General features: G+C 38.3%; 5 protein-coding genes and 1 long non-coding RNA gene across 10 annotated transcripts; 2 read left to right on the forward strand and 4 right to left on the reverse strand.

The window, feature by feature from the left end:
• Positions 1-2286: 2286 nt before the first annotated feature.
• On the reverse strand, positions 2287-6170 carry LOC104109632 (uncharacterized). Of its 2 annotated transcripts, XM_009618985.4 has the most exons (8): positions 5918-6170; positions 5363-5512; positions 4683-4859; positions 3839-3927; positions 3686-3750; positions 3457-3559; positions 2744-2854; positions 2287-2647 (listed from the first exon to the last, which is right to left on the reverse strand). In XM_009618985.4, exons 1-8 carry the CDS (start codon positions 6030-6032, stop codon positions 2522-2524), a joined length of 936 nt encoding a protein of 311 aa, XP_009617280.1. In that variant the 5' UTR covers positions 6033-6170; the 3' UTR covers positions 2287-2521. The 2 variants fall into 2 exon arrangements, with proteins under 2 accessions (XP_009617280.1, XP_070052118.1); XM_070196017.1 differs by lacking the exon at positions 5363-5512 and having other exon boundaries at positions 5918-6155.
• Positions 6171-14157: 7987 nt separating this feature from the next.
• LOC138905482 (uncharacterized mitochondrial protein AtMg00860-like) lies at positions 14158-14876 on the forward strand. Its single transcript, XM_070194005.1, has 2 exons — positions 14158-14343; positions 14451-14876. Exons 1-2 carry the CDS (start codon positions 14158-14160, stop codon positions 14874-14876), a joined length of 612 nt encoding a protein of 203 aa, XP_070050106.1.
• Positions 14877-20591: 5715 nt separating this feature from the next.
• On the reverse strand, positions 20592-21835 carry LOC104109631 (uncharacterized). The gene is made up of 2 exons (XR_004510367.2): positions 21224-21835; positions 20592-20942 (listed from the first exon to the last, which is right to left on the reverse strand). It is a non-coding gene; the product is annotated as an uncharacterized lncRNA (long non-coding RNA).
• A 481-nt stretch (positions 21836-22316) lies between these two features.
• On the forward strand, positions 22317-26177 carry LOC104109630 (pentatricopeptide repeat-containing protein At3g57430, chloroplastic). Its single transcript, XM_009618984.4, has one exon. The coding sequence runs from the start codon at positions 22367-22369 to the stop codon at positions 25034-25036; it is 2670 nt and encodes an 889-aa protein (XP_009617279.1). The 5' UTR covers positions 22317-22366; the 3' UTR covers positions 25037-26177.
• A 569-nt stretch (positions 26178-26746) lies between these two features.
• LOC104109629 (uncharacterized) lies at positions 26747-35774 on the reverse strand. 3 transcript variants are annotated; one of them, XM_070196019.1, is made up of 9 exons: positions 35448-35774; positions 33827-34603; positions 33284-33753; positions 31227-32954; positions 29278-29392; positions 29043-29132; positions 28689-28754; positions 28479-28574; positions 26747-27233 (listed from the first exon to the last, which is right to left on the reverse strand). In XM_070196019.1, the coding sequence occupies exons 1-9, from the start codon at positions 35493-35495 to the stop codon at positions 27111-27113; spliced, it is 3513 nt and encodes a 1170-aa protein (XP_070052120.1). In that variant the 5' UTR covers positions 35496-35774; the 3' UTR covers positions 26747-27110. The 3 variants fall into 3 exon arrangements, 2 of the variants coding, with proteins under 2 accessions (XP_070052120.1, XP_070052119.1); XM_070196018.1 differs by having other exon boundaries at positions 33827-34609; positions 35448-35638; XR_011414174.1 differs by having other exon boundaries at positions 27177-27233; positions 28388-28574; positions 33827-34609; positions 35448-35638.
• Positions 35775-36774: 1000 nt separating this feature from the next.
• Positions 36775-46256, reverse strand: LOC104109628 (protein PLASTID TRANSCRIPTIONALLY ACTIVE 14). Of its 2 annotated transcripts, none has more exons than XM_009618980.4 (13): positions 46039-46256; positions 45746-45958; positions 44873-45010; positions 44268-44393; positions 43979-44107; positions 43390-43479; positions 43159-43309; positions 40251-40360; positions 38954-39025; positions 38053-38158; positions 37760-37957; positions 37348-37390; positions 36775-37248 (listed from the first exon to the last, which is right to left on the reverse strand). In XM_009618980.4, the coding sequence occupies exons 1-13, from the start codon at positions 46105-46107 to the stop codon at positions 37170-37172; spliced, it is 1524 nt and encodes a 507-aa protein (XP_009617275.1). In that variant the 5' UTR covers positions 46108-46256; the 3' UTR covers positions 36775-37169. The 2 variants fall into 2 exon arrangements, with proteins under 2 accessions (XP_009617275.1, XP_009617274.1); XM_009618979.4 differs by having other exon boundaries at positions 37143-37248; positions 37760-37960.
• Positions 46257-71116: the final 24860 nt, after the last annotated feature.

Raw genomic sequence — 71116 nt, forward strand, 5'->3', positions numbered from 1 at the left:
TAGCTTACTAAATTGTTAATGATTATGCGCCTATGCGGTTTGTTTTTGCCAGCTTACCAAAAATTATTCGATTGTGTTTTGCATGAAATGGACATGGAAGATTCTTATAACGTATCCCCAGCTATTTCCAGATTGAGGCGTGATTGATTAATTGATTGTGTTTTTACTAGAAAAAGTACGCATCAGTTATTAGAATTGTATCTATATTTGATACAATAGGGAATCATATCTTAGCAGGATTGCCTATGGAATAACATAAGGTGTGTTTGGTACGAAGAAAAATATTTTCCTAGAAAATATTTTTATAAAAAATAAGTGGTTTTATCACTTATTTTTCCTTGTTTGGTTAGTGAGTGAAAAACTTTTTCCGAAAAATATTTTCTAGTGTTTGGTTAGAGAGTAGAAAATATTTTTTAGGAAAATAATTTTCTATGCTACTCTCCTCATCCCCTCCCCCCAAGACATGTTTCCTGTGCTCCCCCCTCCCTCCTAAATACCCAACGTTTTCAAGACTCTAATTTGTTTAAGAATTTAATTATTCTTCTAAAAATTCAGACAAACCCAAATGAACTAATGTACTGCTTTACTTTTTTACGCAAAAACAACGTTGAAATTTGTGTTCCATAACTTTTAAAAAAAATATTTTTTTTGGTTGAAAAAGAAAGTACCTTTTCTACAACATGAAAATAAAGTACTCATTTTGTTGAAATGAAAGAAAATATTTTTTCTACATCATGAAAATAAAAAGGTAAAAATCATTTACACTCCCTAACTTTGCTTTAAAAATCAAACTCCCCCCTCAACAAAGAACAATTATCATTTATCATTCTCTTTCCTTTATCCTATACAATGTCTATGTTGCCCTTGTTATTTTCAATTCCATCCTCAAATCCTTTTTTATTGTATATGCTATTTTTATGATTTTACCTATAATTTAAATTATGTTATATCATATTATAAATTATAATTTAGATTTATTTAAAATTATAAATAGAATAGTCCTTTTTATAAATTTGTCAAAAAATCTATCATACTTTTATGATTTTTACGCGCATTAAGTATATCTTTGAGTTACATTTTCTTAGTGTTAAATAGATAATTTTTTAGAAGTTTGTTATAAAATCTGTCTTTATTTTTAATAATTAGAAGATTTTGTATTACATGCATTGAGCATATATTTATAAGGTTCTCACAATTTTTTATTCTCGATTGTGTAAAAAAAAAAAAATTAATTTCCATTAATAACATTATTAATAAGATTAAATTATTTTATTTTTATTTTTATTTTTCTCATCAACGTCATTAAATTATATGCTTGGTTATCATTTTTTACTTTTTCAATTTGAAAATTAAATTTAGTTATTATATAGGTACATAGCATAAATATTAGAAAAGAAAAAAATATCATGATGTTAAAAAGGTAAAAGATTAAAACCAAAAAGAAATAAATGTTGATAATATAAAGGTTAAAATAGGTATTTTAAAAAAATCAACTGAGAAATGGGGGAGAATGACAATTGTTAAAAGTAGAAGGGGGAGTTTGATTTTTAAAGTAAAGTTCGGGGGTGTAGATAATTTTTACCCAAAATAAAATACTCATTTTGTTGAAATGAAAGAAAATACTTTTTCTACATCACGAAAAGAAAGTACTTTTTGTTAAAATAAAAAAAAAGTATTTTTTTGTATCATGAAAAGAAAATACTCATTTGTTGAAATGAAAAAAAAATTCTATCTATAACATGAAAAGAAAGTACTATTAATAATATTTCTATTTAGGGTGGGGTGGGGCGAGGGTGGGTGTCCCGGCTTTGGGTAGGGTGAGGTGGGGGCGGGGTGGGTTGGTGGGGATGGGGAATAGGGAATAAGGTGGGAAATGTTGAAAAAGAGTTTTGGAAAACATTTTCTCTTTCTCTTGATAGGAAAAATATTTTCCTCCAATTGAGTTCATAAGGAAAATATTTTCCAAAACATTTACGCCAACGAAAAGTGGGAATACCAAACACACCCATAATGTAAAACTTATGGTAGGATCAGTTAAATGCTTGTAACAACTGTCTACTGAAATGTGCCCCAAGTATAACTCAAAAGCTCTGAACTTAATGTCATACCAAAAGTTTTTGGTCTGAAATCTTCCAAACTAAAAGTACTTAATAAGTTATAAACACCATCCTAAAGCTTTTTTGGTACTAAAAGCACTTATTATGCAAAACATACTGCATTCTCAGACATGACCTAAATGGTTAGAGAACTTCTCTTTTTCCCCTTTTGAAGCGACATCCATTCATATAGCCGAGCTCAACTTGCTTGGATTTGAGATATAGTTGTTAGTATTCACATTTACATGGTTTTATACCGGGCTTGATGCAATTCACAACGAGGAAAGGAGATATTCAAGCTATCCTTTTATTTAGATATATAGCAGTAGCCTAAAAGACCCTTTTTCCTTACATTAGTATTCTTAATCTTTTCCAATCACCTTTATTCAAATGATCACTTCACAGTAAAGTGATAGAACTTGAGTTCAAGCTGGAGCCTCAGCACTAGAAGGGACAACCTTAAGGACATAAACAGGATCTCCCACCTTGATTATCTTTCCTTTTCCACGGCTAAGAGCATCGGAACAAACCATGTTCTGTCCAAAATATACCTGCAAAATAACATGAAAAATCAGTATACTTGTGATTTTTCTAAGGGCTTGGTAATACGTTATACTCATGGAACTTCTCATGGTATTTGATCTTACCTTCCCTTGTTGTTTCTTATTCAGACGCAAGGCCTTATCGGATCGAAACTTCGTGAGAGTTTCTGTTGGCTCAGAGCCTGCTACTGCTGTTTCTTGATTTATAGTAGGTACCTTAATAATGAGCAGAATCAATGTCAGATATAAAAAGGTTCAACTTGATCATGACTCATGAGTGTTCAAATGCCGGTTACTTAGGAAGGTGAAGTACTACAAAAATTCAAAAGTTATATTTTCATAATCAACTCCATTCTCTTAGTTACGGCTCGTACCAATGGTACTCAGCATAGCATTATAAAGGGAGAAACATGACTAGACTCTTTTCATCTTGTCTAAACAAGTTCCTCGAATTAATAGATCCCAATTCATGTCTGCCACACGACGTCTGGAAAACAAAAACACAGATGGAGTTGTTTTCGTAGTTTGGCAAATCTGAACTGTTTCTGCCTATAACATGCAGAGGTAGAGCTATGATTTCAGACTTATAGGTTCTGGAAATTAGAACGACAGCTTCAAGTGTTAATGACTGGGTTCAGCCGAACCCATAGCTCGGCTTCTGCCTCCGCCCCTGACAACATGCCCTCAAATATGTTAAGTTTCTCTCCAATACCATGTTGCATGAACTTTATACAAAAAATCAGGTGGAGAAAACCACTTCCAGTTTGCACAGATTAATCTCTGCCGTTCAGTAAGAAATTAAATTCGTAAGGTTTTACCTTACAGCGAGAGCATAGTTTGACACCTTCAAATGTCAAATTATTGATCCGGATCTCCTTCCACAAATCCTCAGCAAATGGTTCACATCCGTCAACAAGGACACTACGAAAGAAGGTAATGTTAAAGATTTAACTTAGTTAATCTAAAGAGCTAAAACTTTGTACAAATAGAGGAAAGAAAATATATAGCCAATCAGAAACAAATTTGACAAGAAAGACAAGCATATACTTGGGTCTAAAACGATTAACTGGAACAGGCTCCTTGAGAAAAGAATTTAACGCATTCAATGAGCCCTGCAGAAGATAGACCCAAAAAAATCCAGTCTAAGAGACTCTTGTTTCATGGATATGCTTGTTGAATTTAAATGCTGACATCACTAACCTGGGATAGCAAAAGGTATGGATATCCATCAGAAAACATAACCTTGTACCCTTGAGCATAATTAGGGTCTACAACCCTCATTTCTTTCACTGGAAGAATCAAGAGGAAGCAACTTATTTTGGTCAAATTTATTTCCAACAGTTCTCTACAAAAAAGCATACAGCATAAACCTAATAATAGACGATAAGCTAATCTATGACACAAAATTTTGCAATATGGGTCTGCTCAATGCCAAGACTTATTTCATAGTTGTGAAAACTTAGACAAAATGGAACTCGATTCATCTTCATTTAACTTGCGCAATGATATTGTTCAGATTCAGTCGGTGACATTCTGAGATCAAAACTTGAGGGCCCCAAAAGAGCCATCAAATGGAACACAAATTTAGTTCATAGTAAGAGGTTTATCCTATCGTGAAGAGCTTTCTTAATTCTTTGATTCTTTCTAACAAACTTAAGGATGTACAATTCTGTTTAGCTTCTGGCAAAATGGTAGCTCCCACTACTTGTGCAACTACACGCTTGCTCAAACTTCATTACCCAAAAAAGAGTAAAAATAGCAAAAGTAACAACTAGCAAAGAAGATGGCATGGAGCATGAGTTGATTTCTTAACTATTTACTGAAAGCAGCCAGATGAAACGAATGCAGGAAATATGTTCCAAGAAAATATAGTTAAATACAAGATATAAAGATCGAAATTCCATTAAGAATCTGAACAAGTTTTCTAGAAAAGTTAGCATAACTGTTGGAAGAGATATACAGAGCGAATTTCAGACAAGGATATTGGAAGTTAAGAGCAGTGATTTCATATGAGTAATATTTAGATTAAGGGGATGAGCTGTACCTTCACTAAAGCGAACCAGCCGACATGGTTTTCCAAGATGCGTGGAAAACCACATTGCTGCCTCAGCTCCCTCGTCCAAGGCAGAACCAGACCACTCCCAGACCGAGACACCGTCCGTTACTTCAGATGGATTACTTAGTGGAATCTTCAGTGGACTCATGCCGGGAGCCCTGATAACTACATGATCATTACATCCACAAAAGTAATTTGAGTTATGGAAAAGAAAGGCCAATCATTAAAATTCTCTCCCCCTCTCATTTTCTTGTGGGCTTTCAGTATGACAATAAGCTTGTATGATTGATTCGGTAGATCCTGAGCAATGCCTCACTGACTTCACAAAATCAACCACAAAGCTTACGGAGATGTTACAGCAGTAAACAAACAATAATGATAGTACGATTTGAACATCAATATCCTATATCTTAAACTCTTAACAGTTACACGGGGAACCAAATACTGATTCTTAGCTCTGCATATCAACATTTGCAAGTAAAATTATCTATCTTTCAACATTTCTTATCCTCTCTCTCTTTCTTGTCACCACAGAAGTAGCAATAGATTGCTACTTCAGCATCCCATAGCTTAAAAGAGATGCTGCAGCAATGACTAATGCAATAGTAAAAAGTGAAATTAAACAGCAACCTAATCTTGGACGAGGTGACTGAAAACTATGATGCTACCTAGATATGAATCCTTATTTGGTTCCCAGCCCTTGGAAAATGCCTCAGTTGGCAAGGCCACTTCAACCAGAGCAAGCTTTGGCTCAACTCTTTGAGTATAGGCCCTGCCTTTGGAATTCACCACTAACCATTGTCGATCCCATCGAAATCCTGTTTAAATCCAACAAGACATCAACTTTCAAGCAGAATATGAATGAAGAAACAAGTCTAGGAACAAAAAATGTTCACTAACAATTTTAAGGAAGAATGTTATTTACTTAAAAGTAAGAAAAACCATAGCACTTAAAGTTTGTCCAAGGTACTCCATATTAGAAGGTGACCAAAAACAAATTAGCTAATTACAAGAATAACATATTTCATTTCTATTACTTTGTGTTTTGGAAGTTTGGCAACCAAATTTCTCTTTCTTTCCTCATTATCTTATTTTCCTTCCTTTAATTGTCACCAATCCATCTTAATTTCAAGAAGACACCCTTTACATTCCAAAACTATAGTAAGTAGACAGAAAAAGAAACAATTTTCATTTCAAGAGTTAAAAGGAAAAGTTGAGCATACCAGTGGAAGTGATAGGTGCTTGAGAAACAGAAATTCCACGGCATGATTTGATGGGATATACAAATATTGTTTTAACCATAGCTGCTGCAGCTGGTGCTCCTATGATTTCTGCCATCACTCTCTCTATATCTGCTGTTTGGTTTTACTGTTACTAAAACCTTGTTTTGGGGTGGCAGGTATCATATGAATATATGGAGTTTGGCAAAGTGTACTTGGAGATTCTTTTGTTTACAATTGGGAACCATATCTGGATTAGGCAGAATAAATTCATGCTTGGATAGTGAAATTATTCAATTCCCGTTTGCCTGATTTTCTTTTTGTTTGGTCCTTTTAAGACACAAAAAATTTGCAAAAAAAGTGATTTTAATTTAATAAAAAGAAAGAAAAAAAATTCGATTTACATAAGTATTAAATTGAATGTTCATTATGGAGTAAATAAAATGTCAATATCAACTGAATGAATCCGTCTTGAACTAGTCCCGTTCTCCCTTCCCCTAATCCCTAGTGTTATAGCAGCTTTAAAAAGCCGAAAATGATATTTCATTAACAATGGGTTAAAAAAGAAAATTGTAATTGTTTTCAAGTGGTCTCTAATTTATTTTTGTTATTTAATTTTCTAATAACTAATCATTCTTTAGAAAAATAGATCCTTCTACCTTTAATTCTAAGAATCTTAAATCTTCTTTTCATATAAAAAGCTATTGTAAAGAAATATTCTGTAAAGATAAACAGATTAGATTCTTTCAGAATTTCTTTCTGGGAAATTGTAATTCATCTTTTATAACTTCTAATTAAAAAAAAATAGAAACTCGGAGGAACAAAATCAACATGCGAAGGCTTTGTGTCCATCAAGACAACTTGACCAGCTGATTTGGAAATTCCAATTTCAATCACAACAAGATTACTCAGTAAATATGCTGAGACCTCTACTAAAAATGTTGCAAATCAGATGCATCAAATTTAAATCTAAAGGTCAATATCATGTCCATTTTACACATTATAATGTTGTGTTTTGAACAGAATGAATAGGTTTTTAAATGTTAGAAAAAAATTTCCCCTTCTTATTCAGTCAATGTAATTCTTTATAACACAATATCTATGTAACTATAAAGATCAAAGCTTTATAGTACACATTCATCGAGTTTTTGGCAAAAATCATCCTTGAACTATAGCCCAAACCTATATTACATCCTTGTGATGCTTTAGTGAACAAAAAATATCCTTGTACTATTTAAGCTATTGTAAGAATCATCCTTCCAAAAAAAACTAATGGCCAAGAAAAAGAGCATACCAATCACGTGGGTTTCCTCCTAAAGTTTCGAAGAGTGACTCTCCTGCCCAATCATCTTCCACTTTCATAAAAAGTAGTATGTCTGCCTAAGAGTATCATTTTGTTTTTTCTCACAAGTGCACTAACACCACTAATTCTTTATTTTTGTTAAGTGAAGCAGTGAGACGTTGCAATAAAGTATTTGTCAATTAACTTTTCATCTTTGTTAATACTTAAAATCAGTGAAAAACTAGCAAAGAACGCCTTTATACCCTTTACTACTTGATACCTTTAGAACATCACACGAGCACCAGCAAAAGGCAATAATGAGCAAGGGAAAACAACAAACAAGAGCAAAAAAAAAAAAAAAAAAAACTTTAGCAAAAATCAGTATTCATATACTGCAATACCATTGATTAGTTAAAGATAAAAACCAGCAACATAACACCAACGCAGAAACCAGTAGCTAATTAATAAGAAATAAAAAAAAAACTCCAAACACCAGAAACCGAAGTAAAGACAAGAAAGTATCAATATTTCTTCAATATAATGAGAAGGCAAAATTCTTCAAGAATTGTCGTTTTGTTGAGTGACCAGCGATGTGCCTCTTTTAACTTGAAAGAACAAATTAAAATACTAAATATGACTCTCTTTATTTGTAAACTGTAATAAATTAAAAAAACTGAAATAAATTTTTTTTACCGGTAGCTTTTCAACATTATGAAAACTTGACGCTCCCTCAGCCATAATAGAGTTCAAACTGCAAGGGTAGTGTGATGGATGAATTTCAATAGCATCTAATGTTGAAGTGCAAGTTCTACTATTGTGGCCAGGTCTGTCACATTTCTTACAATCAACTGATTTTGGTCTCTTTTTTAACTTTGTCTTGCTAGCTCCTAGCTCATCATCTTCTTTCCTTCTTAATTTATGTTTCCTTCCTTTCTTCATCTTCAAGTAAGAAGGTGGCAATGGTGGAGAATTTGGTGACTTAGACCATAAATCAGGGCCATTTATAGGCAATATGGAAGCTTCATAATTTTTTTTATATGTCTCGATCTTGTAGCAATCATCAACATAGTCTAGAACCTCATCCTTTTTCAACCAAATGGCCGATATAGCATGCTTACAAGGAATTCCTGAAAGTTCCCGTTTCCTACAACTACATGTTTGGTTATATAAGTCAACAACCCAAGTATCACCTTCGATAGGTCCAATGACTTCATAATTCCATGTGTTCGACTTTTTAGGAATATAACTAGCAGCATCCTTCATAGTTTTGGCCAACATCTTCTTAATAGTAGGACACCCAAATTCCATTTTTCAGCTTTCTCTCTATTTGAATTAATTCTAGTCATGAGTAAGTGCCTAATGGTTTCTAAAAGTTTCAAAATTGGTTTGTCTCTCGCATCAAGAATAAACTTATTAAACACCTCACATAAGTTGTTCAAAAGAATGTCGCACTTAGGAAGCGAAGAGAAATATGGTCTTGACCTTTCACTAGGCAATTTAGTAGACAACCATTCACATGCATTTTCATCTAATTCAAATAAATCATCCATACAAGCATCAAACCTGTCAACAGTTGTTGCTGAAGCTGCCTTCCAAAGAGCATTTTTTAAAGCTATGCCCCTATACCTAGCTCTCTTGAAATTGGTATGCAAATGTCACACACAAAATCTATGAGAAACATCAGGCAACACTGTTTCAAGAGCTTCAAGGAGTCCTTTTTGCTTATCTGACATAAAAGTCCATAAGTACTGCTCTTCTATCTCAAGATCATTCATCAAATAGGTTAAGAACCATTGCCATGTTTCTTTATTTTCCTTCTCGACAATTGCGTAAGCTATAGGAAAGATATTGTTATTCCTGTCTAAAGTAACTACTGACAGTAATTGTGCCCCATACATAGTGCCCTTAAGCCAACACCCATCGACCCCAACAATTTTCCTACAACCAGCCTTAAAACCAACTTTACAAGCTGTAAAACAAACATAAAATTCTTGAAATCTCATCGGCTTGTTAGGAGTTAGTTTCATGAAAACAGAAGTCCCGAGATTGCTTCTAACAATTTCATTACAATAATCCCATAATATACTAAATTGATCATTTATATGTCCATCAATCATTGCAATAGCCTTTTCCTTTGCCCTTCGTGCTTGATGCATACTCACATCGAGTTGTAATTCCCTACTCACTGTATCTCTGAATTCTGAAACTTTTCAAGTCTTGTTTGACCTAATTATATCAACATACCTCCTTGCAATCCAGCTAGCATTGATACTTCTATTGTTATAATTCCACTCAAGAAAAGTATGTTTGGACTCAAACGTCTTTATTTGAAAAGATATTATGTCCCTTTTGCATTGGTGAACCCAATATCTTCCACTCACATCCAGGCTTTCTTGGCCCTAGCTCTTTCTCTGTCATATTTAATCTACTCGATTGACTTTCCTATTTTGGCTTGATTTGCAATCTGATGGTAGGCTATAATTGTGTATTTTGGCCACTAATTATACTCTAATTCACTGTACTTTACTAATATTTGAGCTTTAAATGGTATTAATTTGCATTGACTGTGTGTTTTATGCTTTGCAGGAGAGATTCTGGCTACAATGAGGTTAGGGAGCGTTTTTGAGCTACTATGGAGCTTTGAAGGCTAAGTAAAAGCTTGTGGAGTAATTTGGGATTATGTTAGAGGATCAAAGGATGTTAGCGCACTTAAAAAGAAGAACGACGAAGAGAGGAGAAAGTTGCCCAACTGTGCGGTCGTATACTGGGCGTGCATGACAAGCAGAAACTGGCCAAAGTGCGTGGCCATATGCGTTGTCACCTGCCCAGGTGCGCAGCCGCGCACGTATGTACGGAAAAATTCTCCCAAGGCTAATTTTGTAATTTCGGAGGTGACTTTCCTTGACCTATATGAAGCCCAGCTCGTCTAAAAAGAGGGCATCTTGGATTTCGAGAGCACCTTTGGAGGGAGAAGAAGCACGAAAGCAACGAGAAAGCAAGATACTTGATCCAATTCACTCAATACGAAAGTTTGTTTGAATTTGGGAATTGTAATGTCTCCTTGTTCTTCTAATACTCTTGTTATGAATGTTTTCTTCGTTATGGAGTAATTCTCCTCAGGGTTGTTGGCGGATGTTGTGAATTGACTATTATTTTGGGGTTTACTCTATGTTAATTGCTCGACTTTACTGAATGAGTTATTAATTAAATTTCAAGGTTTATCGTAGTTTTACTTTAATCGAAAGAGAAGTCTGCTACTATTTGCTTTGTACCATCTTAACTGGGTTGATTTTACGCCCCTTCTAGGTAATCGAAAGAGCTTAAGGAGTTATCGATTTATCCAGTTCAGGAGAATAACCGAGAGGTGTTCTTCGAAAGATCGTTCATTCACTATTTTAGTACATATATTCATAGGACATGTTATTAGGTTAGCTAAAGGAATCAAATTTATTCGGAAGAAGAATTGGAATCCCTAAAGTAGCCTAAACATCTATTGAAATCGAAAGAATCAATATAAGTAAAGATTGAATTTAGCACAGAGTGACCCGGAACAATCGTTGATCACATATCTTGTCATCACCCTTACCTCTTGCACTGATATTCCATTGTTGTTACTAATCATTCGGGTATCATCAGTTTCTTACAGTTGAAAATCTTAGTTTATTTGTAGTCAATAATAACATAAATCAAAAGGTTTAATATCCTAGATAGTGTGGAGCTGAAGAATTAATAGAACACTATTGAAACCAATCCATATGGAGATGATTTAATACTATACTATCTTTAACTAGCGAGCCTACGTTTTGTACACCAGTTTTGCACGCGTTAAATTTTGGCGCCGTTGCTGGGGATTGGCTATTAATAGTGTTTAAATTAATTTTCAGTGCTAATTCAGGAACAATTTTATTTTATTTTCTTTTTTTACGCTCTTCTCATCTGTGTGCAGGCAACAAGTTAAGTTCAACAGTGTATGACTCGATCCTCTTCAAAGGACTTGGTGCCATACAACCTTTAGTTAGACAAGCACTTGAGGCAGTTGAAAAGAGAGAAAGAATCGAGTGGATTGTTGTTGGGTCAGTCTTCAACTCAGGATAAAATGGTGAACAACGAATGGATAGTAGACGTAGCTACCATAGAGGCGGCTCAGTAATAAGAAACACGGTTAGCGGCTGAAGCAACCCACAGAATTGCGGATGAAACGATTGATGGGGATCGAAGATTCAATCCCAACCGAATTATCGAGGATGCATTTGAAAATGCAGGTCCTAGGCCTGGGAGATCACTAGGAGATTATGCTAGACCGATGTACAACCAACAACAGTCTAGTGTGAGGCCCCCACCCATCGATGCCAACAATTTTGAACTCAAGCAAAGAGTCATCCAGACCATTCGGAATAATTGCATTTTCAGAGGCAAACCCAATGAAGATCCCAACAATCATCTGATGGACTTTGATGAAATTATGAACACATTCCGCTACAATGGAGCATCACATGATGCTATATACCTCAGAGCATTCTCATTTTTACTGAAGGATGATGCAAAGCAGTGGTTGAGAAGTTTGCCCACAGGGTCAATCCGTACGTGTGAGGAGATGACTACTAAGTTTCTGAAAAAATACTTCTCGGCTGCTAAGACTGGAAAGATGAGGAAGGAGATTCACAATTTTAGCCAAGGTGAAGGAGAGACAGCGTTTGAAGCATGGGAAAGATTTAAAGAGCTGCTGTGGAGGTGCCCTCACAACAGAATGGAGCAATGGATGCAACTTTAGGACTTTTGGGATGGTTTAAACCCGTCATCAAGGAGATTGCTAAATAGTGCAGTTACAAGCCCTCTGATGAAGAAAACTTCGGAAGATATTATCACTCTTTTGAATGAACTATCTGAAGATGCAGATCAATGGTCCACATACCAAGGGGATCGGAGAAAATCAGCAGGGGTGCACCAAGTAGAATCATTTGTAGCAATGCAGGCCCAAATAGCAGCTATAGCTAAGGACATCAAGCAATTGACTATGGTTCAGGTGCAAACTCAACCACATATGGATTGTGACATATGTGGGATGGCACACCCTATACATGAGTGTCAAGATACAGTTGAGGAGGTCAACGTTGTGGGGAACTTTAATAGAGGAAACTACCAAGGTGGGAACAACTTTAATGATATGGGTCAAAGACATCCAAGATTTTCATGGAGTTCACCTAATGGGAGCTTGAACTCATGGCAGCAAAACAATCTTAGACTCCAAGGTCAGGGACTACTAGGTTTTCAAAACCAGCAGAAGCAGCAATACCAGCCAAATCAGTCAAATATGCAAGATCTCATGAAGGTATTCATTAACAAAACAGATGAAAAATTCGAGACTCAAGGCACAGCTATCCGGAACTTTAGAAAGGCAAATGGGACAGATTGCAAATTTGTTGTCTGAGAGGGCTCTTGGGACTCTTCTCTCCGACACTGAAAAGAACCCGAAGGAAACAATCAACTTTGTATTTCTGAGAAGTGGAAAAACATTGTCTGACCCAATAGTGAAGGCTAAATCAAAGGTAGTTAACAAGCATACTGAGACACCAGTAGGGGAAAGGAATGAAGAGCAAAAAAGCCAGAATAGCGGGGTACAAAAGAAAATTGAAGAAAGTAGACATATGCCAGTTCTACCGTTCCCTCAAAAAATGAGGTGGGAGAAACTTGACAAATGTTTTGGGTGATTCTTGGAGATGCTCAAACAACTTTATGTGAACATTCCCTTCACAGAGGTACTCACTCAGATGCCTGCTTACGCAAAGTTCTTGAAGGAAATCCTGTCTAGCAAGAGAAAATTAGAGGAGACAACAATGGTCAAGGTGAATGCCCACTGTAGTGCTATATTGCAAAACAAAATTTCCCAAAAGTGTAGGGACATAGGAAGCTTCACCATACCATGCTCGTTGGGGAGTGAAAAATTTGACAAGGCCCTCTGTGATTCAGGTGCGTCTATAAATCTAATGCCTCTGTCTGTATTCAGGAAACTGGAAGGTGAACGTGGAGTGATCAAATCAATACCAGTGTCCCTACAACTGACCGACCAGACCACCATTCTACCTGAGTGAATCATTGAAGATATTCTAGTGCGGGTGGACAAGTTTGTGTTCCCCGTAGACTTTATTATGGTGGATATGGAGGTGAACAAGGAGGTGCCTTTAATTCTAGGGAAGCCAATTTTATGTACAGGTAGAGCCATCCTTGATATCTATAAGGGGCAGTTTATGCTCCGAGTGGGCAATGAGAAAGTGGTGTTCCAGATGAAGAGAATGATGAAATATCCCAGTGATGAGGCATCTCCTACTCATGTTTCAAGCTATATGTCATTGGAGAGTTGGCTGAAAAGTACAAGTTTGACAAGCTTGTGGGGGATACTCTAGAGAGATGTATTACTCAGTCTAGCACAGTGGAAGATGAAGATCCTGAAATAAAGAAAGAGGTTGAAGCTCTTGAAACTGAGGATCAAGTGGTTGATGAGGAGGAACTAAAAGAAGAGGCTTCTAATCCCAATGTGGAATTGAAAGCCCTCCCCACTCACTTGAAATATGCTTTTCTCGAAACTAACAATTTTCCTATGATTATTTCTGCTGACTTGACAAGTACACAGGATCAAAAGCTGGTAGAGCTACTGTCAAAGCACAAGAAGGCCATTGGTTGGAGCATAACTGATATTCAAGGAATCAGTCCAGCCATTTGCATGCACAAAATTCTGTTGGAAGAAAATAGCAAGCCAGTGGTACAGCCTTAACACAAGTTGAACAAATATTTGGAGGAGGTAGTGCATAAGGAGATCATTAAATTATTAGATGCAGGTGATTTTTCCCATATCTGATAGTCAGTGGACTAGTCCAGTGCATGTTGTACCTAAAAAGGGGGGCATGACAGTGGTGAAAATAAAGATAATGAACTGATCCCCACAAGAACAGTCACCGGGTGGAGAATGTGCATTGATTATAGAAGGTTGAATGATGCAACAAGGAAAGACCACCACTCTCTTTTATTGATCAAATGCTCGAGAAGGTGGCTGGACACAGATGCTATTGCTTCCTGGATGGGTATTCAGGCTACAATTAGATACACATTGCCCCAGAAGATGTTGAGAAGATCACATTCACTTGCCCGTCAGGTATTTTTGCTTACAGGAGGATGCCTTCTGCGCTATGTAATGCACATGCCACTTTTCAGAGATGCATGATGTCTATATTCTCTGATTTAAACGGGAAGTGTCTAAAGGTGTTCGTGGACGATTTCACCTTTTTTGGTGAAGACTTTGAAGATTGCTTGATGAATTTAAAGCTCGTGCTTGAACGTTGTGAAGACACTCACTTGGTTCTTAACTGGGAGAAGTGTCACTTCATGGTGAAGGAGGGAATTATCCTAGGCCACAAAGTAACTGCGCATGGAATTGAAGTTGACAGAGCTAAGGTTGATGTTATTGCTAGGATCCCTCCCCCGACTTCAGTGAAGAACATAAGAAGTTTCTTGGGACATGCTGGGTTCTATAGGAGGTTCATCAAAAACTTTTCCAACATTACCAGGCCGTTGACAACATTGCTAGCGAAAGATGCCAATTTTATTTTCAATGTGGAGTGCTTAAGAGCATTCGTATCTTTAAAGGAAAAGCTTGTTAGTGCTCATATTATGGTGACACCTGATTGAAGCCAGCCATTTGAGATAATGTGTGATGCTAGTGATGCAATTGTGGGAGCAATTCTGGGGTAACGAAGAGATAAAAATGTTTAGGCCCATCTACACATTGAATGATGCTCAAGTCAATTATGCCACTACTGAGAAGGAATTTTTTGCTGTGGTCTTTGCTTTTGACAAGTTTAGATCATACCTGGTTGGAAGTAAGGTGATTGTACACATTGATCACTCAGCGTTGAAATACCTGTTGAGTAAGAAGGAATCCAAGCCGTGTCTGATGCGGTGGGTGCTGTTGATCCAAGAATTTATCTTGGAGATAAAAGATAGGAATGACACAGAAAATCAAGTTGCATATCATCTATCTCGACTTGAGAAACCTCCAATTGAAACATTCAAAATAAGGGAAGAGTTCCCTGATGAGCATATTTTTTCCATAGCAGCGGTCTCCGAAAGGCCGCCTTAGTATGTGGATGTAGCCAATTTTTTGGTTAGTGGATGGTTACTCCGTGACCTCACTCGTGATCAAAGACGGAAGCTTCAAGGTGAGGTAAAAAGTTATTTTTGGGATGACCCTTTCTTGTTTAAACTGTGTGCAGATGGTGTGATTCAAAGATGTGTGCCTGAAGGAGAAATGGCAAGCATTCTATCTCATTGCCATGATGGAGCAGCTGGAGGACACTATGGTGGAAATCGCACTGCAGCAAAGGTCATGGAAGCCGGTTTCTTTTGGCCTACTCTGTACAAAGATGCAAGGGCGTATGTAGCTACATGTGATAAGTGTAAGAGAGTAGGTAATATTAGCAAAAGGGATGAAATGCCTCTCAACTCCATTCGGGTATGTGAAATTTTTGACGTTTGGGGTATTGACTTCATGGGTTCGTTCCCAATGTCACATTCTCATGAGTATATCCTAGTAGTCATTGACTACGTCTCTAAATGTGTCTAAGCAATCCCTACTAGGACCAATGATGCTCGGGTGGTGTGTGAGTTTTTGCAGAAAAACATCTTTACCCGTTTTGGGACACCTCGAGTGATTATCTGTGATAATGGGTCATACTTGTGAATAAGCAGTTTGTTGCACTGATGTCCAAGTATGGGGCCACACGCATAACAGGAATCCCTTACCATGCCCAAACTAGTGGGCAAGTCGAAGTGGCCAACCGGGAACTAAAACGAATTCTTGAAAAGACGGTTAGTGCTTCTCGTAAAGATTGGTTTGTCAAGTTGGATGAAACACTATGGGCGTATAGAACTGCGTTCAAAACGATCATAGGGACTTCACCATTCAAATTAGTGTATGGTAAGTCGTGTCACCTACCTGTTGAGATAGAACACAAGGCTTATTGGGCAATTAAGGTGCTTAATCTTGATCTTAGTCTTGCAGGTGATCACAGGTTGGAGCAGATGAATGAATTGGAAGAGTTCATACTGGGCGCATATGAAAGTGCGCGGATCTTCAAGGAAACGACTAAAAGGTGGCATGATCATCTGATTAAGCCAAAGGAGTTTCATGAAGGGGACACAGTCTTACTGTACAATAGTAGACTCAGATTATTTCCCAAAAAATTCAAGTCTAGATGGACGGGACCATATGTGGTGAAATATGTATCACCATACGGGGCAATTGAGATCCAAAACCAAGACGGAACAGAAAGTTTCAAAGTAAATGGGCACAAACTAAAACCGTATCTTGTTGGGGGATTTGTACAGCAATCCTCGAGCATCAAAATCAAATGAGGATGCCCGGTTGAGTCAAGCTGACGACTATAACTCAGAACTACCTCTAACCGTTCTGCTAGTTAGATTTTCTTTTTTCTGCTTCACATTTGTTCACAGCATAATAGATAGAAATTAGTGTATACTATAATGTAATAGGTACAGGAAGGCACATGCTGTGAAAGGTAGGAAGTTTTATAAAAATAAAAAAAAACGTGCGCGGCCGCACACTGACCACGCATATGGCCGCACATTCAGACTTTCACTACCTCACGTGCGCGACCGCGCACAGGTAAGGCATTTTCTTTTTCTTTAGCTAATTTCAGATCCCCTTCTTCTAAGTAACTCCAATTTCGGACCCCCCTTCCTAAACCACCCCAATTTCAAAATCCCTAATTTTCCCCTTCTTCTAAACAACCCTAACCCTACCCCCTTCTCTTATCTCTTCTCTGAAGCATCCAATCCCACCATCAATTAACAGTGTCCTCTTTCCTCTTCTCCTCTCCCCGCATCCTCACGAGTTTTCCCTCAAGTAAGTGAGATGTTTTCCCCCTCTTAGTTTAGTCTATTTTCTTTTCATTTTCTTGAGTTGTAGTAGATTTTTGTTAATACTTTCTTTCTAGTTATACTCGTCCTCTTATGGGGTGGTAGTTGAATTTTACCATGATGGGTTAGGTGTGATATTGGTGTATCCTTCGTCGAATTGGGGGCTAAAAATTATTGTGTGAGGGTTCGGTAGAACTGTGCTATCAGGTGTTCGTATAAATGCCACAAAGAGCTTGAGAGTGTAATTTTGTGACCAAGTTTGCTGGTGAAGTCTGAGTAACCACTCTTGGTCCACCCATTGTGCCTTTAGCTGATATTTGTTATTTGTTACAGGTATTATGACACCGTCTAAGAAACGAAGAACCACAGCTGCCTCCTCAAGTGGTCACGTTGGCTCATCCCGGTCGCGAGCTTCTGCTAATGCTCGCCCGTATGATAATAACAAGTCCGTCTCCAGTACAGCCTAGGAATGCTTATGTAATAAGGCACACAAGAAGCCCATACCGGAGAGGAGAATTGATATGGGGTCCCTCCAAAATGACTGCCCCAACATGTATCGTGAATTGGTCAGGCGAGGGCAGGGGATATTTTTTGAAGAACTTGACGAAGCCAACTTAATGGTTGTTAGGGAGTTTTATGCGAACTGCCCGGAACATATTAACCATGTTTGTACAGTTCGAAAGAAGAGTGTAGACGCATCCACAAAGGCCATTCAAAGGGCCTACCGTTTGCCAGTGTTTGGGGAAAATCCTGAAGCAGAAGACTAATAAGACACGTATAATAGAGAACCACCCATGTGGCAACTGTTCTTTAGATAAATTTGTGTGCCCAACAAGGAGATAGCGTGGGTCATGCCGGGGTGAAAGTTTCATTCGGCATCGTTAACCTTTGAAGGGAAGTGTTGGCTCTACATTATAAATAGCCTCCTGCTACCTTCCTCAAACACCACTGAGGTGAATGGTCCTCGGGCTGCACTGATCTGGTTCTTTATCAATGGCCATGATTTTGATGTGGCTAAGGTTATTCACGGCGAGATGTTCATTCGCTGTCCTTTGCAAAGGTATGTGTTCTTCTTTCCATCCTTAATCACTCGGTTATGCCGTGAGGCACGTGTACCGGAAAACAGGGACATGGATGGGAAAGTAAAAAAGGAACAAAAATTTCGGGCTGATAAAATAGTAATTGGGAAGAACCATGTTGGGCCTGTTGAGGCAAATATCGATGAGTCTAAAGCACCCGACGATGATAATGAGGTGCAAGCTGAGGATGTGGCTTCTTCCCCGCCACAAGAGCAGGTTGTTGGGGGAACCTCATATGGTAGATGGGACACAAGAATGAGCGCCTTAGAGTAGGAGATGGCGGGGATGCGTACCTCTATCACAAACTTGGGAGCTCGAGTGGATGCCCTTGCTAGACAAAATGCCAAGTCTGAGAGGAAGGTCACGACATGACTGGGTGCACTTGGCCGGACTTGCCATCTAGACCCCGGCATTGTCTCCGACACGACTGACTTTATCAGGGAAGTTTTCTTTACCTTGCATATTTTCTTGTGTGACATGGAGGCATGCCACCATTTAAAGTGTGGGGCGGGAGATATGTTGTATGTATGTATGCATCCATATTAGTTTTAGTTTTCTTTTGTTAGTTTTAGTAGTAGAGATTAAAAAAAAAACATAAAATTTTAATTTTTCGACTTTTCCCGACGATGGATATCATTCGACGGGTTTCTTGAGGGATTAAAGTCGAAAGAAAAAGACAAAAAGATTTTATTTTGTTAGGTAGTGTATTAATTTTTTCTTGATTTTTCTTTGTGCCGCGGTTCTTTTTCAAGGGTTTTGTTTGAACCGGGTGTAGTTAGATTTTTATTTTTATAAGTAGGAAAACCTTGTGCAATGATTTGAAATGGAAACAATATCTCTTGAGTTGAACATGCCTTGAGAATAGTGAGTGTTTTGGTTGTGACGCTTAAGCTCAATTTTTTACTCTTGTATAAGTGCCTTAAATGGTATAATCTTGACTTTGCTAAACTACTTTGACTAGAGTGTCTTGATGATCCAATCTTGAGTGAGTCATGTGCCATGTGCGTGTGAGGTTTGGTGTATTCTGTGCATTGCATTTGATGTCTAGAACTTGCCCTGTGTGTTTGCAAAGCGAAATAGTAGTTTTGTTCAATCCTGGAAGTGATATAGGCATTTCTTTGTTGATCCAGATATATAGTTTACCTACCAAATTGTTATGTAATCGTAGTCAACCCCATTGAGCCTATAATCATGTTCTTTGGCAACCACATTACAAGATTTACCCATTTGTTTGAATTGTCCATCTATTTGAACCTTGTACCTCTCATGAGCACTTGAATTTGTTATGAACTCTGTAAAAGTTGAAGTGGGGGGTGGTTGGTTTGGCTTTTGAGTGGAACTAATGAAAGAAGGAGAAAGGTGTACTGATTTGAAAAAAGCAAGAGCCACTTGAATTGAAAAAGAAAGAAAAGAAAAAAAAAATTAAAAACAAAACCGTAAAAAAAATAATTGTATTGTGTGCAGATATTCAGTGATAAGTGGTAACTCTTGATATAATTGTGCTTAAATAATTTGGGAGTTGATGTATATTGGTGTGAAGGTGGAGTTTTGGTTTGACATAAGTGTGAGGTTTTAAATGTTAAAATGTATATATTAAAGTGCTTAGGGAGGTGTAGTCACTCTTATTTCTAAGTGTATCCTACCTGTCCCGCGGCCTATATTACAACCATTTAAAGTCCTATTTGATCCTTGACTGAATGAGCTCGAATTAGTAGAGTAGTACACTATGGGCAAGCCTATGATTCATCTTTTGTGGCATATGAATGTTGGTTCTAAGAGTGAGTGAATTCTTTTTATCATGAGTTCCTAATCGTTATTAACTTTTATTGTGTTTGGAACTACTCTCTTTTGTTGTGTGAGGGCACTTGATTCATGAAGGAAAGGCAACATTATTGACCTCTATGTTAGAGAAAGTGAGCTGGTTATAAATAATGCGTGGTGTTGTTGAGTCAAACTTTGAGGTTAAGACGTCACAATATTGTACTTAATCTGTTTTAAAGAGTTTTGGTGTGATGAGTCTTAAGTTTTGTTGAAAAATGGCGTATTTATAGGAAGTGTAGTTGAATTGCTCGAGGACGAGCAATGGTTTAAGTGTGGGGTGTTGATGATAGGCTATAATTGTATATTTTGGCCATTAATTGTACTCTAATTCGCTGCACTTTACTAATTTTTGAACTTTAAATGATATTAATTTGCACTGACTGTGTGTTTTATGCTTTGCAGGAGCGATTCCGGGCTATAATGAGGTTATAGAGCGTTTTTAAGCTACTATGGAGCTTTGAAGGCTAAGTAAAAGCTATGGAGTAATTTGGAATTATGTTCGAGGATCAAATGATGCTAGCGCATTTAAAAAGAAGAACGAAGAAGAAAGATGACAAGCAAAAACTGGCCAAAGTGCGCAGTCACTATTCAAACTCAAATCATCGGAATATACACAATTTGAGTCACCCTTCTCATTCTGTATCCCTCCACTTACATAATCTTGTTTTCCATCATTTTTTTTCATGTATACTGATCCCAAAAGATTCAGCTGAAGGATCAATATTTTTGGAGAATAATATATCATCTTCGCCCAAGGTATAATCAGAATCTTCAAAATCATCATCATAAGAATCATCACTATTTGCTCCTGCATCAATTGTTGACAAATAATTCATTTTCGTTTCCTCGTGATACGTGAAATAATAGCTCTTGCTTCTCTTTTTGCTCAAGAGTTTGCAACGTCTCACTGCTTCACCTGAACAAAAATAAAGAATTAGTGGTGTTAGTGCACTTCAGCAAGACTACTTTTTATGAAGGTGGAAGATGATAAGACAGGAAAGGCACTCTTGGAAACTTTAGGAGAAAACCCGTGTGCTTGGTATGCTCTTTTGCTTGGCCGTTAGTTTTTTTTGACCAAAAAAAACGGAAGAATATCCTTCCAATAACTTAAATAGTACAAGGATATTTTTTGGTCACTAAAGCATCACAAGTAAATATCCGTTGCATACTACTCATATATGAAATAAATACTATTACCACTTATTTATGAGGAGTGAATAACTCGCATGCTACAAAAGTTAAGAGAACCAAAATATACGCAGGTAAAGAATCTTCAATAGCTGATGCACTAAGGATTAAATACCTAACATGAATGAGAAAATACAACTAAATTATTGATATGCATATGAAAATCCAACAAATAAAATATCTTTAAAAAACATATGCCTACCAAAAGAATAGCTAGGAAACTAATGTATACCCAACAAATTGTGACTACTAACAAACAAAGGAAAATTACAGAAAAAAATCACCAAAACAAATAGACTTATATATGACTGTTTTCTTCTCCTTTTGTCAGTAGACACCGGTTGTCATCTCTGGCACAAATTAGACAATTGTAAAGCATGTCTGAAAGAATAGAAGAAAAACGAAAGGAAGGCGTTGGTTAAAGATTATGTCCGAAGAAACAGAGAAGATAATTGAAGCTCTAAAACTCAAAATATCACCAGAAAAACAGATAAATCCCAAAAGGAAAATGAAAAGCCGATAACAAGCAAACAAACAGAAAAGGAGAAAAAAAAAAGCTGGAAGCAGAAGAGGAGGACGGAGAGAACGAGACAGTATTAAGTTTTAGTGCTTTAGCATTAACACGTGTAAAGCTAGGACACCATAATGACACGTCGCTTCGAATATTAATAGAGTCAACAAAAGTACCATAATGCCCTTTAACGACAAAACATGATAGAAATTCCACTTATTATTATATAGTTAATAATAAGATTCATGAGAGACATAAGAAAGGGACAGAAGTAACTAGTTCCCTGCAATAAAGATCTTACCACCTCTACCAAGGATAACAGGATAAGGTATGAATTGCCGAAAAAATCTATGACCAAAAGAGTAATTTGAACTGGTTTAGGTGTTTGAATGAAATTTCGTAAAGATAAAGGGTCGGAATGACAAAAGAGAACAAGCTGGGTGTCTTTTTGACTATTCAGCCTTATGAAAATACCGAAAACAAACCTTTATTTTCTTTTCTTTTTTTATTTGTTTCTATGTCCTCTCTTTTTGGAATAAATTTTTGTGTGTATTGTACTATGTGCATAAACTGTTGCACATCATTTCTTCAGTTAGACTTAAAACTACCTTATCACTATTGTTCTGTAATAACTACCAACAATGTCCTCTTGGACATGTACACTCTCTACTTCCCCTCTTTCTCTTCCTCTTCAACAGCCTTCCCCATCATTTACTCAAAACCCACCAAGAAAACTACCTTCAACTCCATCACCTACAACTACCCTCATTTCCAAGAAATTTGAACAAGAACCCACCTCAGAAACACCCTCTGCAGCTCCATGGATCGATACTCTTCGATCCCAAGTACGCTTAAACTGCTTCAAAGATGCAATCCTTACATATATACATATGACTGCTGAAGGCATTAGACCTGATAATTTTGTTTTCCCTGCAGTTCTGAAAGCTGCTACCGGCCTTCAGGACTTGAATCTTGGAAAACAGATACATGGTTCTGTTGTTAAATTCGGGTATGATACGCTATCGTCCACCGTGGCGAATTCGCTTATCCATTTTCTTGGGCAATGTGGTGGTAGTGTTGATGATGTTTATAAAGTGTTTGATAGAATTACTCAAAGAGATCAAGTATCTTGGAATTCTTTAATAAATGCTCTTTGTAAATTTGAGAAGTGGGAGTTAGCATTGGAGGCTTTTAGGCTGATGGGGTTAGATGGATTCGAGGCTAGTTCGTTTACGTTGGTGAGCGTGGCGCTTGCTTGTAGTAATTTGCCTAGGACTGATGGGTTGAGGCTTGGCAAGCAAGTTCACGGGTATAGTTTGAGAATAGATGATAGGAAAACATTTACTAACAATGCTTTGATATCTATGTATGCTAAATTAGGAAGGGTTGATGACTCGAGAGCTGTTTTTGAATTGTTTGCAAACCGGGATATTGTTTCGTGGAATACGATTATAAGTTCTTTTTCACAGAATGACCAGTTTAAAGAGGCGTTGGATAACTTTAGTTTCATGATACAAGAAGAGATAAAGCCTGATGGATTCACGATTTCAAGTGTTCTTCCTGCGTGTTCTCATTTGGCTTTGCTGGATGTTGGGAAGCAAATTCATTGTTATGTCTTGAAGAATGATGATTTGATTGGGAATTCATTTGTTGCTAGTGCATTGGTTGACATGTATTGCAATTGTCAACAGGTTGAAAGTGGGCGTGAAGTTTTCGACAGTTCCTTAAAAAGAAGCATTGGGCTTTGGAATGCTATGCTCGCTGGATTCACACAAAATGGATTCTTTAAGGAGGCATTGCTGTTATTTACAGAGATGTTGGAATTCTCTGGGATAAGTCCAAACCCGAGTACTATGGCAAGTGTTTTGCCTGCCTGTGTACATTGTGAAGCATTTACCCTTAAAGAAGTCATACATGGGTATGTTATTAAATTGGGTTTCGCAGATGAGAAGTATGTGCAAAATGCATTGATGGACTTGTATTCTAGGATGGGAAAGATAAATATTTCAAAGTATATATTTGACAGCATGGAGAGTAAAGATATTGTTTCATGGAATACTTTGATAACCGGTTTTGTAGTTTGTGGTTACCATGAAGATGCACTTATTTTGTTACATGAGATGCAGACACCAAAAATAAACAATGACTGTGAGAATGATGTCGAATTTCAGTTAAAACCCAATTCAATAACCCTCATGACTGTCCTTCCTGGTTGTGCCTCGTTGGTTGCTCTAACGAAGGGAAAAGAAATACATGCTTATGCTATCAGAAATGCATTGGCAATGGATATTGCTGTGGGAAGTGCATTGGTTGATATGTATGCAAAGTGTGGCTGCTTAGATATTGCTAGGAGAGTTTTTGATAGCATGACTAACAAAAATGTGATCACATGGAATGTTCTCATTATGGCTTATGGGATGCATGGAAAGGGAGAGGAAGCCTTAGAACTTTTTAGGATGATGGTGCTAGAAGGGAAAGTGAAGCCCAATGACGTCACGTTTATTGCAATTTTTGCCGGATGTAGTCACTCAGGGATGGTAGATCAAGGTCGGCAATTGTTCCAAAAAATGAAAAAAACTTATGCTACTGAACCCACGGCAGATCATTACGCCTGCGTAGTTGATTTGCTTGGTCGTGCAGGGAATCTAGAAGAAGCCTATCAGCTTGTAAATGAGATGCCCTCTAAATACAACAAGATTGGTGCCTGGAGTAGTTTACTTGGTGCCTGCAGGATCCATCGCAATGTAGAACTTGGTGAAATTTCGGCAAGGAATCTCTTTGAGTTGGAACCACACGTAGCTAGTCACTACGTATTACTTTCCAACATTTATTCATCTGCTGGGATTTGGGAAAAGGCGAACATGGTTCGGCGTAACATGAAGAAAATTGGAGTAAGAAAAGAACCTGGGTGCAGTTGGATTGAGTTTGGAGATGAAGTTCACAAGTTCGTCGCTGGAGATGCATCACACCCACAAAGTGAGCAGCTGTATGGCTTTCTTGAGACTTTGTCAGAAAAGATGAAAAAGGAAGGTTATGTGCCAGACACTTCCTGTGTTCTTCACAATGTTAACGAGGAGGAAAAGGAAAATCTACTTTGCGGACACAGTGAAAAATTAGCTATAGCTTTTGGTATCCTTAATACACCTCCTGGAATGCCAATACGGGTTGCAAAGAACCTCAGGGTTTGCAATGACTGCCATGAGGCAACTAAATTTATCTCAAAGATTGTGAAGAGAGAGATCATTGTTAGGGATGTAAGGAGGTTCCATCACTTCAGAAATGGAACCTGTTCATGCAGGGATTATTGGTGATATAGTATGTTTATAAATATTTTTAAGTTTTGTTTATAGACAAGAGGGGTTGCTCTGATGGTAAGCAACCTCCACTTCTAACCAAGAGGTTGTGAGTTCGAGTCACCCCAAGAGGTCTATTGGAAACAGCCTTTCTACCTCATGGTAGAGGTAAGGTCTGCGTACACACTAACCTCTCCAGAGCCCACTAGTGGGATTATATTGGGTTATTGTTGTTGTTTATAGATTCTTTTAATGTCTGAACATAGGTCAAAGCACCAACTGTAACTTATATTTGTTGACTATATCATTGAAAATAACATTTTGCAACTAAATTCTCTTACTTCCTGGCATCATTTTGAAGAATATAAAGTGGAAAGAAACTTTTAGATGCCGAGTCTTGGACTCATTTTGTTTTTAAAGCATTTAAACAGTGACTCAAATTTTGCAAGCCTGTGCATCTATTGGAGTTTCTAAGTCTGTCACAAGCATGGTTGCTCCTGAAACTCATCTATTGCAGAATGGTGCTGTCTTCAGTGGAGGCTTAAAGATTGGCAGACTGCTCAGAGAGTAGCCTAACGCTTTTAGTCGTTTGTCACGATTCAAAAGCAAACAGTGAACCCTAAGCCGGGCATGTAAGCATGCAGGTTATGCTTCTTATTGATGTTTGGGTGATGGATCTCATTTTATGACTGCCATTCAGTTTTGATATTGGTTCAAGTATGATCTTCAAGTCATAGCTCCCGAAAAGGTACTAACACATGGGAATTAAATGGAAGAAGCTTGCCAGGGGCGGAGCTACATCCCAGTGTATGGGGCACGTGAACCCATGGTCTTTCCGTCAAACTAGGTATTTTATGTACATATTTTTTAGAATTGATCAAATATTACCAATTGGCACCCATGCTCCAAAAAGGCTAAATGGTGCACTTGGTTGGATGCTAAGTTATTTATCTAGAGGAATAGGGATCAATTCCCACTTAATACTTTTATTTTTTCCCCTTTTTAGTAGTGCACCCATATTATAAAAATCCTAAATCCGCCCCAAGTGAAAATGTATCCGGAGAATGGCATTAGCAGGCTTTGTGTTAATAGTGGTTTAGTTATCAGAGTCATAGACGGTATTAATCTTACTATATCCGCACCACATTCATTTGTTTAACTCGGTGTTATCCTTCGTCTTCTTATCTCTTTTTTTTTTTGAACTAGTATCTTGTTAAACCAGAAGTCGAAGGAGGAGATACTTCTTTTCATTATGAAACTCAAAAAAAGAGGAAAGCATTCCCTCCTTTCAATTATCATTTTTGTTTCAAATTTTCTGGGATTAGGAAATATTTCTGTTTTTAATTATTTTCTCTATTCACTTTGGTAATGCAACGCAAGATGTTGGAAATTAAGTTGAATTTTATCTTACGTGAAATTTATGAAAACCCTAAATATCAGCTTATCTTGATTACTCATTGTCATTTCTGGATTTGATGTAAACAGCCACCAGTAGCTCCTCAGCGTTGTCCCCATTTGATTCATTCACTTCATATCCTTTAATATATTTTTTCACTATAAAAAATGAGAAGAATGTAATAGCATGGTACTTTATCCCTGAGTAAATTTATGAGAGGTTTCGGATGTGACAGTTGTTTAGAAAATATTGAAAGTTTTCACTGCCAGTCTCAATTTTCTTCACATATTTGTAAGACAAGACAAGGAGCAAAATAAATTTGACAGGGCATATAGACATTCTCAGACCTGTATAAATGGTAGTAATACTAAAAAGATGTCATTGTTCATCAAATTGAGGCTTTAACTGCTAATGAAAATGCCTTCATTTTCTTTACATCTTTATAAGGCAGGAAACGAGAATTAAACAGGCCATTTGGATGGCAAGAAATTGCCTAATGCTAAAACAAAAAATGAATTTCTAGCAACAAAATTGTCTTCGCCACTCTAGATATACAACTCTTCATACTTGGACAGTATCCAAGCCCGTGTGGGGTAAATATGCTCCTGTATTCCACTATTCCTCCTATAAAACACAGCCTGAGAAGGGCCTCCATCAAAGAATGACTTCTACGGTACATTAATCAACAGTGTGATGTTACATCGCCTCAACGGCTTCTTCCACCTGTGGCTGGCGCTTAGGTCGACCACATCGTCTTACATCTTTACTTAACAAAAGCTTCAAAGCTTTTTCCAGGGTAATGTCTTTGGGATTCAAGTTCTGTGACCAAAATCAGTACAGGCAACATTAATATCCATTTACAACCTCCAAACAAAATAAAAAAGAATAGAAGGTAAGCAAATAATTGATATCTATCAGCTATCCTCCCAAATCCCAGCACCAAGAACTTCTCATGGAAAAAAGAAACAGTAAATTATAACTTCAAAGTCATTCAAGTAGTCATTGATCTAGTTGAAATTCGTACAGATTTTATAAATTATTCCAAAAAGAAAAGGGACACTTTATGAAACATGTGTTGTATGATAATTAGCAATAACTAACAGGTGAAACAACATACTGACCATCATTTATATTTATTGATATGGAGTTAGCAGTAGTTGCAGAAATATTTGTAATCAGTAATCAGCAATCAGCAAAAGCAGCAGCTTCATCTCATAACAGAATAGAAATATAAAACTGAACCTTAAAAATGAATTTCCTTTCAGTACAACTATGTTGAGCAATAAGAAATGTGAGGACAAAGTTCCAAATTAACACTTGGAACAAAAATCTAATGAAAGATACTAGCAGAAAGGTTTGCGGGAAATGTCTTTTCTTCAGTTAGGCAGGTTCTCCTCTAATAAAAACTACTTTACCAACTATTGTTTCTCAAATACAAGTAGTGGATATTGTGAGGCCATACAACAACACTAGAGTAGTCTTAAGGCTGATACAGGAATACCAAGTCATACTAATAAATGCTTGTGCACCCAGTCTTTAAATTGCGGGTATTCCCAATAGGCAATTATGAATAAGCAATTAATTCCCTAAAAAGATTAAGCACAAAGTTATCAGATATTCTTATGACTGAAAAGAAAGATACTTTGATACCGGAATTCTAAACAGAAGGGAGACACTTCTACAAAATCTATTATTTCTCACTAGATTAAGCACAAAGTTATAGAAGTCTAATGATTATGAATTGGGAGAAAATGCTTAAAGTATTCCTCCGTGATAAATGCTTTTTCCTGCTTCAGTCTCAAGCATCATCAATTTATACCAGCAAAGCGACATTTTGAAAACTGGAGAGCTAGACAACACAAACTTCACTTTTTCATCCATCAAGATTGCAGGAGACCTATGATGATGTAATTGTGTCATCACTTTTTTATCATATCATTATTGATTCCACTAAAATTTTCTCCGATAAATACCTTATAATTACAGTTAACAGGGGTAAAGCACCAATCTTTGTTTATTCAGCAGCAAGCTAGCATATCAAAACAAGGTTCGAGTGAACCAAACCTTGGGTACTGAAGCAATTGTTCGCCTATGTCTGATTGTAAATCCAAACTTTGCAAGCTTTAAAATGACAGGCTGGTCATCTTCTGGATGGTTTCCCTATAAACGAGACCCATTCATCATTTGTATGCATACTGATAACCAGTGATAGAGAAATCTAAAACTGAAGACAGAAATAACTTTTAAAAAAAGGGAGTACACATTCAAACATACCAATGTTACAGGGTAACGCAGCAACTCCAGGGCATCTTCCAAGGTAACAGAAGTGATATCCTTCACCTAGATCATGAAAAATGCATTTACATCACTGCCGATCTAGAAAAGTAAACTTGTCTCTTTTAACTAAACAAGGAAGGAAATAAGAGCAGTGATCAATAAAAAATTATACTCCAGGTGCAATTATATCAAATAAAGGTAATTCAGTTCACCTCTACTCATCAGTAGGGGGAAAAAGGCTCCACTCAATGACTTTGGAGCAATTGCTTTTTTTATTATTGTAGCATAAACGTGGAAAAAGTATTTATACATGTGAAAGAACCAAGTTCCATAACGTGCTTGTCAAAATACCTGTGAAAGAGAAGCCCTCTTGGGAACGTATCCTTTCTTGTCTTCTCCAAGCTGAACATAGTATCCATATGGTCCATTCTTCAGAAGAACCTAAGGAGAAAGGGCATAAGGTCTTTACATCTCTGAGAACAAACAATTAACTGAAAGTAAAAATCAACTAGTATAACCAGTATTTTGGTCAAAAGATCAACTAGTATAACCAATCCACTGATATATAAAGGCTTGAAGTGGTAACCTTCTCATTTGAAGATGGATGGACACCCAGCAACTTTGGCGGCTCTACATTTCTTTTAGTGTCTTCCGAGGTGATGTCTTCATCCTCTTCACCGTATAATGTCTTGGCAATATACCTAAGAATGAATGTCAAAGCTACATCAGCAAATAACGTGAAAACGATATTGAAAGAGAAGGAGAAAAGTATACAACTATACTTCTCTTCATTGTTCTGCACTATCAAGATAATAACAAATTCGTCATACTTGCTAAGAGATTCATAAGTTCATGTGCTTACAACTTACAAGGTGTGATAACTGAAATAAAGATTTAATGCTGGAAATGAACGAACTTTAAGCTTAAGCTAAGGAATACATGCCCGATACGTAGCAACTCAAAGTGCAAAGGATGTAGAAGCTAGAACCAGAAAAAAGGGAAGAGGGGACTCTTGTTTTCCAATTGCTTTGCATGGGATAACAGTAAACCTATACCTTATCGGAAAAAAAGGGATAACAGTACAATCTTTAAGGAAGTTCACCGAGACTTAAGGTTTAGAAGGAACCTTCATAATTGGGAGGTAGAGTAATTTCAAAGTCTGGTTGAATTAGTCTATAAACAAAGTTCTTCACATGACAGCCAGGCTTACTGGGAGTCAAGGGCAGGGAGTAGTGGGTTTGTTTTCAGTAAAGTCCTATGGTAATAAGCTCCGGATGCGAGGGGTATCAACCTTTCCACATCTATCGATTTGGATTCCAAGGTGTTAGGATCAAGCGCTTATCATCATGCCAAAAGCTATAGCTGATAGCAAGGGCGCAACTTTATTTCTTAACCAAGCATACCAAGCAAGCGCCATGTTCGACCATGACTCCGACCCGAGCTACCCTAGCCTTCTCGTGGGCCTTGCCATAGGCATGATGTTGGCATTACCCAACAATCCCCCTCCCAATACCTGCCTCATGAAGCATGTTGCTTTTGGGAATCGAACCCATGGCCTTGGTTTGATACCACTTGTTAGGATCAAGCTCTTATCATCATGCCAAAAGCTATAGTTGATAGCAAGGGCGCAACTTTATTTTTTAACCAAGATCACCAAGCAAGCGCCATGTTCGACCATGGCTCTGAACCAGGCTACCCTAGCCCTCTAGTGGGTCTTGCCATAGGCAGAATGTTGGCGTTACCCAACACAAGGGCACCAAGAAGATTGTGTTTGTTTGCTTCGTTGGTAGCAAGGAAGACAAAGGGCATGGGATGTTGCTCCATTAGCACTCATGTAGATAGTATGGAAAGAGAGGAATAGGAAAGCTTTTGAAGGGACAGAGAATGCCTTTGTACATTTGCGGAATAGTTTCTTGTCCCTTATTTCTTTTTTGCGCACCTATGAGATTCTAATTAGTAATTTCTAAAGATCAGGTGTCATTCAAGAGAATCAAATCTTTTTGATTCCAAAGAGATCATTACAGAGGACTTAGTACTTATTATTTCAGAAGTGTTGCACTCCCTTGAAATGAGTGCATGTACATCACACCTCTCCTATGGTTGTTGCCAAAGCTCCGAGTGAACCCGAAATAGGCCATGGACTTGGATCTACCAAATGATAAGAATGCCTTTGAGATTCAATCGTAAACCACTTTGCCTCGGTTCTATGTAAACCCCCCCTTCACCCCCACCCCCTAAAGTAGTAAAGTAAAGAAGGGCTCTTTGGAGTCTGATTTTCTATCTATCTGATAGGATAAACAAAGAAATAGGAAGGGATGTTCTTTCATTATTGCAGCTTGACTCTGATATAGAATCCTGCTGACCCACTGTGTAATTTTGCATCTAATCCTAATCTAGCAGCAGAAGATTCCAAATACTTGCTTTAACAAGAGAGAAGTATCTAAACTTTTTGAGACCTGCAACCCATGTAAAAGCATGTAAATGGTAAATCAAAACATCATTTATGTAAATGCAAGAACAAATTCCATTACTCACTTGCATTTTGGGTGTTGGTCACAACCTATAAAATAGCCTGCACCAAACCTGCTCACTTTGAAGATTAAAGTTCCCTGAAGACAGCTTGGGCATGTCCTACTTTCATCAGGAAGAGATGCAAACAGAAAATCACCAAACGTTTTCTCCAACATCTTCTCCACCTGATGAATGTGCACATTACCAGTATGTTCACAATACTTGCTAAATCTAGTCCAGTAATCTCTCAAAAGGCCTTTCCATTCAGTCAAACCAGCAGAGACATTATCAAGTTCTGTCTCCATGTCGGCAGTGAAGCTATAATCTGTGACTTCAGTAAAGTAATGAGAGAGAAATGCTGATACCATACGCCCACGAAATTCAGGATAGAGTGTTCTGCCTTTGGCAGTGACATAATTCCTATCCTTTAACACTTTTATTGTGGTTGCATAAGTGGAAGGTCTTCCAATGCCAAGCTCCTCCAGCTTTTTAACCAAAGACCCCTCCGAGTATCGTGGTGGAGGCTGAGTGTGGTGTTGCTCAAGTTTTACTTTACCCAAATACATTTGATCCCCAGCAGTTAAATTCCTAAGAGCCTCAAATACTTCAGAGCGATCATCCCTCCCACTTTCATTATCTCTCACTGAGTTAGTTTCCACATCCTCGTAGACAGCTTGGTAGCCAGGAAACTGTACTTTTGAGCTTGCAGAACGAAAGATTATGGACTGGTCAGGTTTCCCAATATCAACTTGTATCTGCTCGATTGTAGCAGGTTCCATCTGGCATGCCATGGTACGGGACCATATAAGTTTGTATAGCCTAAGTGCATCATCGTCCAGCACCCCAGCAAGCGTTGAGGGTAGCTTTCGGATATCAGTGGGTCTAATAGCTTCATGGGCCTCTTGAGCATTTTTTACCTTCTTGAAGTATTTACGGGCATTCTTTGATGCAAAATTCTGTCCATATCTTTCGCTGATATAGGATTGAATGTCCTTGGTAGCTTCATCTAAAATGTGCAACCCATCTGTTCTGATGTAAGTAATCAATCCTGTTGCCTTGCCATCAGACAACTGGATCCCCTCGTAGAGCTTTTGTGCAAGTTTCATTGTATATGTTGATGTAAAATCCAATTTGTTAGCAGCATCTTGCTGAAGTGTTGATGTTATATAAGGAGGAGGAGGGTTTCTCTGCTTTTTGGTTATCTTAGAGCTTAGAACTTCAAACTTTGACGCATTTATCTTCTGTTCAATTTCCGTTGCTTCGGTCTGAGAGCTAACAGAAAGCTGGTTTAATTTCTTGGAATCAAAATGAGTCAAGTGGGACGACAAAAAGCTATTGGCTAAATCTAGGTTTCTGTTCTTGCTAAATTCAACCAGGACTGTCCAATATTCCTGTGGTTTGAATCCATCAATTTCCATTTCTCTGTCACATATAAGTGATAGGGCAGCAGACTGAACACGACCAGCAGACTGACAACCAGGTAATTTCCTCCATAGCAGTGGAGAAATGTTGAACCCAATCAGGTAATCAAGAGCACGCCTTGCAAGATAAGCATGTACTAGATTTGCATCAATCTCCCTAGGAGACTGGAGGGAAGCTTTGATGGACGATTCCGTAATTTCATTGAAAACAACCCTTGCCACATTAATGTCATCACGCAGGGCATCCTGTTGCTGTAACATCTCTATGATGTGCCAAGAAATAGCCTCTCCTTCACGATCAGGATCTGATGCAAGAACAAGATTCTGGGCTCTGAGAATCAATGACAAACAGATAAGAAACTGAATATGACCTTTCTTTAAAGTTTAAACAGTCCTAGCTACAAAACAGACATTTTATGAAGAAAAAACAAACTGGAATTTGGTGTGTCTTCCATCTTCTCTATGTAACTGGTCAATTTGTTAACTGAACATAAAAGAAACTCCGAACAACCATTTTTTTCCACTATAATCATGATCATTGAATTGTAGAACAACTAAAAAAAGGAAATATGAATCACATAATCACCACTAACCCTTCCCTACGTGTTAGTACCATATTAATCAATTGCTAATCAGAAGTTGGAACAACAGATAACATACCCACTTAACGCAACCTTTATGCTCTTGAGATGAGTCCAGGCAGCAGAAGGTACCTCCCATACCATGCTGAAGTCATCATCTGGTCGGACAGATCCAGACCTTGCAGCCAAGTCCCTGACATGACCATAACTCGGCAGGACTTCAAACATGTCACCAAGGTACCCTTGAATAACTCTCGCCTTTGTGACAGACTCCACCACCAATACAGACTTTGCTGTGGGAGGATATAGTTTTGGCCAATTTTTGTTTCCCTGGGGCTTACTTTTGCTGCTCACATTTGAACTCTGCTCTGGTGCTAACTTACTATCAGATGGCGATGCAGATGCCTCATTCAGTTCTCCAAGAGAATTGCCCTCCTTGGTGGTGGATTTCCTTTTCCTGGGAGAGGTTCTTTTCCTTAGGGCCGAGTCAACCTTCGTTGAGACATTACCAGCGGGGCCTACTGTGGAAGAACTAACTGGCAAACTAATCTGGAACACTGAAAGGTTAGTGCAGGTAATTATGCAGCAAAATACATCAAAATACTGTAATTCAATTGCGAACCTCTGATACTGCTGGAGATTGCTCATCTTTAGCAGGACTAGACTTCTTTGCTCGGGGAGACCTAGAAACTTTTGGCTGATCTACTGCATCAGAAGCAACATTTTTATTCTTTTTGCTTCTCGATTGCTTCTTTGCTTTCTCCTTACCCGTGGATGTTGACTTCCCATTATTACCAAGAGATGGACCTGAAATTTCCAGGTTGACATCGTTCTCATCAACTTTAACCGGCGTGTCTTTTGTAATGACCAGATCAACATTCTTACTAGCTGATACTTTAGAGTTTGGAGTGCCTTTCTCAGCCACCTTGTCCGGCATAGCATTTCTTCTATGAACAGCCAATTCCTTTGACCGCTCTGTGTGATTCTTGAAATTTTTAAATAATGTTTTATTTCTGTCACTAGAAACTTTTGATCCAACAATGCCTTTATCTGCTACTGCTCTTGCATCAGGGGAAAAATGCATTTTCCCATTTGTGTTGTAAGACCGTGAACCTATTCCTCCAAATGACCTGAAACTAAAGATAATGGGCATTGGTCTACTGGCTAATCCCTGCTTTGATAGCGGAAGGATACTAAATGCAGAAGAAGATCCAGGCTCATTAGCATAGGTTCTGAGAGGATGAATTTTCAGTTGAGACGTGAATCTTAAATTCATTGGTTGCATAGTTCTGGTCCCACAACATATCCTGGCTTTACGAGACAGTTTCTCAAATCTGTCAACAGTTGCTTGCGTCGAACATTGTAAGCAATTTGCCTGATAATTATGCAATGTCCTGTTCTGCAACTTAACAAAAAAAAAATTGGTAAAGTCAATACAGTGGATATCGCAAGAAGGAATTCAGACAAAGGTAAAAAAAAAACTGAGGGTATTTTTTCCCAGACAAGTTCTCTGTTATCTTTTAATCAATCACAGGTGTATAGAACGGGTCAAAAACGATCATCGAATTTGCCTAATAACCATCATAATGTATATATCTTAAAAATTATAGAACTTAACAAAGTGGGCGGGAAAGATTGAAAAAATACAAGGTCCAAATATTCCTATATGTGTGCTACAAAATCTACAAAAAACATTCTGTTTTTTTCCTTTTTGGCATTAGTTAGGGAACAGAGATAATGGAAAGAGCTCTGAGCTCTATCCAGTTTGGTTCACAATAGTGAGTGCTCCTAAACAGAAGTTCAATAGCATAAGCTTACTTCCATGAGCATTAAAGAAAACATTTGCTCTTTAACTCTAAATAGTAAAAATAATTCAAATGGATTCTGTCTGTGTTTTCCCCAACCCAACTACAAACTAACATAAATAAAAACTTTATTCTCTAAATTGCAATGAAATTATGCATCTCAACTCAGTCAAATTATTCCCTATAGTTTTCACCTATACCATTTTTATTTCAGAGATTCAACTCAAGGAAGTTACATACTAAATAATATCAATGAGAACAAAAAAGAAAAGGAGAAAAGTGAGCATATTGTTGGATTCTACCACTGATAAACTAAGCTTTTAACCATTTCAATTTTCTTTCTTGTAATTCTAAACTGTGAATTCAAACAAATAAACTAAAAAGTTTTAAACTATATCTTCAAATTCCAATTCTTGAAAGCAAATACATTTTACATACCATGATGGAGCGGCAGCTAGTAGTTAATAGGTGTTGAACTAATGCCATTCAAAACCCAAAATAGCTAAAAGTGGAGAGCATATAACGGAAATAGCAAAACCATGAATGTTGGTCTCAAATAACAATGTAAAAACATCAGCTTTAAATGGTGACTGCTTTTCTGATTCTTGAGCTTTAGAGCTAATTTTAAAAGAACCCAAGAAAAAGATAATAAATAATAATAATAATGAGACCCTTATGTGGACTGCAACCTTATGGGGTTGGGTGGGGTGGGGGAAGAAGGAGGCAGATAGTGAAGGGGTTTTGGGGCAAGGAAGAGGATGAGAGGGTTTAGCAGTAGACGACGTTTTCGTACATAAACTAAGATAAATTTCTCTGTTTTCCTTTTTTTTCTTTTTCCCTTTTCCACTTTATTTTTGTAAACTTATTACTTTTAGCATTTGAATGACACAAAAATCTCATAACAAATAACCGGAATGCTGAATAACAGGATATAAACAAATAATAACACATAAATAATTAAATAACTAAAATTACTGTTTTGTTTGGACTCGTTTTATCTTTTTCTCTTTTTTATATTTCTTCTATTTTGTTCATTTTATTCTATTTGACTTTACAAATAAAAAAGCTCTCTCACCTCTTAAATTCAAAATGACACAAAATATTTGTATATTTGTTTAATAATATTATTTTTAATTTATTTTCTAAATTAAAATAAAAAAATATGGTCAATGAGGATTCATATAGACTGGAGTGATTGACTTGTTTAGGATTGAATCCTTATAATTGTTTATTGTAAATATATTTGCTTAAAAGACAATTATTTCATGTAGAATAAAGGAGACTTGAATAGACTGAAATTGTATTTAAAAAATTCATACATTTCTTGCAAGCCTTTCTTCAAAAATATAATTAAGCTTCCTCTAAATTACTGAATACCATGAATCCCAATATTTTTTTTGGAATAGAGAGATAATACATACGAATAAATCCTTAGGCTGACCACGTTCATAAGCCAAGTTTTAATTAATTTAACTTTTAAAAGCACACTACTCACAAACTGATAGAGTAATTCTTCTATTTTGTACTTGATTATGAATTCTTTACAATGAAATTTAACATCTTTATTCTAATGTTTCAATTTTTTTCTTACACGTGTAATGCATTTATTGGTTTAATCACGATTAAGGGTAAAGCTTTCTCCTAAGTCATAACTCATAAGTACCATATTTGGATACAATATTTCCAAATAGCATGATCTCTTTGCTTTCTTATTTCAGTCTTTTTGGCATGTTCTTACTCCACTTTCAACAGAAAAAAAAATTGCTACTAGTAACTCATGGTCTTTTTTCCTCAATAACTGAAAGTGCAAATCTCTTGTTGAACACATCAAATTTATTCAGCAACGCTATCATTCATTTTCAGCATCATTTCTACAAAGAACCTTTCATTTTTCTTCACTTCCCATCTTTGCCTTCCAAAATAGGGCCTACCAGCTAGTATCAAACTGGTAGTGCAAGGCATTTTCCACCTATACACCCTTACTAACTGCTTTCAAGGACCCCAACCCAAGGCCTCAAAATGTTCTTAAGAATGAGCTGCGAAAGCAAGTGTGATAGATTAAGCTTCAGGATAGCTGCAAAGGGAGCATATTCTTTAAACGCCGTCTGCTATGGCTTGATTTCTGGCAAAGATGACTTCATATCCTGCTGTTATCGGTGTCTAGAACAGAATCCTATCTTGGTAAATGTCCAATGCTTGTATAACCTTCTCTATCAGTAATTTCCTATGTAACCTATACCTGCCAAATGAGAGCATTATGTAAAATAAGATCTGCATGCTTTGAAGCAAGATAAAATGATTGTGCATGCAATGACAACTTATTTGATATATTACGTACTTTATTGCTGCTTCAAGTGTTCTCCTGCAGTCCGGCATAGAATCTGTTTACAGTAAACCAAGAAAATGAATACAATGTTGGACAACTTTATGACATGAATAGTGACAACTGTTACAAAGGCAACCAATGAAATTAAGGCAACTGTGTTAAATCATTGCAAAAACCAAGAATTTTAGTGTTCATGTGAATAGGCAGTTATTACTGGATTGAAGAAAACCCAATCTATCAAAGTAAAATCCACAATCAAATCATCATAACTACCCGGATTTTTTTTGTCCACAAAATACAGGTGACCATCACAGCGAAAACTATTCTATGTAAATTTGGTAGAAACAACAATGACTCATCAAAAATGGACTTATCTTTCTTCTAAACATGCATCGTTCGATAGAAGTGCACGACATAAGTTTACCTAGGATTTTCTGATCTTCGTCAGAAGTTGTGGGGAATTCTGCAAGCATCTGGTGGCATTCTTCTTGCAGCTCCTTTACTGCTTTCCTCTCTAAACTTGGAATTGGAGGGAGATCTCCATCTGACCAAGTAGGTAACGTTCTCGCTGCTGCTATGATTGCTCCATCAACAAAACTATCTCCATCATTCGATAGCCTACCTGCTACAAATTTTAAACAAGAATTCTGGACATTAATTGCAAAGCTAGATTGGATAAGGAGCTAAAATATCAAAAAGATTCTTTAAGACCCATACTGTTGTGGTAATATTCTCCAGGGAGGCCAGATATGTTAAAGACCGATAAGAAGGTGTCTAGATGAATTTTGGCTTCTCCAGTGAAATGAATGACATCCCAAGGATTCTGCAATATCAAAGATATATTAGAGTCGGTGTAAAAAAAAAAATCACATGTAAATTCATTTCCATATTATGGAGATAGATGGCCTTGAAAACTAATTAAATCATAAGCTCCGTCAGGGTAATTCTTACATGATGCAATACGGATGACTATCTTTTCTCTTTCTTCCTCTGATTCAGTACAAATATCTAAATTCTTTGTACTATATGGAGCATCATCGAGCAATACTGATTAAGTCAAAACTAAGACTACTCAAAATTCTACGATTAAATGCCCAAATTAATCTATTCTCCATTTATAACATGCACCACAGAAGCTCAAGACAAGGATAATAACTCGGGGGGGGAAATTCCTCACTCGAACCCTTTTCTCTTTCACTTTTTGGTTTATCTCATCTTCATTTTACTTTCATCTTCACTTGTCAGGGCTTAATGAGTCATCCCTTCCTTTTATCTTTCCTAAGCCGAGGCTCTTTCGGAAACAACCTCTCCGCCTTCTTGAAGGTAAGGGTAAGGTCTACGTACATACTACCCTCCCCAGACCCCACTTGTGGGATTATACTGGGTCTGTTGTTGTTGTTGTTGTTGTTGCTGTTGTTGTTGTTGTTTACACCCTACAGCCGTTTCTTGTCATTCATTTACTGTTGCATCCTTGCTTATAAAACAGATTATGGCGATAAATATCACTACACAAAGTCAGTAGTACAAGGGCCTTCGAGTTGGAATTTTTCATACTTTCAGCAGAAAAAGCACAACACAGCTACTTTTTCTCAGGAAGAATAAAGAAAGACTACATTACCACAGGCGATGAAAAACCATATCTCTGCAGGAAAAAGTTATTCTTCTGTCCAGCCATGTAGTCAACAGTCATCTGCAAGAATTCATAAAGGCCAATTTAGGTCAAATTAACAAGTTATGCAATAGTAATAAAGACAAGCAGGGCCACATATAGTTCAATCGGTGACATCCGATTGATACATTGCCAACGATTTACAAAATGATAGTCCTTCATAAAATACACATTATCAAAAAACTAAATAAGATCAAAATAGGACAAACAAGCATCTCATTAACAATTTTCCTTTCAACTCACCATCCAAAGAAAGAAATAATTTTAAAATTTCCTTTCTCATTCGTCCCCGAATCATGGAAAATCTTAAAGAACAACACCAAGAAATAAAGTTAGAAGGACACAAGAGAATGCTATGTAAAAAGATCATTCACAAAAGAAATTACAAGAAATACTAGTAACTAATACATGTGGAAGAGAGAGGACATAATTTTCATAATGCTTCTATTCTCATTAAAAAATAAAACAGCATTATAAATTAAACCTTATAATCTGATAAGCTGTCACATTAGAAGGAAAGATAACTTGTAACAAAGATCATAATATCTCTTTAGCATCATTGCTACTTATATCCCATGCCTGTCACCTATGCAAAACTACCTCATTCAGTGATCAATTATACACATTTCCCATCTTTCCTGCATAATATCGCCTTAGCATCATTGCTACTCATATCCCGTCCTGTCACCTATGCAAAACTACCTAATTCATTGATCAATTATACAAGTTTCCCATTTTTTGCTTTTCTTTTCCTTGTGGCGAAAGGCGAGGCTTTGCATGCTGTGGAGTAGGAAAGGAAGTCAGTGGCATCAAATAGGCCATCCTTAAATATGCAAGATTTTGATGTAAGAAATGCCTTTGGGGCCTGGAATAAGCAAGGCTCTGATGTAAGAAATTCATCCTTAAAAATAAGATAGCCCTATATATCATATATTATGACCTATGAAAAGCAAGAAAATGGAGTAGAGATATTTTCTGCACCATTTAATGTAAGAAATGCCTTTTGGGAAGAACATAAGCATGTGAGTCAGGCATTTCTTCCAACTCCCCACATACCGTTTTCTCCAAATGAATTATCCAAAATAAATAGACTCATTGATAAAGCTAGTTACTTTTTTTTGATAAGGCAAGGTAAACATTGAAAAGGCTAGTTATTTTCTCTATGCAATAAGCTATGCCTACTGATAGACACACATCACAATTCAAATGAAGCCCTCACTAGATCTCGACAGCTAAGAAGATTTACCTCATCTCCTTTTCTAATTCTTTGTCCTGCATTTATCATCACCTCCAGCATGCGGTCCTTGAAGCGCCAATGGAAAAAGCAGTTTGGCTGGAAAGAATGATTCATCATGTCTGGAGAAGAGATGAGTAAAATATTAGAAAGATTTTCTCACAAAAGAAAATTTTATCTAAAATGCTAAGATAATTGCAAGCAGGTCTTCCTTGAAACTAAGAAGAATCCCTGTCTAATAAGCCTTTAAGTTTTCTCTTAAACACCAGCCACATTGGGATTGAGACACAGTAGTAGTTCCTGCTGCTGTTGTTCTTCTTGTTGTTGTAAGCTGTAATATTAGTTCAACACCTTTCAGGTTTCCTGAACATCTACAGCTTTGACTGACTTTAATAGCTAATACAGACTTTTAATATATTTATTTCTTTTTGTGGAAGTTTCTAAAATATGTGAGTTACAAAAAGAAGCCATAATTCGCACATACATCGCCAGTCAACATTCCATTTTTTCCGCATTTCAGTTTTCTATTTTGTTGAAACTTGTTTGATCAAACAATAGAACCTCCCTTTTCCCAAAAAGTCAAAAGCTATATGTAACGACCCGACCGATCGTTTTGCTTACTAGATCCACGTTCCCCTAATTAAGACTCTCCGTATGTGCTTTTACTATTTTATGACTTGCGGGGATGGTTGGTTTAGGTTTGGAAGGGTTCGGGTTGAAATCGGAACACTTAGTTCCTTAATAGTAGTCGCCAAGTTTGACTTGAGTCAACATTTTGAGTAAACGACCTCGGAACCGGGATTGAAGGTTCCAATAGGTTCGTATGATGATTTTGGACTTGGACGTGTGTTCGGATTGGATTTCGGATAATCTTGGAGCGTTTCGGCGCTTAATGTGAAAAGTGGGCTCATTGAAGGCTTTCTAGTTCTTTAAATTTGGTTTGGAGTAGACTTTGGTGTTATCGAGGACCGTTTGGGATTTCGAGTTTGGGAATAGTTCCGTATGGTGATTTATGACTTGTACGCAAAATTTGGTGTCATTCCAAGTAGTCGAAGTACGATTCGACCCGTGCGGAGCTAATTGAAAAGTTTGAAGTTCATAAGCTAATTCAAGTTGGTTTTGGGGTACGATTCTTGATTCCAATGTTGTTTTACGTGTTTCGAGGGATCGAGCAGGTCCGTATTATGTTTATGGACTTGTTGGTGCGATTGGTCGGTGGCTCGGGTGAATTTCGGACCACCCAGAGCAAAGTCTAAAAATCTGATGTTTCGCGTTCGCGTTCATGGGGCCGCGTTCGCGAAGGTCTGGGACTGGTAGCCTTCGCGTTCGCGTATAAGGGCACGCGTTCGCATAGAACAAAGGGCCTGGGGTGGGTCAGTCGCATTTGCTCTTCGCGAACGCGAAGTTCAGGTTGGGCAAGCCTTCGCAATCGCGAGACTGCCCTCGCGTTCGCGAAGAACTTCACTACCGGGGCCAGTTATGCCTTCGCGATCGCGAGGCTCCTCCCGCGATAGCGAAGAAGAGATCATTGGGCAGACTTGGTTTTTATTACGGGACTTGGCCTCTTTTCACTCATTTCCCACTTGATCTTGGACGATTTTGAGAGCATTTTGCGGGGGATTTTCATCAACATCAAGAGTTAAGTGAATCCTATCAATTCTTGAGTTAAATACACGGATTATGGGTAGATTTAACATGAAATTAAGGAAAAAATTGTGAGATTTTGTTGGAACCTAGGGTTTGGTAAAAATAAGATTTGACCACAAAATTGATTATATAATTGGGAATAAATTATATACTTGAGTTCGTGAGGTCATGGGTAACATTTATATTCGAAAATTTTCGGAATCCGGGCGCGTGCGCCCGGGGGTGAATTTTAGGAATCTTCCAAATTGGGTTGGGTAATTACTCTAATATCTAAATTATGAACTTTTGAGCATATATTTATTAGTTTATACGACTTTTGGTTAGTTTCGGAGTTCTCGGCGTCGTTTGAGGAGTTCTTGTGAGGTTGAAGAGTCGGATTAAGGACTTGGAACCGAAGTAAGTCTCTTGCCTAACCTTGTAAGAGGGAACTTATCCCCTTAGGTGTATTAATTGTTGTGTGCTACTTGTTGTGGGGAGCTACGTACGCACGAGGTGACGAGAGTTCGTACGTAGCTATATTCATGAAATGTTCGGGTAGACTTAGATTCACATCATACCTGTAGGCACTAGCAAGCAGGCAGTAGCTAACATTCAATCTTTTATTTTTTATTTTTCCTCAAATGTTATCCATGGATTGATTGTAGCCAAGGTACTCGATCTCAAGTGACCACACACAGTACGAATCTCACACCCTTACCAGTATAAATTTCGTGTCGACACGGGTGCGGTGGCTAAAATGAAGAGTCCGCACAACATAGTATTAGACTACATAAAACCCACTATGAATCATGTCTTTCTTACAAAATGTGATCAAAGAAATATCAAATATCATTAGTGTGGAAGAAGAATGTTGTCTTCCCTGTAATAGTAAGTAGGTCAAGTTTTACGGCACAGAGGGAGAAGCTCACAAGGAGGACTGCTATTTCCAAAATTTTGGACGAAATCATTCACGTAGTACACACTATTCTCATTTGCATGGTTTCAGTAAGCTGAAAACAGAACATACTTCTCACTGCTTAACTTGTTAGAGCAGTCGCAGATCTGCTCTTTTTTACCCACTTCACATAAAGATAAAAGTACACATGAGCATCAGACATCACTCCAAGACCATTAGAAAAAATAAAAATAAATGACGCCATTCAAACTAACTTACAAATATCTAAACCAAGTTCATTCAGTCAAAATAGGATGCTGCATTGTGTAAACAACCCACTTAAAGCCAACAATAAAGTATGGAGACCAGAAGTACAGAAATACAACAGAAGAAGCTCACCAGCATAAGGTACCAACAAATTTGCATCTTGAACCAGTGCACCAATTCTCATTTGCAAGTTGATGCATCGAGATTGTGCTATACTCATTGCCCAAATAAATCTCTCAGGATCCCGAGCAAGACGCTTTATTTTGAGGGGTACTGCAGAATGCTAAACAAATCGAGAAAGTCAATAGACATTGTTAATGAACAGGAATTTGGAGGAAAGAGATTGAACAAGATTGTCTATACCCAATTTTTCTCCCAAAACTCAAGTGCCCGATGTTGCTGTTCTCTCATGGTTGAAGCAAGCTTCTCGTCTTGCAACTCCAAAAGGTCCTCCTACATCACAAAAACCATTAAGAAGCAAGAGTGTGTGAGACACAAACAACAAATGTTCATTTATAACTCTGGAATTGACATTCTAGAAATTAGTCTACTAAGTACATGCCCAGCTGACTAATAGAAAATGCAAATCACAGAAGTGAAGAAGCTCAACCACATATTGCTTTTCAGCTAAACAACCAAAATGGCATTTCCAAATTAGACTTTTGTTACAGAAGAGAGCTTCAAAAGTCATGCAACAGAACAAGCCTCAATAGAAGAAACTTCTCTTACAAATTAGAACACCTTAATGTCCTAAGGTCACATAACAGTGTGAATATCACAAAAGCTTTTTTCTTTTCACACATTTTGAGTTACTCCAACTTGAACCTCAGCAGAACACCATAACAAAATGAAGATTAATTTTGTGAATGCATAGCATTTCTATAGAATCTTCTCCAAAATATTACATTAAATAATTATAAGCATCAAATTTGGATGATAATCATATCCAGACCTCAGTAGCTAGAAGGAAGCTAGTGCATTCATCATCACTAGGTAAGAAGTCTCCATAAAGCTGCCAAAAGTTGTCCTTGCAATCAAAAGCATATAAAAGAAGGCATGCCAACCTCAGATCCGAATCTGTCTGCCATAAAAAGGTTAACAATATTAAAAACTAACAAGAGATCTTGGAATACCAAATAAAAAATGACAAAATCAAAGAATAAGCAACTAAAAATGCGGATAAATATTCTCCCATGTGTACCATCAGAAAAGATTTAAAAGGAAAAAATGCGTCCTTTTACCTCAGGATTAGTTGAATTGATAATGTCGAATATTGGATGTCCCACAGGTATGATATCTGGAAAAAACATCCAAGGAAGCTTTTTGCTTATGGTTAACATCAGTTCTAGAGGAATTTCCATTATTACCTGCATTACAAACAAACCTCCTCATTCATTGACCTGTAAAGATTTTAGTGATAAAGAAAAGGTGTGAAGATAATCAATGACAAAAGAGGAATCAAAAAGTCAAGCTAATGCCAAATGAATTAGACACAGTCTAAAACTAAAGGCGAAGATAGAATACACTACAGCAGGAGAAGAATTAGAAGTGCCAAGACACTGGCCCCATATAACTTATCGTTGTTAAAAAGTAAATGAGTGAAATAAACTAAGGATACTCATCCCAGAAAGAAGGGAGGAAGAGTAAATTAAAGGGTATTATAATTTTTGCATGTCCTTTTTTCCACTCGGTCCAATTTTCGGTGGTAGATGAAGTTCATCTTTAGATACAGCTAAACATTGATGGAGCACTGAATTCGACACTGCTTCCAGTGGTAAAGCTATATATATTCCTTCAAAAGAATGAAAACTTTCCACATATAAACATAGTGTAAGGTAGTGCTCACCCTAGCTCGACGGAGAGGCTCCACGTCTCTGGAAGCAAACACTCTAAACCCATCCGGTCCCTCCCTGAATACAATTCCGTAGGCTCGAAAACTTCTAACATATCCTATTTTATAGAAATCAGGATCTGCCAGTTCCAGCTGTTCATGAAGAAATATTATATCACCATAATCAACAGTAAAAACAAAAGAAAATAAGGATAATCTGAAATAACCAAATAGAACATAAAGGAAAAAATATGTTCAACAGCTTCTCAAAAGAAAATTAAAGGACAAAGACAAAGAAAAGAGAGTGAATTTAACCATTACAGTAACTATGTAATAAAGGAGATGAGATATCTATACATGAAATGTGAGAGTGAAAATCTAACTGAAAATGTTAAGGCATATAGGAAAAAGTATGCAGTGCCGAAACTCTTACCGCAGAAAAGAGCACTTGAACAATGAGCTTACTATTGTTATATATAATATATAATTTATATAATTATCATTAATAAGAGATTTCAATGTTTTTTCTTTTTCCTTTTTTTGAATTTAGTTGAGGTTGTCCGGTTTCTTCTCTCTCGCTATTTAGTACATTTACCCCCTCTTCAATTTTGGTCTTTTCTCCTCTATATACATTCATTCTTTTTGCTGTTTCTGACGATTTCACTTTCCAATTTCAACTCAGTTTTCTTGAATTAGTTATTTCTCTTTATAGAGCAAAAAGTAAGTAATTTTGTCTCATTAGTATATAAATTTCATAAAAATAAATTCAAGGTCTCTTATTATTATTTGTTTTTAGGCCCCAAATTCTATTGAGACGGCCCTGATGATTAACTAACAGGAACTTCAAGAACATGGAAAAGAAGAATTTTTTTGGAAAATAAAAGGTACCTGAGCAGCAGGAGTATCTTGGGGTTGAGAAGGGGGTGTAAAAAGAGGAAATGCAGAAGGCGTTGGAGAAGAATCATGACCCTCTAGAGTGGAAGCAGTAGCAGCACCATTAGCACTTGCAGTAACTCTCAAGGGTCTGCTTCTTCCCTTGTTACTACTACATAAAATAATGGGTTGCTTTTGCAACGGTGCAGCATATCCAGGTCTCCACAACTGGTTCAATCAAAAAAGTAATCAACACCCAGAAAATTAAAAAAAAAAAAAAACATTGTTGGGTGTTTTGGGTTTGTTACCTGATGGTGAAACTCTGGCTGGTGGAACAAGTTTGTTGGTTGTTGAATTAAAATGGTGGAAGATACCATTTTTACAGTGCTGTGTTGGGAATGAGCTGAAAATTTTAGTGAAATTTCAGTAAAGAAGATTGAAGCATAGAGAATTGTTTCATAGATGTATTTTGGGTTCTTGGAACGTTATCCACTCTACTGTCAGCATAACAAGCTGATGAGTGTTGCTGACAGAGAAAAGGGGTTTTTCCGGGGTTTTAATTTTTTGACTTTTTTTTCTTTTCTTTTTTTAAATTCAATACTAGCGTGGAGTAATTTTTATAAACTCCCTAGTTATTGTTGATGGTAAAAGTCTCCTTTCCCATCTCAAACGAGGGGATAAACAATAATTAACCACTTGAGTTTTAAAACTGTGCTTAGTTTTGATTTCATTATATAAAAGTTTGAGATTCAGCAAAAGAAAAACAAAAGAAATATAATTTGTGAAACTGAGTCACGTCCTCTTGTAGTATATATTGTCACTACAATCAAACTTCTTTATAACAGCTTCGTTACAAAAGAAATATAATCTGTTAAATTGAGTCCCATCCTCTTGTACTATATATTGAAATTATACTCAAACCTCTCTATAACAGCCTCATTTGTTCCAAATATTTTTGGATGTTATAGCGATCTATTGTTATAGAGAACATATATTATAACATAACATGAAAATTAGTTCCGAAAAAACTTGATTTTTATAGTGAAGTGTTGTTATATATGAATGTTGTTATAGAGAGTTCTCAACGTATATTGATGTGATCCTAAAATGGACAGTTTAGTGGCAGTGAAACAAAACTAAATGATGCCGAATCAAAAACACCTTCATTCATACATAAAATGGTGAACACATAAATCCATCGCGTCCTTCAAAATTACCACATTGTGTTCATGAAAGTTTTACCAGAACATTTCTCTAATAACTGATACGAATTGATTCGATTAAGTAAACATGATCAAGACCTATAATTTAATAATTTCATCATATTGGCGGAATATTTACTATAGAATTATGCGAAAATTTATAACACTCAGCATAAACAACTCACTTAGACATGAAATTTCTCTTGCAATTTTCCCTCAAATTACTATATAAAAAAAAATTAGTTAAGGATGACAGGAAAGTTCACATATTAGGTATTTACTTATTTCTAGACTTGGAGACTCTGCTTATGTAATTGTGTAAAGCATAGTTCCCCCGCCTAATATTAGGATAAATCATCTGAATACTCAAGAGATCTGAATGAATCAAAGGATTGATACATATCTTTCCACCAAATTTAGGACCAAGACTTTTACAACAATAATAACAACAACCCAGTAAAATTTCACTAATGGGGTATGGGGAGAGTAGTGTATACGCAGACCTTACCCCTACCCCGAATGAGTAGAGAGGCTGTTTCCGAAAGACCATCGGCTCAAAAAAAAAAAAAAAAAAGGACAAAAGGGAGACAATATTAGTATCACAACAACAATCATAGGATAAGTAAATAGGAACACCATGAAATGAAATCCAAAAGAAAGATGCAAAGCAAAGGGAGACAATATTAGTAAATATTAGTATCATCACAACAGTCATAAGAAAAATAGGAACACCATGAAATCTAGAAGAAAGATGCAAAGCAAAAGCGATAGCTAGTAAATAGGACATGCACTGAAAAGCGAAATAGTAAGCCACAACATTCCCACTAGCTATCTTAGACAAAAATCCTACATGGCTAGTCCCACCATGGTACGAAGAAAGGACTCAACTACCTCCTAACCTACAACCCTAATACTCGACCTCCACATCTTCCTATAAAGTGTCATGTCCTCCGAAATCTGGAGCCTCGCCATATCCTTCCTGATCACCTCTCCCCAATACTTCTTAGGCCACCCTCTACCTCTTCTCGTGCCCTCCGCAACCAGCTGCTCACACCTCCGTACCGGAGCATCTGGGCTTCTCCTCTGAAGTTTTATATAAATATAACAATGTTGGACAGGGTTCGTCCATTAGCTGTGATGAGGCAAATGCAATGAACTTCCGGACCATCTTCCACTACTGAATAAACAATCTGGAATTCATACAATATTTGCAGTGGCCTGACTGAAGAACCTTTACCATCTCCACCACCAACGGCAGCTTCGTCACATCAACCATATGAGATGACATATTTCTGAGTCTCCAAAATGAATGGACAATTCAAGATTGTAAGATGAAGGGAGCAATCTGGCTATACAAGATCATTACCCAATAGGAATTTCACCGCTCACTTGTTACTGTGATTTCCTATATCCCACCAACGGTTCCAAGGTACTGGAAGGAAAAGTTAACAGCACCAAAATGAAAATCCACAAATAGCCGGTTGTCTTTTGCTTCAAGATAAAGATGAAGTAGAGGAACAATTGAGAATGAATTGCAACAATGAACCAAGATGCTAGAGAGGAATATCAATACTGCAAGGAAAAAAAATACTGCATCAGATCTGAAACCAGGGAGCCATGTCAAATATCAGGAAAAACATTTGGATATTTCTTGCAACAAAAACATCTTCAAACTTTCAACTAATCTAACCAAAGAATACGACAACAAATAAAGCCAAACAGCATCACTATGCATGGGATTCAATTTTTAGTACATATTACAACCAATTGGATCTCATCTCCAGCTATGCATACCGTGAGAAAGTACGGGAGAAAATATGTTATTGATATTGGATGAACAATACAATACAAGAGGTCCTTATTTATAGCTATACTATACAAAGACATACTACTCCTCTACCAATGTGGGACAATACTATACTATATACATGTTGTAAACTAACACTCCCCCTCAAGCCGGTGCATACAAATCATATGTACCGAGCTTGTTACATATATAACCAATACGAGAACCAGTGAGAGACTTGGTGAAAATATCTGCAAGTTGATCATTCGACCTCACAAACTTTGTAGCAATCTCTCCTGAAAGTATCTTTTCTCTGACGAAGTGACAATCAATCTCAATGTGTTTAGTTCTCTCATGGAACACCGGATTTGATGCAATATGAAGGGCAGCTTGATTATCGCACACAAGTTCCATCCGACTGATTTCACCAAATTTCAACTCCTTGAGCAATTGTTTGGTCCAGACTAGCTCACATGTTGCCATAGCCATTGCTCGATATTCTGCTTCTGCACTAGACCGAGCAACTACATTCTGTTTCTTGCTCTTCCAGGACACCAAATTTCCTCCTACTAAAACACAATATCCAGACGTAGAACGTCTATCAGAAGGTGATCCTGCCCAATCAGCATCTGAGTATCCAATGATCTGCTCATGACCTCGATCCTCAAAGAGTAACCCTTTGCCTGGAGCCGATTTTATATATCGAATAATGCGGACAACTGCATCCCAATGACTATCACATGGAGAATTCATAAACTGACTTACAATACTCACAGGATAAGAAATGTCGGGTCTAGTCACTGTGAGATAATTTAATTTTCCAACCAGCCGCCTATAGCTTGCAGGATCGCTAAGCGGCTCCCCTGTCCTGGCATAAGTTTGAAATTCGGATCCATCGGAGTGTCAACAGGTCTGCAACCTATCATCCTCGTCTCCTCAAGAATGTCTAAAGCATATTTTCTTTGAGAAATAACAATACCTGAGCTAGACTGGGCAACCTCAATACCTAGAAAGTACTTCAATCTGCCTAGATCCTTAGTTTGGAAGTGCTGGAAGAGATGCTGCTTTAGATTGGTAATACCATCCTGATCGTTGCCAGTAATAACAATATCATCAACATAGACTACCAGATAAATACAGATACTTGAAGCAGAGTGCCGATAAAACACAGAGTGATCAGCTTCACTACGAGTCATGCCAAACTCCTGGATAACCGCGCTGAACTTACCAAACCAGGCTCGAGGAGACTGCTTTAGATCATAAAGTGACCGACGCAAGCGACATACAAGGCCACGAGACTCCCCCTGAGTAACAAAATCAGGTGGTTGCTCCATATAAACCTCACCCTCAAGATCACCGCGAAGAAAGGCATTTTTAATGTCCAACTGATAGAGGGGCCAATGACGAACCGCAGCCATGGATAGAAAAAGGCGGACTGAAGCCACTTTAGCCACGGGAGAGAAGGTATCACTGTAATCGAGCCCAAATATCTGAGTATATCCTTTGGCAATAAGACGGGCCTTAAGTCGACTTTGACTGCATAAACCCAACGACAACCAACAGTAGATTTACCTGAGGGAAGAGGAACAAGCTCCCAAGTACCACTTGTATGTAAAGCAGACATCTCGTCACTCATAGCCTGTCGCCATCCTGGATGAGACAACGTTTCACCTGTAGACTTAGGGATGGAAACCGAGGACAAAGAAGATATAAAAGCATAACGGGGAGATGACAGACGATGATAGCTCAAACTGACATAATGAGGATTAGGGTTAAGTGTGGTCCGTATACCTTTCTGAAGTGCAATCGGTGTACTAGGAGCAGGGTTCGCAGCAGGAGCAGGGTCAGGACGAGAACCAGTTGGGCCTGATGGAGGACGCAAACGACGATGATAAGTCAAGAGTGGTGTTCCTGTGGCTGGGGAACTAGGGGGAACAACACTAGACTCCTCAACGGTTGGTATGGAAGAAACCTCTGTGGTCGAAGGTGGAGGAAGAGCTATAGTAAACTCCTCAAAGGTCGGTATAGGTAAAACCTCAGATATATCATGGTGGTCAGCAGAGGTAAAGAAAGGTTTAGACTCAAAAAATGTGACGTTGGCTGACATAAGGTACCTACGAAGATCTGGAGAATAACAACGATATCCCTTCTGAACACGAGAATAACCAAGGAAGACACACTTGAGAGCACAAGGAGCTAACTTATCTTTCCCAGGGGCTAAGTTATGAACAAAACACGTGCTCCCAAAAACACGAGTTGGAAGAGAGTATAAAGGCGACTGGGGAAATAATACTGAATGCGGAATCTGATTCTTGATGGGAGATGAAGGCATCTGATTAATCAAATAACAAGTTGTGAGAACTGCATCGCCCCAAAAACGCAACGGAACACGATATTCAATTAGAAGTGTGCGAGCAGTCTCAATAAGGTGCCTATTTTTTCTCTCAGCAATCCCATTTTGCTGAGGGGTATAAGGACAAGATGTCTGATGAATAATTCCTTGATAAGTCATAAACTGCTGAAATTGAGAAGATAAATATTCTAAGGCATTATCACTGCGAAAAATGCGAATAGAAACACCAAATTGGTTTTTGATTTCAGCACAGAAACTCTGGAATATAGAAAATAACTCAGAACGATCTTCCATTAACAAAAGCCAAGTACATCTTGAATAATCATCAATGAAACTGACAAAATAACGAAATCCCAAGGATGAACTGACTCTACAAGGACCACATATATCAGAATGAACTAAGGAGAAGACAGACTCTGCATGACTCTCAACACTACGCGAAAAGGAGGCTCGGGTATGTTTCCTAAGTTGACACGACTCACAATCTAATGTAGACAAACTAGATAAACTAGGCACCATCTTCTGAAATTTGGATAAACCCGGATGTCCTAAACGTCTGTGGATTAGATCTGGAGGATCTGTAACTAGACATGTTGTGGAAGGACGGAGTGAGTTAAGGTAGTAAAGGCCTTCTGATTCACGTCTTGTACCAATTGTTTGTCCCGTACTGCGGTCCTGCATAATAAAAGAATCGTCAATAAAATATATACCACAATGGAGGGCACGAGTCAAACGACTAACAGATGCAAGACTAAAAGGACAGTCAGGGACATAAAGAACGGAATCTAGGGTGATAGAAGACAAGGGATTAGCTTGTCCAACTCCTTTTGCCTTAGTTTGACATCCATTGGCTAAAGTAACAGTGGGAAGAGACTGTGAATATACAATATTTGACAAAAGTGATATATTACCAGAGATGTGATCAGAAGCGCCGGAGTCCATGACCCATGGGCCAAGAGTGCTAGACTGGGAAACACAAGCAAAAGAATTACCAGTAATAAAAGTATCAGTCTGAGCAACTGAGGCTACTTGTGGAGATGTCTGCTTGCTCGATATTGAAGGAGCTCATTATATTATTCTTTAAATAAAGAAAATCCTTGGTTACCTGGAGTCTCGGTCTGAGCAATGTAAGCATTTTTGGGTGGACGGCCATGTAAGGAATAGCACATTTCACGAGTGTGTCCAAGTTTGTGACAATAAGAACACTTGGGTCTAGATCTTCCAAAACGACCTCCTCCTCGTCTATGCTCCATAGTTTGAGATGCCCGAACATCCATTGTCTGGGATGCAAGAACAGAGGAATCAAGTATCTATGATGAGATCACTGGTGGACTTGGTGCTGCAGCAAGGCGAAGTAATCGAGAGAATAATTCATCAAATGTCGGGACAGACGGACTAGCCAAAATCTAGTCGCGTACTGAATCAAGATCATTAAGAAGTCCAGCGAGGGTAAGAACGAGAAACATCCCAAAGACATTATTCTGAGGTAATAATAGCACTAGAGCTTCCAGAACTCATGTTTCTAGACCCAAAAGCATCAAATCCCAAAGACATTGTTGCAAATTATTACCAAATAAGAGAAAGAATCAACTGTAATCTACTGAAACAGTGTACGGAAACACAGAAACAGAATACTGAAATATTGTAGCTACCGGAATCTACTGTAGTTGTCGGAATAGTACTGTAGCTGCCGGAAAAAACTCAAAGTTGTCGGAATGAAATAAAAACAGTAGGGGTAGGATCGGAATTACCAGGCGACCTAACTGTTCTGAAGGAAGATTTTCAAAAAATGGCCGGAAGTGGCCGTACGCGTCGGCACGTGAGCTCACGCGCGTGAGCTTCTGGTGGCGCGTGGAGGGGCGTGAGGAGGCTGTTGTCGGAGCTTTTCACTGGGGTTTGGTCGCCGGACAGTAACGACTCTTGTGGTAGTGTTGAATTTTGCACAACACTGACAGACAGACTAACACATACAATAGAAGATCTTCAATGTAAAAGCGACTGAGTTAAGATGTTCATGTCCCCAAGCAGGGCTGATTTACTTATGCCTAGATTCCATTGTCGGCAGCACTACTTGAACCCCAGGCCCAGACAGAGACAAAACAAGATATCACAAATTTGTGTCACGCTGTATTAAAGAGGTGATCAATGTCATCCCTTAGGTTTTAACACATGGAGACCAGACAGTATACAAAATCTCTTCTTGAAATGCTTGATGCTCTCTTATTACTGAACTAGAGTAATACACCTGGAATAGTTTCACCATTACAACCCTACCTGGAATTAGTAATTAATATAGCTTTTCTTTTATCTTTTCATGTTTCTTGTTATTGAATATTGCAAATAAGTCCAATAGGTGAAGAAGAATCCCAAATATGCACTATCGAGTTGCCTAAGAAACGGAAATGAGATTTGTCTGTTTACCTACTACTCCATCGAGGGCCAAAACATAAAATGAAATACTAGGGATGAATCACTCACAAGAAGCAAGTTAGCAAGAGGTATGAAGTACTCTGCATCCACAAATTGAGCGGCCGGGAAAAAAATAGACAGCATAGCCAATGGTAACTCTTTTCCCTTTTAAAAAAATCATTTACCAGCTTTTCTTTATGAAACTTTTCCAGAGAGCTTGATCATGGTAGCCATTCTGTTAAGTAATGCAAAATGCTGATAATGTTGCATAGGAAGTTATTTGTCAAAACTCTTCCTTTTTTCTTGGAACACCGTCATGGTGCATTCTTGATATATAGAGTAAAGGGATAAGAAATAGTAGAGTTATTAACACTGAGAAGCTTAAACAACACAATATGCAACCTTAAACCCACTCTCCATAATAAACACGAAGCCTGCTATCCCTGTTCTATCTTTTCTTTTTTTCTTTTTTTTTTCTATTTTGGATGACAATGGAGTTAGGTCAAGCACAACTTGACTATTCCACCAGGTACTTGCATCCTTCCAGTACTATAAGTAACGCTTAACTCTACCCCCAAGGTTTAGGCAGGTGGAAGAAATCACTTAACAATTTTGCCTCTACTGAGATTTGAACCTCGCTCTCCCACGTGGTCTTCACTCCAACTTCATCTACTACTAGGTCACACCCTCCAAAGACAAATCTTTCTGAATCTTTGCGAGGAAGAGAAGAAAAATAAAAGGAATTAGAGGTCTATGACAAGAAAGGCACTAGTATTCCAGAATTAAACTTGACCCGTAAATCAAGTAGCTTTAGAAAAACAAGTAGTTCCCCGGTCATAATTTTGGTCAAATCTACCACACGCAACAGGAAATTGAAGCAAGCAACAAATACAAGTTCATCACCCCCATTTAGAAGTTCTTAAAACTACAATAGAGACCAAAGGTTTAACATAAACTAAGTGATATCCATCTAGGTCAAAGCACCACGATTAAGTCACCAATAAGAAATCTACCGTATCTGTGCAATTGTTTTTTAATAAAGTCCTTATCAGTGCAAGTTAAAATGTTAGAAACCAGCTTTAAAGCACATCAAAGAGTGCTGGTGTCAACTTCAACAGAGAGAGGTCCAATGTGGCTAGATGACAAAAACAACCGCTGGTCTCCATTAACAAGTGTGAAATGAAGAAGCTATACATCAGGAACTGAAGCCCTGAATTAGAAATGCGCTTCTGTCCAAAGGTTGAATTACGTTGAATGAAGCTTGTCTTTTCCATCTTTTGCTTAATGCGCAACTGTTTACGAACGCAAAGATGCACGGAAACTAAGAGAAGGCTATATAAAGAGGGCAAGTCCTATCAAGTTCCAACCTTCTTGTACAACAAGCAAGGAGTCATAATAAACATACTCTTCTACTGGTTTTCCTGTAAATATTTTCAATCTAGCTATGCATATTTCTGTGTTTTCCTACATCTTTATGTGTTGCCCATTATCCGGCTTTATCCACAATTTTCAAACCACGTTTCATTATCTTGGAACTTATGATTAAATAAGTTATTACAACTTAAACATTTAGAGACAATATGAAGACTTTTGCAGCATATTTCTTCTGTCTTGCGCTGCTGCTTAAAACATTCAGCAGTACTTACACCCCAGCCACCAACCATCCATGGTCGTGAGAGAGACAGGATCTTGCGAGACAAACTTATTTTTAACCTCACATGCAACTTATAAGTGCATCTAATTAACAATAGAAATAAAAACTAGAAGAGTGGTGTGGGGACGGGATACTGAAGGTATGTAACATATTCCAAGCTTGATGGTAAGTCAAACAGACATGTACCTTCCGAAAGAAAAAGATTAAAGCATTTAAGCTTGGATGCAGAACTGCATTCTTATAAAGCTGACCGCTTTGACTCTTCATTTTCCACAACGAGATATTTTATGTTCTACAGTCTGCTATTGCTAGTACAGAACATTGCATCTTAATAAGCATTTTTGGAAGTTTACACTTCTGATAAAAAGAAAGTGAAATTGAGCAAAATAGATCAGTATGACAACTATCCCACGGAGAAAATAACAAAGATATGTATAGTATTATGCAAGAACAAACTAAATTGATTATATGACCATTGTTAGAGCCACTGAGAATGTATTGAAGCTAAAAACACCAGTTGATTAAACTACAAGTTGATATTTCCGCAATATAACGAAGTAAATCTGCACAAACTTAGCTGATTTCAAGGATGCATAGCCTAAGAACAAAATTTGAGAACCAACGTGAGTGAAGCTCATAATACTGAAGTGCAATCACAACCATTTTCATTTTGCTCCTCTTAAAGAAAAAAAGCAGCACAAGTACAAAGCATATTGTATAAAACCAAATAGCATTAGCCACCAATGGAGTCATCATTTTGCCAAATTAGTTACCTTATTCTCTCTATTCAATCCAATCTGAGATTATACCATCCAGCAAAGCAACAACTTCCTCATTTCCCTTATCCCCATTCTCAGCACACTTCAAAGCTTTATTCAGTTCTTGTGCCTCTCTAATCCTAGCCTCCCTCAACAAACTTCTATACACACACATTCTCACCTCATCCCCAACCTTCAAATTCCCAACTACCATCATCCTCAAAACCTTCAACCCTTCCACAACCATACCATTCTTGCAAAACCCATTTACCAAAAGAGCACACAATCCATAATCCACAACACAAGGAAAATCAGGCCTTGACACCCAATGGAAAATCTTTAAAGCTTTCTTGGCCTGTCTGTCTCTAAAATATAAAGAAACTAACTTTTTACAAATGGGTATTAAAAAAGATTGAGTCTTTGGGGTATACTTGAGGCGGTTAAGGAAGTACATGGGTAGTGTAAGGTCAGGTTCAAGAGAGAGACTGTGAATGAAAATGGAAAGGGAGAGTGATTCTAAAGATGGGTTTGTGAGAAAAGCTGTGGTGATGAGATTAGCAGCCTCTTTGAGGTGGTTTGAAGAGCATAAACGTGGGATTAGTAGGTTTATCTGTGTAAGCTCTTCTTCGGTCAGAGAAGTGGTTGTATTTGTGCTTGTTGGGGTGGGTCCTGTTTGGGAAGATGACGTGAAAGGCAAAGAATTAGGAATGAAACGTGAGGAGAGAAGGGATTGTGAAGAAAGGAAACGCAGTTTTAGAAATGATCTCATGGCAGTAGTGCTCGAGGGAACTAAATTGAATTACTGATACTGAGCAGAGATCAACGGAACAGCCATTAAATGGTGATGGCTAAAGTGTACATGTATGTCCGGTGTCCCGAAAAAATGAAAAAAGGTGTATTCTAAAATAGTCCTTAAATATGCCTCTAAACAAGTACTAGTCCATTATTTTTGTTAAGAAAGAGCACTTTTGGTCTTATTAAACACTCAACAAATTTTGGTGCCTAGATTTAACTAAAAATGTGAAAATTAAAAAGATTTAATTAGAACTCATATTTGGAGGTACATAATTTCTACTATTTTGGTTTATCTTTGATATATGTTTACCCATAAAACGGTACAGTTAAATTTATATGTGGTTTCTAGATAAGTGAATTAATTCGATCCTGAAATAATAAAATAATTGAAGAAAAACGCAATACTTAGCCTTAAAATGAAGACAAAATAACATAAACAGTAATTTCGGGAGCAAGGCTTCCGGGCACAACATCAATGAAATCAAGGAATAAGAAGATAAATTTGTATAAAGTTTTGAATCGATTATAGCATAAGTTTGTCAGAAAACACGTGTCCCTTACAATGATAACAGAGCCAAATATTTATAGTTGCACCTAGAAAACAAGGTCCTAGGATCATGCCCTTCTTTAATGGCAATTATAAGGGCCATTGAAGAATGTATAACGGTGAGCATAAATGACAAATTCTTTGTAACGGGCAATGTACTAAATGCTACGGAATATTTTCCATTAAATGCTACCGGACGGAAGGTATTTATTGCATCTTTATGAGCGTCATTCTTTCCGGTGACAAATGAAATAGTTGCATTCGGTTTTAACTATCATTCGACTCCACGTGTCACTCTCTTATGCGGCCACTTAGCATAGCATATTTTACCCTATGCAAATAGTCTCTCTGCTTTCCGGTGACATAACTTTGTGTCACCGGAAAGTTGGTAGAAACATTCTTTTTGGCAGGAATTACTGTGTGTCACCGGAAAGTTGGTAGAAACATTCTTTTTGGCAGGAATTACTGATCCCCTTTGAAAAGCTTCTAACGGTTGATTAGACGCACGTCTATCCGCATTTAATGTCCCGAACACGTGTCATCCCACTATTCAGCATAACTTTTGTCGGTTATCGAGGTAATCATGACCACGAATTTAGCCGCCTAAAACTTTACTTATACGCATCAACCTCCTTCATTCATACTCCATAATTCTCCAAACTTTCACAAACTCTCTTCATTCAACTTGTATTTTGTTCTTCAACCTTTCTTTAACTCTCTTAAAACAAAAAAAGCTTTTCCTTCTTCCATAACATGCAATGGCTTCTTCAAAAAAAAATACCAGTTCCTCAAAGAACAAAAACAAAGCTGAGGACGTTGCTCCTCTAACAGTGAACACCATCATCCCTAGAAGTCTTGTTACAACAAAAGACTTAGAAGAGAAATTTCCTTCTATTAGCCCTCGTACATGGACCGTTAGCAGATATCATTCTTCCATCTGTCCTTCCACCATTCCTGCTGTGAATGAAGATTGTCATTGCCAGGATTTAGACATTATCTCTCCTAATTTGGCGGAGCGAGTAACCTTACCCAAGAAGGTTTTTACGTACTTCTATATGTATCCCTTCACTTTGGGATATTTTCTTTGAGCGGAGAGTTTGACTCTGTCATTTAGAAGTTTTGCCTCCGCTATCAAGTGTGTTTGGTACAGGTGAGTCCCTCCGTGTGGAGGACGATTGCTTGCCTTCGGCGTCTATGCCAGGAAACGAGGGAGGAGCTATCTTTAGCTCATGTGATGAACCTTTATTCCCCCAAGATCTTCCGTGGGGGAATGATCAATTTCAACAAGCGAGGCCACCATGCATTGCTATCCAGCATAGATGATCTGATAACGATTGTGGGTGGATGGAACGGTTTGTCTCTGTTGCCATCAGTGATATCATCCTGGCCTCGGCACCTTCCTTCCCGGAATTGTTGAACCGCCCTCGTAAGTATACAATTTGCTAATACTCTTGTTAAAGATCATTTTCTCGCCATTATTAACTTTTCTTCCTTTACATGCCTCAGCGACTCGGTGGGTTCCCCTTAGGGTTGAGGGCTTGGATCAATGGGTTCAAACAAATATGGATGTTACTACACCCGAAACCCACTCGTGGAAAGAGTTGTCCCTGAAATATGGGTGGAAGACCAAAAATCATGGTAAGTTTAACTCATCATGTCCTTACCTTCTCTTATGAGAAAATATTAGATTCTTCTCTCCTGTTGAATATAGATCTACCCCGGGGCTCAGTTGGCACCCCCAAGGAGGACATTTTGGTTGATCCTATTGATGCGGTGGGGCTGCTGCAGAAAGCTTTTTCACAGATAGGCATCTCTGGGCCTACTTCTGGCGCAAGTGCTTCTTCTCGGAGTCCCCGGCTAGAGAACAAGCAACCAAAAAGAAGGAATTATGTGGCCGTAGAATTTCATCTGCAGTCGTAAACTAAGGAGAGAAGTTTAGCAGAACTTTGCGCAAAGTGCGAACCGCACATGAATTGTGCGGCCGCAAAACTGGGCTAAGAGTCGAAGATCAGAGAGTATGCAAAAAGATTAAGTCCAAAAGCCTCTGTGAATTGCGCACCGCACAAGAATTATGCGGCCGCAACCCAGAAATGTGCGGCTGTAGAAGATTACTCTGCGGCCGCAATTCAGAAATATGCGGTCGCAGAACTCTACTTCCTGCCAGATGAAGAAATATGCGGACCGCACATGGAATTTTGCAACTGCAAAACCTCCCGAGGGGCATTTTTCCCGAGATTTTCAGCCTTGTATAAATAGACGAGTTTCACAAAATTAAGTCAAGTTTGAACATCTGAAGTTGTTGTAGCCATTTTCCTTTACTACTTTAGGAAGATTTACATTACTTTGGTGTATTTATATTAGAATTAATCATTTTAAGCTTCAATTATGAGTTTAATTAGTTTTTCTTCCTTATTTTCTTCAAACCCCATTATGAGTAACTAGACTTTTACTAGGGTTGTGACCCAACCCTAGTGTGTAAACCTTATGGGTATATAATTTAGTACTTGTTTATCATTGGGTGTTGATTATTTAGCTTAGCTCATGCTTTAATTGTAGAATTAATGGTTGTAAATATTAATTCATGCCTATCTGACTTAGTCTCTACTTGAGAAAGAGGGACCTGGTTTAGGATAGCTTAGCTAACAAGAAATTGGATCAATTGAGAGATTGATTAATCTAATTAAAGGGTTCAACCTAGAGATTGTGATAACCCAACTTGAGCTCTTATCAACTGTTTGGGGTGATACCCATTTGATCTTGAGAAATCCAAATTGGGCAAAACCATTCTCTGACCGAGAGGTATTAAGTAGGTAATTTAGAGTTGAGAGCTATAATACACCCCAATAAACAAAACAATCATTAAAGTCTTTATCCCATTAGGCAAACACCTAGGTCATGTTCACAACCCTAGGCCTTTTACATATTTGTAAAAACTTAAAAATAATTATCTCTAGTCTACTTTATTTTGCAATTATTATTAACAGTAGAAATAGAAAATAAATCCCTATTATGGAAGTGCAATTTAGATAATCCAATTGATCATTTGAAATATATACCCCTAATTCTCATCTTAGTTCCCAGTAAATTTGACCCCGACTCCTAGCTGGATATTTATTATTATATGCGACCGTTTCATATCTCTATTGAGGTATGCTTGGGACGTGATCAATTTTTGGCGCCGTTGTCGGGGAGTTAAAAACGGTGTTAGCTATATATTTGAGTATGTTTTTGGAATATCTTCTCTTCCTTCCGTGTTACTAACTTGTTTGAGAAATCGTAGGTACAACCATGGTGAACAATGAGCTCGAAAATTTACCTTTGGGGGATGTGGACGTCGAGAATAACCAAGTTGATGAGGTTTCTCTTGAACCTTAAGTCAATAGAAAAGGATGAGTGCCTCACGATAATGTCCCCGCTCCACCTCCACCTCCACCACGAGCGGCTACACACCGTGTGTTACCCAGTGAAGGATATGCTAGTGCAATAGTCCCTTCCCGTATTAGGGCGAGCAACTTTCAAATCACCAATGTGATGCTCACTTTGCTAGAGCAACTAGGTTTCTTCACCGGTGCTCCAAGTCAAAATGTATACAAACATTTGAAGGGGTTTGTGGACACTTGTTGGGGGAGCAAACAAACAAATGTCTCTGAGGATGCATTGAGGCTAAGGATTTTTCCCTTCTCTCTAAGAGGGAAAGCTTTAGATTGGTTGGAATGTTTGCCGAACTATTCCATTCACACTTGGGATGAGTTGGTGGAAAAGTTTATTTCTAAGTTCTTCTCTCCGGGGCACATGGCTACACTTCGGGATGAGATTTTAGTATTCAAGCAAGAACCAAATGAACCACTACACGAGATATAGGAACGTTATATAACAATGGTTAAGGAATGTCCCAACAATGATATGACGGAGGATATAATTCAACAAACTTTCTATCGTGGGATTAACACAACCAACCAATGTGTAGTGAAACAACTTGTCAGTGGAAACTTCATGGCTACGCCTTATGCAGAGGCGTGTGAGATTTTAGCTGACATGGCGAAAACACCATCAATGTGGAAATCCCGGGCTAATGTTCCACAAGGTGATTCGAAAGTGATCCACCTTCACAAAGAGTTGCATGACTATAGGCAAACCATTGCCGAATTGACTACCACCATGAATTAATTAGCAAAGGCTCAACTTCAACAAGTGCAAAATCCTAAGCAAGTCAATTCCATGGAAGGAGTGAACATGATGGTGAACAAAATAAGGACTAAGGGTCCGCAAGTCCAACATCGAGTGGAGAATTATGTGCAAGAGGATAGTGGTTTTGATCAAGATGATTCTTACAATGAACAAGAAGGGGAGATGCAATATATGAACAACTTCCAGGGGCAATGAAACAGCTTCCAATGCCCAAACCAACAACAATGGCGACCTCAAAACAATCAAGGCAATTGGAATTCTAACAACCAAGGAAATTGGAGTGATGGCAAAAATCAAGGAAATTGGCACAACAACAACAATCAAGGAAATTGGAGTGGCAATAATCAAGGAAATTGGGGGAGGGGGGTAACAATCATGGCGGATGGAACAATAATTAAGGAAATCGGGGGTCGGGTTTTCAAAGGCCCCCGATGTATCAACAACCGAGCAACCCGCCTCCTTATCCTTCCCATGGTCCAAGTTCTTCAAACAATGAGATGGGGCGTATTGAGAACATGTTCAAACAAATGATGGAAAAGAATGCCGATTCGGATGCCCAACTTGCCTCACACAACACGTCGATCCGCAACTTAGAAGTTCAAATGGGTAAAATCTCTCAAGCTCTAAATTCTCGCCCTAAGGAGGCACTACTAAGTGACACAGTTGTAAACCCAAAGGGTGAAAACAACACGGGGCATGCCATGGCCGTTGCTACAAGAAGTGGAAGAGGTGGGAATGCACCCACCTCAACACCGCAACATGTGAATGATGAGCAAGTGGTACAAGAAGAAGAGGTCTCGAACAATGTGGTGCAATTAAATGATGAAGTTCGCATTGATATTGATGAAAGTGTAGAAGAGACTCAAGAGGAGGTGAACCCGTCTAGGGATCACATTATTGACATACCGGGGCCGGTAATACAAAAGGCTAAGGCACCATTGTCTAAGCCTCCACCTCCATACCCTCAAAGACTTGCCAAGCAAAATGGCGAGAATCAATTCAAGAAGTTCATTCAAATGATGAAGAGTCTCTCAATCAATGTGTCATTAGTTGAAGCTTTGGAGCAAATGCCTAGTTATGCAAAGATTTTGAAGGATATCATGACAAAGAAGCGGTAAATGAATTTTGAAACTATCAAATTCACTCATCAAGTGAGTGCAATTGTGCATTCAATGGATCCTAAGTTAGAGGATCCCGGTGCTTTCACGATTCAATGTACAATTAGAAGTGCCGAGTTTGCTAAAGCTCTTTGTGATCTTGGGGCGGTATCAATTTGATGCCTCATTCGATTTTCAAGACCTTCAGAATTGGGCAACCAAGACCCACCTCTATGAGATTGAAAATGGTCGATCGTACTATGAAGAGGCCTTTGGAAGTGATTGAAGATGTCTTAGTTCGTGTTGATAAATTCATTCTTCCGGCGGATTTTGTCATTCTAAATTGTGAAGTTGATTATGAAGTGCTGATTATTCTTGGAAGACCTTTCATTGCTACGGGGAAGGCTCTTTGTGATGTTGAAGCCAGAGAACTCTCTTTCCGGGTTGGTGATGGAAAAGTGATGTTCCATATGTGTAAGTCCATGCGACAACCAAATAGCAATGAGGTGTGCTCTTTTGTGGACTTGGTGACAGATGTTATTGTTGATGACACAAGTGTTATGATCAATGTTGGCGATATGTTGGAGGCTGTCTTGCTCAACTTTGATGATGACGAGATAGATGGCTTCATGGAATATGTGAACTCTTTGCAAGGAACGGGGTCATACAATTATGCACCCCGGAAATTATCTTTGGATCTTAAAAATATGACAACTCCTCCTACAAAGCATTCTATTGAAGAGCCTCCTACCTTGGAGTTGAAGCCATTGCCTCCACAAAAAATTCTTTTAATTTAACGAAAGAGATTCTCATATTCCGTAGATGCGAGATATAGAAATTTTCCTTTCGTAGTTGTGGAAGCAGTTTCAGTATGAATTTCTTGGCCCTTGCTCTACTCTATCGGTTATTCTTTCCTCTTATTTGACTAACGTGCAAGTAGATTCTACATTGACGGTACTACAAAAGAGGAAGAAGGCTATTGGATGAACATTGGCGGATATTCAGGTAATAAACCCCGCTTTTTGCATGCATAAGATCAACTTGGAGGAAGGCGCCAAACCATCTATTGAACATCAAAGGATACTCAATGAGGCTATGCAAGAAGTTGTCAAAAATGAGATTATCAAGTGTTTGGATGCCGAGGTTGTCTACCCCATCTCCGATAGTTAGTGGACTTCTCCGGTTCAATATGTCCTGAATGAGGGGAGGCCGCATGATGGCCTTGAAATCAATGGCTCCTTCCCCGATGGGCAACTCTTGGATATTTCAATGAATAAGGTGCCATGGTTCGCGGATCTAGCAAACTTCTTAGTGTGTGGAATCGTCCCAGATGAGTTCTCTTCTAACCAAAGAAAGATGCTCAAACGGGATTGACAAGAATATTATTGGGATGAACCATACCTTTTTCGGATTTGTACGGATGGGTAATTGGAATATGTGTACCAGAATAAAATCAAGGCAAAATTTTTGGGGCTTGTCATTCTTTGCCATATGGTGGTCATCATGGTAGAGCAAGAACGGCGACCAAAGTGCTAAGTTGCGGTTTCTATTAGCCCACTCTTTATAAGGATGCTAGTGAGCTAGTGAAAAGATGTGATGAATATTAATATGTCGGTAGAATATCAAAGAAAAATGAAATGCATCTCATTACCATTTTGGAGATTGATATTTTTTATGTGTGGGGTATCGACTTCATGGATCCTTTTGTGAGTTCTTGTGGAAATACCTACATCTTGGTCTCGGTTGATTATGTTTCCAAATGGGTTGAGGCCATTGCTTTACCCAATAATGAGGTGAGAAGTGTGGTGGAGTTCTTGAAGAAGAATATTTTCACAAGGTTTGGTACTTCGCGGGCCATTATAAGCGATGAGGGGTCACATTTTTGCAACAAGACTTTCGACACTTTACTTGGCAAGTATGGTGTTACTCATAAAGTCACAATTCCCTATCATCCACAAGCTAGCGGTCAAGTGGAAGTCTCCAACCTAGAGATAAAGAGTATTTTGTCCAAATCGGTGAATGCTAATCAGACGGATTGGTCCAAGAAGTCTGATATACCTCGGGCTCAACTTGCCCTACTTTTCGAACCTCATAACACCCTTCATAGCGAAACCCGGAGCAAGACCTGCTCACCATCCATGAATGCAACATCACAAACCTTCCGATCTGCATAACTCGTCTGTCTAGATTGGGCTGTACGAAGTCAATCCTGAATCAACTTAACCTTTTCCAAAGCATCCTGAACCAGGTATGTACCCAATAGCCTAGCCTCGCCCGGCTCAAACCAACCCACTGGAGACCGGCACCGCCTCCCACATAAATCCTCATACGGAGCTATATGAATTCTCGATTGGTAGTTATTGTTGTAAGAAAGCTCTACAACTGGCAAGAACTGATCCCAAGCACCCCAATAATCCATCACACATGCAAGAAGCATATCCTCCAATATCTGAATAGTGCGCTCGGACTGTCCATCCGTCTGAAGGTGTAATGTTGTACTCAACTCCACACGAGTACCCAACTCTCACTGTACGTCTCTCTCCAGAACCGTGATGTAAACTGCGTACCCTGGTCAAATATGATATATACCAGTACGTCGTGAAGCATGGCAATGTCACGAATATAAACCTGAGCCATTTTCTCCGAAGAATAAGTAGTAACCACATGAATGAAATAAGCTGACTTAGTCAATCTATCCATAATCACCCAAACTGCATCGAACTTTCTTTGAGTCTGTGGGAGCCCAACAACGAAATCCATAGTGATCCGCTCCCATTTCCATTCTAGAATCTCTAACTTCTGAAGAAATCCACATGGTCACCAATGCTCATACTTCACCTCCTGACAATTTAGGCACCGAGCTACATACTCCACTATGTCTTTCTTTATCCGCCTCCACCAATAGTGTTGTCTCAAGTCCTGATACATTTGCAGTACCCGGATGAATGGAGTACCGCGAACTGTGAGACTCCTAGAAAATCAACTCATGCAAACCATCTACATTGGGCACACATAGCCTACCTTGCATCCGTAATACACTGTCATCTCCAACAGTGGCTTCCTTCGCATCACCATTCTGAACTGTGTCCTTAAGGAAAAGCAGATGGGGGTCATCATACTGACGCCCTCTGATACGATCATAAAGAGAAGACTGAGAAACCACACAAGCCAAAACTCGGCTCGGCTTAGAAACATCCAATCTAACAAACTGGTTGGACAAGGCCTAAACATCCAAGGCTAAAGGCCTTTCTGCTACCGGTAAGTATGCTAAGCTTCCGAAACTCTCCGCCTTATGACTCAAGGCATCGGCCACTACATTAACCTTCCCTGGGATAGAGAATGTTGATATCATAATCCTTAAGCAACTCCAACCACCTCCGCTGCCACAAATTAAGATCATTCTATTTAAACAGATGATGTAGACTCTGGTGATAGGTGGAGACCTCATAATAGACACCTTACAAATAATGCCGCCAAATCTTTCAAGGCATGAACAATAGCTGATAACGCAAGGTCATGAACATGATAGGCAATCACCATACCCTCTTGCATCAAAATTGCACCGAGACCAATACGCGACGCATCATAATATATAGTATAAAACCCTAATCCTGTAGGCAACACCAATATTAGGGGTGTAGTCAAAGCTCTCCACACATTCCTCGGTCCACGTGAAGGGAGCACCCTTTTAGGTCATAGGTGCGGCAATAGAAGAGAAACCCTCTACAAATCGGCGATAATTACCTGCCAAGCCAAGAAAACTCTAGATATCCGTAGTTGAGAATGGTCTAGACCAACTATGCACTGCCTCAATCTTCTTCGGATCTACCTTGATCCCTTCGCACAAAACTATATGACCCAAGAATCCCACTGAATCAAGCCAGAATTCACACTTTGAAAATTTTGCATATAACTTCTTTTCTCTCAAAGTCTGAAGCACAGTACTCAGGTGTTCATGATCCTACCGACTCCGGGAATACACCAGAATGTCGTCAATAAACAAAATGATGAATGAGTCAAGATAAGGCTGAAATACATTGTTCATCAAATGCATAAATGATAATGGGGCGTTGGTCAGTCAAAATGACATTACAAGGAGCTCATAAAGACCATACTGAGTCCTGAAAGCAGTCTTCGAGATATCTGGCTCCCGAATCTTCAACTGATGATAGCCTAAACACAAGTCAATTTTAGAGAACACTCTAGCACCCTAAAGCTGATCAAATAGGTCATCAATACGTGTCAATGGGTACCAGTTCTTTAATGTAACCTTGTTCAACTGGCGGTAATCAATACATATAAAACCTTCTTTCTTCTTCACAAATAAGACAGAAGCACCTAAAGCAATACACTCGGCCAAACAAAACCCTTATCAAGCAGTTCCTATAACTGCTCTTTTAATTCTTTCAATTCTGATGGGGCCATACGATATGGTGGAATAGAAATGGGCTGAGTGCTCGGTAACAAATCAATGCCAAAGTCAATATCCCTGTTGGGTGGCATACACGGAAGATCCATTGGAAATACATCGGTAAAATCCCTTACTACCAGAACTGACTCCATGGTAGGAGTACCAATACTAACATCTCTCACATAGGCCAGATACGCATCACACCCCTTCTCAACCATTCGTTGAGCCTTAAGAAATGAAACAACCCTGTTAGGAACATGATCTAAGGTACCTCTCCACTCTAGCCATAGTATACCTGGCATAGCCAACGTCACCTTCTTGGCGTGACAATCAAGGATAGCGTGATAGGGCGACAACCAGTCCATCCCAAAATAATATTGAAATCTACCATACTGAGCAATAATAAATCAGCTATGGTCTCAAAACCACTGATAATAATCAAACATGACTGATACATGTGGTCAACAATAATAGATTCACCCACAGGTGTAGATACATAAACAGAAGAACTCAAAGAATTACAGGATATGCCCAAATACGGGGTAAAATAAGATGACACATAAGAATAAATGGAGCCTGTATAAAATAAGACTGATGCATCCCTATGACAAACCAGAATAATACCTGGCCTGGCCTCCCCCTCTAGGGAGACCTCTACCTGTCCGACCTCTACCTCTAACTGGCTGTGCAGGTGGAGTGGAAATTGGTTCAGTAATCATGGCTTGAGAAACATGATGGCCATGTAGAATAGGTGGAGCCTGTAAAATCTGTAGAGGTGCACCCCTCCTGAATCTAGTGCAATCCCTCACCATATGACGAGTGTCACCACACTCAAAACAAGCTCTTGGAGGACGTGTCTACTGTGACTAGCTCGGGCATGATCGACTGGACTGACTGCTGGAAGCACTCCGTACAGGAGGTACACTAGACACTGGCGGTGCATAATAGGGACCATGGGGTCTAGGAATGGCCAGAGTACCGCTGGCGGCTGGAACTGCTGAATGAACAGGACAACTTCCATAACCCATGCCCTGACGAGTTGTAGATGAGGCACGAGAACTATTATACATGCCAGAATCTTGGGGTCTCTTACCTTCCCTCTCTTCTCTCTACCGGAGCCGCATACCCTCTAATCTCCTAGCAATTGACACCACCCGCTCGTATGCGATGTCCATCTCCAACTCTCGGGCCATACTGAATCTGATACTTGAGTGGAACCCCTCAATAAATAAGCGAACCCGCTCTCAAACAGTAGCAATCAAGGCTGGTGCATGCCTAGCCAAATCACTGAATCGAACCACATATTCTGACATGGTCATAAAACCCTAGCGCAACTGCTCAAACTTTGCGCGCCATGCATCTCTTAGACTTTTAGGAACATATATGCAAACTGAGTCCAAGTTAGTGAAGCTCTCAGCCAGACTATCCAACTTGTATGCCCGCCACCACTGGTAGGCCGCTCCTCTAAGCTAGAATGTCGTAAAAGAAACCCCACTAGAATCCACAATACCCATAGTACGGAGGATGCAGTGACATTCTTCAAGAAAACATTGAGCATCCTCTAAAGCCAAACTGCTGAAAGTGGGAGGGTGGTACTTCTTGTACCACTCGAGCATGAGTTGTTCCCCCTCCGAAACTGCTATCCTAACCTCGGGCTAAACTGGGATAACTGGATGCACTGGTATAACCTCCGGGGCATGGTCAACCTGGGGTACGGGTGGCGGGAGTCTGTGCTCCTCCCCCGACCTGAGATGTGACAGGAGCAAGTGGAATCAACCCTGCTTGAGCTAGAGTGCCAAACATGATCAAAAACTGGGTAAGAGTCTCCTGAAATGCAGTGGTAGTAACATGAGTCTCAGGTGCCTGCTCTCCAACTGGAGCTACTGGTGGTCTCTATTGCAGCAGCTCGTGCAGGTGCTCTGGCTGCACCACGTGGTTTTCCTCGGCCTCTAGCTTTGCCTCGGCCTCTTGCGGCTCCAACAACGGGCGTGGGCGTCTTATCATCGGATCTAGTTGTGCGTGTCCTCACCATCTGTGAGAGAATATAAAGACAAGGGTTTAGAATTTTAAAGTCAACAAATGCGCACGATAACAAATCAAAGAAGTGAACATTTTCCTAACAATTCCATAGCCTCCCGAAGATAACTACAGACGTCTCCATACCGATCTGCGAGACTCTACTAAACATGCTTGTGACTCATAACACCTATGAACCTAAAGCTCTAATACCAACTTGTCACGATCCCAATTCATCCTCTGTAGGTTGTCGTGATGGCACCTAGTCTCTAAGACTAGGTAAGCCTAACAATTTGCAAAAATACGTAAAATAAAACTAAAGTCCAATTCTCAACATATGAAATAAATATAAAACTACGATTCAATAATTTCAACTCCCAAAACCCGATAGAAATAAGTCACAAGCTTCTAAAAATTTATTCCGAGTGTCACAATACATCAGAGTCTAAAAAGAAATTAGGAAAATAACATATTAAGGATAAATGGGGACTCTGAGGTCTGCGGACACTGGCAGATGTACCTTAAAGTCTCTGTGTAAGCTAATTCACTGATACCTGGTCTTATAAGAAGTACCTGGATCTGCACAAAAAAAGATATGCAGAAGCATAATATGAGTACACCACAACAGTACCCAATAAGTGCCAAGCCTAACCACGGTAGAGTAGTGACGAGGTCAGGTCATACCCTACTGGAAATAATAGAAGAGTAAGACAGAGGATATAATAAGATAACGAAATTACTAAGAAGTGAACAACACATCAAATAGAGGTAAATAACATGGGCGCTCCCGAGGTACCGCCTCGTAATCCCAAAAGTAAATATGTAGTACAGGGGGATCTCCCGAGGAACCGTCTCATAGTCCCAACAGTAAATATGTAGTATAGGGGGATCTCCTAAGGAACAGTCTCGTAGTCCCAAAGTAAATATGCAATAGATATCCGAAGGAAACAGCGAATTTACAGCAAGAATTTCACAGTTAAAGATTTAAATCAAATCAAATAAGTAGGCAATTCACCTAAGCATGTTGCACATATTGCAATTAAGATTTAGGGCACGTAGACATGAGTTACTAGACTAAACATAATCACTACATATACTCAAGCAACTCAGTTAAAGAATTTAAAAGAAGACTACTCAGCAAGAACTGATATTTCAAAATTTAGCCCATGTACGCAGTCGTCACTTCGCATACACGGCGCTCACATATCACAAAATGTTACAACGGTATCAAATTCTAATGGGATTCTCCCCTACAAAGTTAGACAAGCCACTTACCTCGAGCCAAACTCAATCAGTCAATAAGAATGCCTTTCCCTCGATTTTCCAACTCCGATCTACTCGAATCTAGTCACAATTAATTTGATTCAATCAATACAAATTATAGGAATTTATTCCATATGAAAAATAAATTTTTCAATAAAACCCCGAAATTTCACTCAAACATTTCCCGTGGGACCCATATCTCAGAACCCGACAAAAGTTACAAAATATGAACGCCCGTTCGACCACGAGTCCAACCATACCAAATTTACCAAATTCCGACATCAACTCGACCTCCAAATCTCAAATTCTTATTTTGAAATCTCTAGGTCCAAATCCTCTAATTTCACCTTAAAAACATGTAATCTAGTCGAAACCTCAAATCAAATCAAACAACGCTAACACCACGAATCATACTCCAATTCAAGCTTAATGAAACTTAGGAATTCCAACTTTTACATTCAACGTTGAAAACTATCAAATCAAGTCTGATTGACCTTTAATTTTGTAGATAAGTCATAAATGACATAACATACCTATTCAAATTTTCAGGATCGGATTCCGTCCCCGATATCAAAAAATTCAACTCACCGGCCAAACTTCCAAACTTAAATTTCTATTTTAGCCATTTCAAGCCTAATTTAGTTACAGACTTTCAAATAATTTTCCAGATACGCTCCTAAGTCCATAATCACTATACAGAGCTATTGGAATCATCAAAACTCTATTCCGGGGCCGTTTACACATAAGTCAATATCCGATTAACCTTTTCAACTTAAGTTTTCAACCTTGAGACTAAGCTAGTGTTTAGCCATAGATTCCCAAATTTATTCTGAAAAATCTGATTTAAGTGAAGTTTGGTTTGAAAATGAAAATGTGTTTGGACATCTGTTTTGGGTGAAGTTTGGTT

Source organism: Nicotiana tomentosiformis, chromosome 2 (assembly GCF_000390325.3).
Source record: "Nicotiana tomentosiformis chromosome 2, ASM39032v3, whole genome shotgun sequence".
Classification (NCBI taxonomy): Eukaryota; Viridiplantae; Streptophyta; class Magnoliopsida; order Solanales; family Solanaceae; genus Nicotiana; species Nicotiana tomentosiformis.

Excerpts from the sequence above, each read along its gene's own strand:
- LOC104109632 (XM_009618985.4), bottom strand. The coding sequence starts at position 6,032 with ATGGCAGAAATCATAGGAGCACCAGCTGCAGCAGCTATGGTTAAAACA. Across the intron at positions 5,513-5,917 it reads AGCACCTATCACTTCCACTG|GATTTCGATGGGATCGACAA; the intron begins GTATGCTCAACT and ends GGATTTAAACAG. Across the intron at positions 4,860-5,362 it reads AAATAAGGATTCATATCTAG|TTATCAGGGCTCCCGGCATG; the intron begins GTAGCATCATAG and ends ATGATCATGTAG.
- LOC104109629 (XM_070196018.1), bottom strand. The coding sequence starts at position 35,495 with ATGGCATTAGTTCAACACCTATTAACTACTAGCTGCCGCTCCATCATG. Across the intron at positions 34,610-35,447 it reads CTAGCTGCCGCTCCATCATG|TTGCAGAACAGGACATTGCA; the intron begins GTATGTAAAATG and ends TTTTTTGTTAAG. Across the intron at positions 28,755-29,042 it reads AGAGGGCTTCTCTTTCACAG|GTGAAGGATATCACTTCTGT; the intron begins GTATTTTGACAA and ends TTCATGATCTAG.
- LOC104109630 (XM_009618984.4), top strand. The coding sequence starts at position 22,367 with ATGTCCTCTTGGACATGTACACTCTCTACTTCCCCTCTTTCTCTTCCT.
- LOC104109628 (XM_009618979.4), bottom strand. The coding sequence starts at position 46,107 with ATGGTATCTTCCACCATTTTAATTCAACAACCAACAAACTTGTTCCAC. Across the intron at positions 43,480-43,978 it reads GCTTCCTTCTAGCTACTGAG|GAGGACCTTTTGGAGTTGCA; the intron begins GTCTGGATATGA and ends TTTGTGATGTAG. Across the intron at positions 37,961-38,052 it reads TGGAGAATATTACCACAACA|CAGGTAGGCTATCGAATGAT; the intron begins GTATGGGTCTTA and ends TAAAATTTGTAG.
- LOC138905482 (XM_070194005.1), top strand. The coding sequence starts at position 14,158 with ATGTGCATTGATTATAGAAGGTTGAATGATGCAACAAGGAAAGACCAC. Across the intron at positions 14,344-14,450 it reads CACATTCACTTGCCCGTCAG|GTGTTCGTGGACGATTTCAC; the intron begins GTATTTTTGCTT and ends AAGTGTCTAAAG.